Here is a 60948-nt window from a genome sequence, read left to right as displayed (position 1 = left end):
ATAATCTGAAGTAATTTCACTCCTATCACATAACCGAGGGAAGGACACAAATACACTGAGGGCCCAAGAGTCTTGTCTTGTTTCTTGGCGTGTTCTCACAGCATTCGATTTCTCCTTAAATGACTGGATTCCTGGACAGTGGTTTGACAAGGAGGAGCATGATCAGCTTAGGGAAGACCTACTGATGCCAAACTAACTTAATCTTCTTATTTTCTCTCTCTTGTTCTTTTTCTCTATGTCTCTGTCTCTGTCTCTCTCTTTTTGCGATAGGATTTCTCTGTATAGCCCTGGCTATCCTGTAATTCACTCTAGCGTCAACGTCACAGCAGTCCTTCTGCCTCTGCCTCATGAGTGCTGGGGTTAAAGGAGTGCACAATCACTAACTGGCAATGCCAGCTATTTTTCCATCATCTTTCCATCCCAGGTTGTCACCCTGGAACCTCTCGTTTGGGGACCTTAATTTTGGGCATTTCCAGTCTCAGATTAAGCTGGTTTAGTCTTTTTATTTTTAAATTTATTTTATTTTATTTTTTTTAACATTTATTATGTCTACATCATACAGCTTTCTGCCTACATGTATGCCTGCAGGCCAGAAAAGGGCACCAGATCTGATTATACATGGTTGTAAGCCACCATGTGGTTGCTGGGAATTGAACTCAGGACCTCTGGAAGAGCAGACAGTGCTCTTAACCACTGAGCCATCTCTCCAGCGGGGCCCCCCCCCCTTTAAAACTTATTTTATTTATATAAGTACACTGTAGCTGTTTTCAGACACACCAGAAGAGGGCATCAGATCACATTACAGATGGCTGTGAGTCACCATGTGGTTGCTGGGATTTGAACTCATGATCTCTGGAGGAGCACTCAGTGCTCTTAACCACTGAGCCATCTCTTTAGCCCTGGTTTAAACTTTTAATGCCCTCCCTCCACCTCCCAAAAGGTGGCATGAAAGGCCATTGCCACCACAGAAGGCTGGGAAAGTTAATATTTGGCCAACAGTGTATAGCTGAGAGAGAAGCGAGCAATCCTAAGTGTGCCTTATTGGAATTGCTGATGCCTGGTGAATATCAAGTTCGGTGGCTTAAATTTGACCTGAATGGGCTGGGTGTCGTTTCATTTGTGAGCAGGAGGATCACACAGTGCACAAAGTAACCATCTGTGTGTACTAGACACCCTATGCCTACCCGAATAAGTGCCTACTGTGTGCAGAAATAGTGCAGCGACGACTTTGCAGTGGGGGCGCAAGTTGTACAGTCAATCTCTGCAGGTCCGTGCCTGGTGGGGAGCCCAAGGCTGGGAATCACTGTGTTAAATCCCTGAGAGCCACTCTGTCTCTAAGGCAAATCTCCTGTCACTCAGGCGTCACTAGCCAATCAGGGCCTCGAGGCGGGCTTGCAATCAGAGTGGAGGCGGAAACTTCCGGTCCGCCATTGGCCCGTTTGACTGCGAGTCTGAGGAAGGCTCTAGTGTGTCCCGTGCGTTGCGCTGAGTCTGGCTGCTGGGAGCTGTGAGGAGAGCGGGCGAGCTGGGAATCCGCGCCATGGTGAGTGGGGCCGCCGTTCCCACACGGGGAGGATCCGCTGGAGCCCGTGTGAGATTGACCGGGGTGCGGGAACCGGCGGTGAGACGCAGCGCCCGGTGTGACTCCGTTTGTTCCCGGAGTCTCTGCCCCTCCTAGGCGGAAGCGGAACCTCTCAACGACTTAGTTCCCCTGACTGCGCCTGCGCGTAGCCTGGGAGGCGGGAATTGGTGCTTGGAAAGTGTTTACGTCACGTTCAGCGCTCACGCACGCGTTGCCTTCGTCATCAGGATAGGTGGATTGCTGACTGGCGGAGCTCTAGTTTCTCTGGTGTCTTCTAGAAGTTCTTCCCATGGCCCTTGACATTAAGGTGTAGGATCCGTCTGCAGTTAACTCTGCGCAGGTTTAAAGTCTGCCTTATTAACACAGTCGCATGTAGATGCCGCGGGAGTCCAGTCACGTGTGTCAGGAAGGCCAGCCTCACTGTTTCCTGGCTCAAGTTGGCGAAATTGACCCAATATTAATTATGATTTTGTTCTGAGTGCTCTCATGTCTGCTGATCTCTATTCTTTCTCAACAGCACAGTCTTATTGCAGGTGTAGGGGAGTTTTGAAGTCAGATGGTGCCACTGTGCTGTCTGTTCAGTCTTGTGTTGCTCATGTTTTCGTTCATGATTACCTTTTGTCATCGGTTTTCTGTTGTTCTTTGCAGAAATTGTTAGACTGTTTTTTGGATGTTTCTTAGCTCAGATGTGTACTGAAATAATACTGAGACTTCTTGTCTACAATCTTGCAGTTCCTCTCCTTTGATTGAGTTCCTTGCTTCTTTAAATTACAATGTTACAGATTTGGCTACAGGTATTTGTCCCATTTCTGTATATTTCTGGCTACTTTATCAATGGTGATGTATAAGAGATATGGAGGTCCATATTTTCAGTTTACCAACTTTATTTCCTATGCATGAGTGTTTTGCCTCCATGTATGTGTGTTCATCCGTTGAGTGTTTGGCACCCGTAGAAGACAGAAGAGGCCATTAGATGTCCTCTACCGGGATCTGGGGATAACTTTGTGCTACCATGCTAATGCTGGCAAACAAACCCAGGTCTTCTGCAAGAGCAGTATGTGGTCTTTACTGCTGAGCCATGTGTCCAGTCCTAATCTTGACAGACTTTCAAACTTTACCGAGTGTGTACACACATACACACAGTGAGATCTGAGTGTTCAGGTAACTGAGGTGTGCACAAAGGTCTGTCTTTTATTGATGGAGATGACTCGGAGGCATACTGGTTGGGTTTGGTTAGCCTGACACAGCAGAGCAGACTGGCCTGTGGATAAATGCATAGGGTATTTTCTTGACTAATGCTTGATGTAATAAATGCCCATCTCATGCTTATTGGTGCCACCCTGGGCAGGTGGTTTTGAGTTGTATCGGAAAACAATTTCAGCCATGAGATCAGTGCAACAGCTTAGTCAAAGTTCTGCTGCGAAGAGACACCATGAACATTGTAGTTGGTACCATTTGTAAATTGTCCTTGCCTGACCTCCCAAAAATAATGACTCAGACTTTATTATTCATGAGTAAATGATTAGGCCGTAAGATTTGTCTCATTCCTTGACTAGCTGGTAACTTAATTATCCTATTCATTTTATTCTACGAGTGCCACATGGCTTGTTACCTCTCTTCAATTTTCTGGGAGCATTTTTCTCATAGTTTGTGGTGAATCTCTTCCTCTGACTCTCCCAGAATCCTCCATGCCACTAGAACTCCAACCTCCCATTTCCTGCCTCAGCTAATAGTTGAATCAGTTTTTTATTGGCAGGTGATGCTTCTACAGTGCAAAGTGAGCCCCTTGCAGGCCATGGGAGCTCATGTAAAGGAACTATTGCTACCATCTCAGAGGATTAGTCCATTGCCTTCACTGTGGGGAGTATGGTGGCACACAGGCAGACACTCTGTGACTGGTCTCAGTCCACATCAGCAGGCAGCAAGAACAGAGACACTAGGCCTGGCTTGAGTCTAGTGTGAGTTGTGTAATTTTGATTTCTTTTCAAATATACAGAAAGGTGGGGATATGGGACTGCTTCACAGTAGGTGTCTAGGATTGCCTCATGGGCTAGCAGGGGTGTGGTCTTGGCAGCAGCAGACAGTTTCCGTCTGGAAAGACATAAATGCTAGGGCCTCCAGAGGTGCGTGGCTGCTTGATGCTTGGTTACAGTGTATCACAGTTGGCCAAGTAGTTGAGCACCAAGAGATGATTAGAAGAAAGTAGATATTCTGATTCTGAAGATCAAAGAACGTGCTCCAAAGAATCTGATGCCCCAGTCAGCAGAAAGTAGCCTATCGCTAATGACGCCCTTTCCCCTCTGTCCTTTCTCTCCTAAGGGAAATGACTCCCTTTCCCCTCTGTCCTTCTTTCTCTCCTAAGGGAAATGACTCCCTTTCTCCCGTCCTCCTTTCTCTCCTAACGGAAATAACTCCCTTTCCCCTCTGTTCTTCTTTCTCTCCTAATGGAAATGACTCCTTTTCACCTCTGTCCTTCTTTCTCTCTTAATGGAAATGACTCCCTTTCATCCTCTGTCCTTTCTCTCCCCTCTAATGTTCTGGGTTGAAAGGGAAGCAAAGAGGTGGAGAAGGGTGGAAGCCAGAAAAGAACCTACAAAGTAGCAAAGACTGGCTACACCCGAGCATCCCATCCCCCTGATATACTTCCTCCAACAAGGCCACACCTACTCCAGTAAGCTAAAGGTCCTAGTCGATGTATTCAACCCCCCCACAGGGAGTAAGTGGCATTTACTGGCTTGACAGCAAATATGAAATGCAGAAGCCTCTGGTTTATAGTAATTTAAGAGCAAAATCTGTTGGCCAGAGCTGGGAACTTGTTATTATAAAGACATTTTTCTTTACTAATCTGTAAGTGTGTGGTGTGTTTTCACATTGGGCAGGCACATTAATTTCAGAACAGCTTCACTTCTAGGCTTTCAGAAATATATCTTTACACTAAGGTCTCCCATGTTGACTCAGTTTTCCTTCATCCCACTGTGTGGCTACCCAGGCCTTACTGCCTTTCTGAGCCAATCTCCTCAATTTTTGGGTTAATGGTTTGTAGCACCACACAGTTCTAAAAAAATATCTATGTGACTCATGTAGTGAGCTGTCCCTATCAGTAACAGGAAAAGAGTTGTGTGTGGAGCATGGCTTCTCCCTTGAGACCAGAATAGAAGGAAAGAAAAGTTTACTGTGTGTACAGTGCAGGGGAAACAGTCTAGGCAAGAGCTGGGTTACAGTTGGGCTTGTGTAAGTCAGTGAGCTACAGGGGTCTGAAATGGCAGGTGAGTGGCTTTCTGCAAACTTTCCCAGCATGCATTTGTAGGGCTCTGGCGCCTGGCGCTCTACACAGCTATCTTTTGCCCGGCTAGGTGCTCAGGTTTGGGCGAGGGAAGAGAGAACTCGGGCAGGGAGGGGGAGCAGCTTTTGGTGCCCCCAGCTGCCAGGCCTGCTCCTTTGCAGTGCTGCTCACCATCTCAGTAGCTCAAGCTGGGCTGAACCAGCAGGAGGCTGACTAGCCGGCGAGGGGTGCAGAGGAGCTTCTGGCTGTGATTTTGGGGAGAGCAGATCTTTTCCCTAGGCGGCGGTGTTACAGCTCTTATGACAGAAGCTCTCGTATGATGGAATAATTCCAGCCACCTTTAATTCTGAACACAACAGTTAAATAGTTTTTTGGGTGGGTAAGACCTCATCTACATATCCGGGGGCATGGTCCTGTTTCTATGACTGCTCTGTCTTGAGCCTATATAACCTGTGGTCACATCCCCACCTGTGGAGGAGGGGCTTGGGTCATTGCTCTTCGTGACTGGTCTGTCTCAAACCTCTCTACAGAGGTTTGTGGGGACTGCGGTTAGTGAGGCACTGATCTGGGAGACTGGGAATACACCTGCCGTCCCTTTTAGGGTTCCCCGGGGATTAAACCTGTCTCGACCAGGAACCAGGGTACCTTTCACTGCCCGCTGCCCCACATGCATTAATTTATACTGTATGAATGAAGGCAAACCAAATTGGTGGGTGTACAATTTGGGGAGGTTCCCTTGGGCCAATGAAATTTCCAACTGGGCACCTCTCATTGGGTGAGTGCAAGCCCGGTTGGGTCTCTTTGGTGTGGTGAGAGACGCAGGGCATTTGGTTTTGGTTTGTGTGTCAGCTTCCAGCACTCAGCAGCTAACATTTTACACATGGCCGTTCATAGTCTCTAATTGATGGCATTCCCTCTACCAGGAGAGAACTGTTTTAAAGTCAGTATACCCGAGTGTTCTTTAGGCTTCTAACAATCGCTCTCAAAAGCCAAGTTTTGACATCTGGCTTAGTGTGGTGGTTTGAGTAGGCCTGGCTCCCATAGGTAATGTGTTTGAATGCTTGGCTCATAGGGAGAGGCACTTTAAGAGGGGTAGCCTCATTGGAAGAAGTGTGTCCCTGTGGTGGCAGGTTTTGAGGTCTTTTGTCTGTACAAGTCCGGCCAGTGTGACATAGTCCCCCTCTTCTTCTCACTGCAAATCAAGACCTAGAACAATCAGGTTCTTTTCCTGCACCACATCTGCCTGGATGCTGCCATCTCCTTGCCAAGATGATGATGGACTAAATTTCTGGAACTGTAAGCCATCCCCAATTAGACGTTTTGTTTCATAAGAGTTGCCATGATGTCGCTTCACAGCAATGGAAACGCTAACTAAGACACTTAGTGTTTTATTGCTATGAAGAGACAACACATGGGAACTCTTATAAAGGGATGCATTTAATTGAGGCTTGTTTATAGTCATAGAGGATGATTTCATTGTCAGCCTGGTGAGGAGCATGGCGGCATAGAGGCACTCAGTGTAGTTGGGGGTTCTACTTCTGGATCTACTGCAGATCTACTTCTGCAGGCATCAGGAGGAGAGAAAGCCACTGGGTCTGCCTTGGGTCCCTGAAACCTCAAAGTACACACACTTCCTTCTATAAGACCACACCTCTTTCTCCTTCTCAAGCATTGGCACTCCCTCATGACCAAGCATTCAGACATGATGGGAGTCTTTCTTATCCAATCCTCCACATTCCACTTCCTGGCTCCCTTAGGCTGGTGACCACATCAGAATGCAAAGTGGACTCAATATTGAGAGGACTGAATTAACCAGAGCCAGGCCGATTCCTTGACAGGCTGCAGACTGATAGTTCAGGAGAGTCGGCCTAAGTCGCCATTTCCTAGAAATGAAAATCTGGATCCAGGAACCTGTGGTCAGCCTTCCACAGCCACAGGCAGCCAATCCGAGGATGCCTCGTCCTCTGGCCTGCAGCGAGGATGAGTAAGCACCCCCTGGGAAGTCTCCAGAGCCTAACCGACTAATGGAACCAGTCAGACCCCGAGAATAGAGCTAACCAGTCAAGGTCCAAGGCACACTCCTCCCTGGATGCTCCCTGACTGACAGTAAAAGCTGGGCCTGAGAGTCCACCGGGGTCTTCATTCCTGAATGCAGAGACCCCTGCATGGAGGAAATTCTGCTGAGTAAACTGCTTTTGCAAACTACTGAAGTCTGGGGTATCATTCTCCTTTTTTTCTCTCACCTACCATGACATGTTTATTAGTGTGTGAACAATCCAAAATTACAATATTAATACAAGTTATGATTATATACTAATACAAAAAATAGATTATTGGTTTATTTGGTTAGACATATAGTTTTCTGGCCTAATGATAGCTTTCTAGAATCTACCAGCTTATACGGTTACAGTGGTTTCTTCGAATTCCTGCTCCTTCAGATGCCCATTGTTTGTCATTTTCAGTGTCCCCTCTTCCCTCATTTGGGATCAAACAAGAATGCTTGGTAATGCTGGGACTCTAAGTTTCACACCAAACAAAGCAAACACCACAGTCTGGGGTATCATTCTTTGCTGATTCTCTGACCCTTACAATATAACTTCAAAAATTCCAAAGTGTCTCCTGAGGTTCATGAAATCTCTCAATTGTAATCTTAGTAAATTCAAAATAAAAAAGCAGTCCCATATTTCCAACATGCGATGGCACAGGATATACATTACCATTCCAAAAGAGGAAAGGGAACACAGTGTGCGTTAGACCAAAGTAAGACCAAAACCAGCTGAGCAAACCCCACTGTCTGCTTGTCCATGTCTGATGTCAGAGCGCTCTTAAGATCACAAACTTCTTTCAGGCTTGTTTATTACAACATCTGTTTTATGCCGGTTTCATTCCCTGTTGTGGTCCTCAGGGCAATTGAGGTTTCATTTTTCCAGCTTCATGCAATGGCCTCTCTGAGCCTCCATGCAAAGATACCCTTGACATAGGTCTGTTCTCAGAGGCTTTTCTTAGTCATGGAGAGAAATCCCATAATCCCTTGTATCCTTGACTTGAAAATTAGAACCATGTGGCTGAAGCTGCCAGGTTCTGCTGCTTGCTGGTGACAGAACTTCTTCCTTTTCTTTAGTTCCTTTTGTATTAGCTTTCTCTTGTTAATGTTTTTTTTTTTTGGTTCTTTTTTTTCGGAGCTGGGGACCGAACCCAGGGCCTTGCGCTTCCTAGGTAAGCGCTCTACCACTGAGCTAAATCCCCAACCCCTTGTTAATGTTTTTTTTTTTCACTGCCTAAGCTTTTCTTTAATTCCTTTTTTGCAAATTAGGTGGGATCTTGACCTGAAGTAACCACTCCCTTTATTCCGTTTACCATCAGACTTTTCATTAAACTATTCATCTGATTGTGCCTTGACTTATGTCCATTGTACATCCTGTTGCTCCTTTTCTCCTCAAATTATACATTTTATTTCTTTCCTTGCTCCTTTTCATTATAAATCTGCATAAGAGTAACTGTCAGTAACCGCTAGTAACCGTATGAGAGAGAGCCAGTACTTGGCTGTATTGAAATCTCCTCTGCTAGTGCCTTTAATCCAAAGTCTTCACTTTAGCTTCATGTGGATTTTTTTGTTTGAACAAGGTTAGAAAGCAGCCACATTATTCACCAAAACATCGCAAGAATGGTCTTTAGGCCATCCTAATATATCGTGCTCAGCCCTACTGCCTTCCGTGACTCATGGCTCAGATTGGAAGTCCAGTCCTACCTCTTTCCTCTGCTGAGGAAAGGCTGTTCAACCTTTTATTAACCAATCAAAGATAATTAGGGAACATTCTTTAATGTTGATACAGGGATGGTCCAATTGTCATGACAAAGTGTCCAGATTGTAACCAGATCTTGGGGCAAAGAAATGAGCAGGTAAATACACAATGCACAAAGCCCTCCTCCAGCAAGCATACTCTGACCTTTCAGAGAAATGCCCTCCTTCCTGGTACCAGCGTCCATCTTTTTTTTTTTTTTTTTTTTAAAGATTTATTCATTTATTATATATAAGTACACTGTAGCTGTCTTCAGATACACCAGAAGAGGGCATCGGATCTCTTTACAGATGGTTGTGAGCCACCATGTGGTTGCTGGGAATTGAACTCATGACCTCTGGAAGAGCAGTCGGGTGCTCTTAACCGCTGAGCCATCTCTCCAGCCCCCCCCAGCTTCCATCTTAATCAGTATTTTATTGCTGTGAAGAGATACCGTGACCATAGCAAGTCTTACAGAGAAAAACAGTCGAGGCTTGCTGACCCTTTCAGAGATTCAATCTGTAAAGCTTAGAGTGAGTCTCAACTACCGGGAGACGCCCCCCCCCGTACCCCCAAGTGGACACAAGGACTGAGTTTGATGCAAATGCAAGAGGTTTATTTTTCCAGAGCATTGGGGTCAACCCTCAATCAGCCCCTCATGGCAAGTGACTAGAAGGCGACCCTGAATGGCTATAACAAGCCATTATACTTTTTAAGGGTACAGGTTGCATCAGCAAGGTTACAGTTTAAACTTACTGGCTAAGCATATTGACCTTTGGATCTATTGACTAGCAAGCATGTGACATGCGTTTGAACTCTATCTGGGACCAGAGGGTCAGGTGACTCTCAGTCAGTACATTCTGCGGTTTTTCAAGAATATCCCTGCTCTTCCGGAGAACTGTGGGTGGAGAATGGAACTTGGTCTAGCCTTGGCCCGAGGTAGGAAGCTGGTACTTGGCCTAATCTTGATCTGAGGTGGTGGGTGTAAGGCTGGTGAAAGGGTCCTTCATTCTCCCCTTCTCCCCTTTTCCTTGTACAAGCTCCAATCTTGGAGCTATGCTCAGGGTCTCTGGTGACTAATTCATCTTCTTTAGGTCCTATCCTCAGGGTCTCATATTGTTGGTGTAGGAACATCAGCTGTACAGCACCTGTTCTCTCTTTTATGGAGGCTATCAGCTTGTTCAATATGTAGGGTCCAAAGGTCAACAATAGCAGAACACTTAGGAGTCTTAGCAAGGTGGATGAGGGTGGTTAGCCAGGGGATGAGTTAAACCGAGCTTTGAACCAGCCCTGACTGTTCTCTCTCTCCCGTTTGGCTACCTCTTCTCTCACCTTGGCCATCATCCCACAGTTTGTACAACCTGAGTCCCCACGTTTTTCTCTTTAGCCATCTTGTTGCCTCTTTGCCTTTCTGAGTGAATCTGATTATAATTGGGCTATAGGTGGCGTTTGCGTGGACGGTATCCTAATGCTCTCGGTCTCCGATCTGAGCTCCCATTTTGGAGAGCAAATCTCTCCTGAGCAAGGACTAGGGCAGTCAGGGACACCATGAACTAGTGGGATACCTGGCCCACACCCAGGTCTACAATTCTTCGTGTAGTCCATGAATACTGTTTAGTCGCAGTGGCCTCTTGGACCCACAGGTTTTTTTGCTGGAGGCTGGCCCATCAGCTTGGAGGAGGACTGAGTGTTGGGCCCCGGTATTCACCAAGAATTGGGTGGATTTCCTTTCCACTTTCATGGTTACCCTGGGCTTGGGGAGGGGGTCGAACCCTCTCCCCCCTCGTCGCTGTCTTCCCCCAGGGCTAACACCTTCACCACTTGGGGGTGCTTTTCCCAAGGCCTGGGATTTCCTGCCCCCAGCTTCTGTTTGTTGGGAAACTCTCAGGCCCAGTGGCCCCTCTCCTTGTAATATGCACGCTGGTCCTTTCAAGGGGTTTTCTGTCCCTCTTTGGTTGGAGTCTCTCTTTTCTGCTTTTCCTAAGTACTGTAGTCAAGATTCTCTGTAAATTCTTTTCTGTCGATTTTCTTTTTTCATCTCCTTTTCATCTTCTTTTCTCTTTCTCTGCTCCTTCTCTGTCTCCTTGTTATAGTAGATTTTCTCAGGAACCTGCACTAAATCCCATAACGACTTATCCTGTGGTCCCTCTAACCTCTGAAGCTTTTTCCTGATTATTTCTTACAAGCCTGGTCTATGAAAGCCAAAGTCACAGAAACTTTGTGCTCCTCACTGCTGGGGTCATAGTGTGTATATCGGCAGAATGCTCCATGAGCCGCTCTAGAAAGGCTGAGGGCGACTCCTCTGGTCCTTGCTTAACTTCACGTACCTTGGTCAAATTTGTGGGTCATCCTGCAACCCCCTTGAGACCTGCCAATGGAGTCTGGTGATAGACCTTCAGGTGCTCCTTACCTCCTGCCATATTAAATCCCAGTCAGGTCTAGTCAGGGAAGATCCACTGTTGATGACCTCCTGGTCAATCGATGGTGCCCCCGTGTCTGAGGGGACATTCTCTCTGGCTTCCTGCATCATCCTCTCTCGCTCTCTGGTCATGAAGAGCACTCTCATGAGTGGTTGGATATCGTCCCAGGAGGGCTGAGGAGTTACTAAAATAGTCTGTGATTAATCAGCCCCTCGGGGTTACCTGAAAAGAGGGGTGGGTGTTGGCCTTCCAGTTGTACAAGTCGGCTGAAAAGAAAGGTCAACATTGCATGGCCTGATAGCAATCCTCATCTGTGGGCCTGTAGGCTGGGGGGGCGGGGAGGGCCACTGTTATATCAAGTGAAGTGGACCTTTTGTTCCAGGTCCCCATGGTCAGTCCCAGTTCTGAGCGTCCTTCCCCATGCTCCCTCCTTGCTGGGACCAGAGGAAGGGAGCCAGGTAACAGGATGTTGGATGAGGGCTCAAGGGAGATACTTGAGCGGGGCCGTGGGAACTGGGGCCATGGCAGTGGGTAAGGGGGTGGAGGATCCATCAGCAGCAGATCCACTGTGGAAGGGTCCTGGAGGATGTTGTTCTTTACAGACTCGTTGGTCTCAACAGGTTCTTCTCCTTTGTGGCCAGGACCTGCGAGATCTCGGAGACAAAAATACTTTTATCCATGTGTGAGTGTGTGTGCGTGTGTGCGTGTGTGTGTGTGTGTGTGTGTGTGTGTGTGTGTGTGTGTGTTCTCCAGCTTTTATCCAAGAGGGGGTGAGGGGTCCTCCACTAGATCCTTCCAGGTAACTATATAGGGTACTTGGTCTGGGTGCCCAAGGGATCCTGGTCTAAAGACTTTCCTTTACTGCTGTGATCACCTGCAAATCAAGGGTCCTTACAGGTGGCCACCCTACTCTGAAGGTGGGCCACTTGGAGGAGCAGAGAGTAACTAACCTGCTCTTCTTTACTACTACTGACAAGTTTTCTCCTTCCCCAACTTCCCTCCAGTGGTTAACTAGGATGTTTAATAGGGCAGATTCAGTCTGTCCCATGTCCAAAAATGGCGTCAGTGGAAGTCTTAACTCCAAGAACACAGAGAAAGACCATCAACACATAGACATCTCACCCCTGCCACAGGCACAGAAACCAGGTAATCAGGCGACTTGGCCAACATGCACTGGTATTGAGTCTTAATAGGTTCCGAAAGGAGCGGAATCCTCCCGACTCCCTCCATGCAGGTGGGCTTGAGTCCTCCAGACTCCTGGTGTCACGACCTTAAGGCACGTCTGCCAGCTGCAGTTTGACGGAACCAGACCAGAGGCCCTCTAAGACTTACAGATGCTCACAAGCAAAGCAAGACAGACAACAGATACAGACAGCGCGGATACAGACAGCCCTGGTACCTGACATCAAGCTGGAGCTGTTCCTCTAACCACCATTCCTCATGACCTCATAGGGGGTCTGGCTTCCCGACCCATGCACCAATGTAAGGCTCAAAGTGAGTCTTAACTACCGGGAGACACCCCCTCTCCCCCCCAAGTAAGACACGAGAACAGAGTTCAATGCAACCAAACGCAAGAGGTTTATCTCTCTGACCTTCAATCAGCCCCTCATGACAAGTAACTAGAAGGTGACCCTAAATGGCTATAACAAGCAGTTTTTATACTTTTTAGGGATACAGTTACATCAGCAAGGTTACAGTTCAAACTTATTGACTAAGCATATTGACCTTTGAATGTATTGGCTAGCAAGCATAGGACGTGCGTTTGAACTCTATCTGGGACTTTGCAGAGACTCAGGTGACGGTCAGTCAGTACATTCTGAGAACTGTGGGTAGGGAATGGAAACCAGGCCTAGCCTTGACCTGAGGTGGAAGGTGGAACTTGGTCTAGTCTTGACCAGAGGTGGTGGGTATAAGGCTGGTGAAAGCCCCTAGGGTCCTTTGTCACCATGGCATGCAGCATGATGGCAGACAGACATGGTGCTGGAAAGGAGCTGAGAGTTCTACATCCAGATCCACGGGCAGCAGTGAGAAAGCCAATGGGCCAGCTTGGGCCTTTGCAACCCAACTCATGTCCCCAGTCACATACTTCCTTTAAGACCACACTTCCTCCAAGAAGGCCACACCTCCTTATCCTTCTCAAGCAGTGTCACTGCCTGATGACCAAGCAGGCGAACACAGGGACCCGTGGGGTCATTCTCATTCAGACCACTGCAGGGTCACTTTTACAATTTCAGTTTTGAACATTGATCGGTGCCTAATCTCTATTTCCTTCTGTTCTCCAATGTTTCTCATTTTCTTTTTTCTTTTCTTTTGTTGGATATTTTCTTTTTTTTTTTTTTAAAGATTTATTTATTTATTATATATAAGTACACTGTAGCTGTCTTCAGATACACCAGAAGAGGGCATCAGATCTCTTAACAGATGGTTGTGAGCCACCATGTGGTTGCTGGGAATTGAACTCATGACCTCTGGAAGAGCGGTCGGGCGCTCTTAACCGCTGAGCCATCTCTCCAGCCCCCGATATTTTCTTTATTTAGATGTAACCCTTTCCTAGTTTCCACTCCAGACATCCCCCATCCCATCCCCCGGCCCCTTGCCTCCATGAGGATGCTCCCCCAACCTTCTCCCACCCATCCCCTCCCACCTCCCCACCCTGGCATTGAGCATTCACAGAACCAATAGCTTCTCTCATTGATGCCCGACAATGCCATCCTCTGCTACATATGGGACTGGAGCCATGGGTCTCTCCTTGTGTACTCTTTGGTTGGTGGTTCAGTTCCTTCTCGCTCTTTCTAGGGTGTAGTTTCCCTCCTCGTGCTGGGTTTTCCATCTGTTATCCTTTGTAGGGCTGGATTTTTGTGAAGATATTATATAAATTTGGTTTTGTCATGGAATATTTTGGTTTGTCCATCCATGTTAATTGAGAGTTTTGCTTGGTACAGTAGCCTGGGCTGGCATTTGTGTTCTCTTAGGGTCTGTATGACATTTGTCCAGGATCTTCTGGCTTTCATAGTCTCTGTTGAGAAGTCTGGTGTAATTCTTATAGGTCTGCCCTTATATGTCACTTGACCTTCTTCCCTTACTGCTTTTAATATTCTTTGTTTTGTGCATTTGGTGTTTTGACTATTATGTGATGGGAGGAGTTTCTTTTCTGGTCCAATCTATTTGGAGTTCTGTAGGCTTCTTGTATGCTTATGGGCATCTCTTTCCTTAGGTTAGGGAAGTTATTTTCCATAATTTTGTTGAAGATATTTACTGGCCCTTTAAGTTGGGAATCTTCATTCTCTTCTATACCTATTATCCTTAGGTTTAGTTTTCTCATTGTTTCCTGGATTTCCTGGATGTTTTGGGCCAGGAGATTTTTTGCCTCTTGTATTTTCTTTGACTGTTGTGTCGATGTTTTCTATGGTATCTTCTGCCCCTGAGATTTTCTCCTCTATCTCTTGTATTCTGTTGGTGATGCTTGCATCTATGATTCCTGATCACTTTCTTAGGTTTTCTATCTCCAGGATTGTCTCCTTTTGTGATTTCTTCATTGTTTCTATTTCCATTTTTAGATCCTGGATGGTTTTGTTCAATTTCTTCACCTGTTTGGTTGTGTTTTTCTGTAATTCTTTATGGATTTTTGCGTTTTCTCTTTAAGGGCTTCTACCTGTTTACCTGTGTTGTCCTGTATTTCTTTAAGGGAGTCATTTATGTCTTTCCTATATAGTCCTCTATCATCATCATGAGATGTGATTTTAAATCAGAATGTTGCTTTTCAGGTGTGATGGGGTATCCAGGACTTGCTGTAGTGAGAGAACTGGGCTCTGATGATACCAAGTAGTCTTGGTTTCTGTTGCTTAGGTTCTTATGATTGCCTCTCGTCGTCTGTTAATATCTACTGCTATCTTTCCTTGCTGTCTCTGACTGCAGCCTGTCCTTCCTGTGATCCTTGTTTTGTCAGAACTCCCCGGAGTTCACCTGTTTCCATGAGCCTATGATTCTGGGATTCTGGGATCCTGGGCGTTTCAGTGCGCCTCTGATCCCGGTTATGTTAGAGCACCTGGAATCAGGCTTCCTCTGGGTGTTGTGGGAGTGGGTGCAGAGCCAGCACCCAAGGTCTGCTCAGGGCACTGGTTCAGATTCTGATCCATGTTTCTCAGTTATTAAGACCTTCATTCAATTTTCCTCAAGTACTTATTCATTCATTTATTTTTTAAAGCAAGTTGTCACAGCAATGTTTTCTGTTGCTGGGCTGAAACACCATCACCAAGGGAGAAAAGAGTTTTATTTGTCTTATACTTACTTCCGCAGCACCGTTCATCATTAATAGAAGTCAGAACAGGAACTCAAAAAACATGGAGTCAGGAGCTGATGCAGAGGCCATGGAGGGTGCTGCTTTCTGGCTTGCTCCATAGGGTCTGGGTGGCTGGCCAGCCTGTCGTCTGTCTGTCTGTCCTTATTTTCTTTCTTTCTTCCTTTTTTCTTCCTTTCTTCCTTTCAAGATTTATTTATTTATTATATATGAGTACACTGTAGCTGTCTTCAGACACACCAGAAGAGGACATTGGATCCTATTATAGATGGTTGTGAACCACCATGTGGATCCTGGGACTTGAACTCAGGACCTCTGGAAGCGCTTAACTCTTTTTTTTTTTTTTCCGGAGCTGAGGACCGAACCCAGGGCCTTGTGCTTGCTAGGCAAGCACTCTCCAACCCTAGCGCTTAGCGCTTAACTCTTAATGGCTGAGCCATCTCTGCAGCTCTCAGCCTGCTTTCTTATAGAATCCAGGGAAGGCACCACTGACAATGGGCTGGTCCCTTCCCATTAATCACCATTTTAAAATGCCTTTCAGGCCTCCCTACAACCCAATCTTATAGAGGCATTTTCTGAGTTGAGGTTTTCTCTTCTCGGATCTCTTCAGCCAGTGTTTCTTTTTTTTTTTTTTTTTTTTTTTTTTTCCCGGAGCTGGGGACCGAACCCAGGGCCTTGCGCTTCCTAGGCAAGCGCTCTACCACTGAGCTAAATCCCCAACCCCGTTCAGCCAGTGTTTCATTGACACAAAACTATCCAGCATTGTATGCCAGGGTCGCCTTGCATGATGTCATTGAGAATCCCTTTGAACATCTAAAACTGCCTCTGCTCCTCAGTGCTGGGTATAAGCTATTTAGGTCAGTGAGAAGGAAAAAGAGACAAGGGAATGAGTGTCCTAATGGAGCCCAGGCCTTTCCTGGGGAGATTCAAATGCAGAGGGACCTGTGTAGGAATCAGAATCAATTGTCCGTGTGGTGATTTGAATATTCTTGGCCTAGAGGAAGTGGCAGTATTAGGAGGTGTGGCCTTGTTGGAGGAAGTGGGCTTTGAGACCTCCTCCTAGCTTCCTGAAAACCGTGCTCCTGGCTTCCTTTGGATGAGGTGTAGAACTCTCAGCTCCTCCAGCACCATGCCTGCCTGGACCCTCCATGATTCCTTCCTTGATGATAATAGACTGAAACAATAAACCTGTGCCCGGGCCTCCAGGGCAGTCAGTGGAGGTTGGGGACCACCTAGGAGAAAATTGGGGACAAGAGTCGCAAAGAAGGACACCTAGACAAGAGTCTGATCAAGGTGACTATTTTTTTCTCAAGGCTGAATTTATATCATAGCAGGGGTAACAGGGAGAGGGGGAAGTGGGAAGCATCTACACAAGCCAAGGACACAGTTCTCACGTGGTCAGCTGATGTCAACAGGATGTTGGTTTCTCAGAAAGGTCACAGGTTTGTCATATCACTGGGCATCCTGACCACCGGATTTGTATTAGTCTTCTGCAGCTGGCCGGGGATTTTCCATGAACCCAGTCATACTTAACTTTATAGTATTATTATAGTATTACTTAACTCTTATAATATTAACACCAATAATGGAGGTTTTTAAGGGCATCACTCCCAACAAATCTGTAAGCCAGCCCCAGTTAAATGTTGTTCCTTATACAAATTGCCATAGTCATAGAGCAGTAGAAACTCTAGCCAAGACAGTCCACTTGTAAGGTCTTGTAGTCAGTGCAGAGAAAGGGAGGTGGCAGAAATGAGGTTGAAAGTTTTCCAGTTTTGTCTGCAGTTGGGATTATCCTTGATTAGTCAGGTATCAGTTTGAGGTGATTGATAAACGTCTTGATAAACATTGTTTTTAGGGTCTTTAGACCAGGATAATAAATAATTTTCTTATAGAAATCACATTAGTATAGTTCCACTAGTTCACCCAGAACCGAAGACCTGAGCAAAGTGGTGTGGCCCTGCCTAACTGGCCTGTTGTTTTTCTGGCTGAACATGTATAGCCTGAGAGAAATGGTGTTAGTTTTTCTTGGTATGTTCTTTTTTTTTTTTTTTTTCTTTTTTTTTTTTTTCGGAGCTGGGGACCGAACCCAGGGCCTTGCGCTTGCTAGGCAAGCGCTCTACCACTGAGCTAAATCCCCAACCCCTTCTTGGTATGTTCTAATATAAATTGTTATTCTCTTGAATGGCTTTAATGGCTATTCCTATTTCAGGTTGACCTAAGGTTGGCTGTAGGACTTCTTAGGTCTGAGGTGAAGAGGTGGCTGTACTGTACACTGAGTGTGTAATGACTGTGTATACTAGAGACCCTACACCTAAAGGAAAAACACAAAGTGCTCTGGCAGGCTGGAAGAATTTCTACTTAAATGCAAGTTTGCAGTAGAGTGGCTCTGTATGCCTCTGGGGTGGGAGGCAGGGCTGGGAAGGCCTGTGAAGTGTGAGTCATTGCACCTGTGTGGCCCTTGCCACAGAAAGTCCCTGGGAAGGCCTTGTAGGGGAATACCAGTGGGCAGCAGCATGGTGGTTCTTTCCAGGGTTCTCCAGGGCCAATATGTTGGTCTGCTCTACTATGCCAGAGTGTTTGAGCTTTCCCAGGAGTACATGGGAAAAGAAGGGAAGGCCAAATGAAGTAATTATGGTCTCAAAGATATATTTTAAATACACTGAAATAGGCTTTTTTGGTGGCCCCATGTATTCAAAAGTGGATTAGGCAGATTGCCGCTCATGTACTGGTGTTAACTCATCCTTAATGTTGTTTTCTGTGTGGTCGTGTAGGAGTCAGTTCAGGATGGCCAAGAAAGAGACTGCCACTGTAATTGCAGTGTCTGGATAAAGAGAATTCTACTCTTGATCTAGTGCCTGTGCTCCTCACCTAGACAGAGGCTGCACTTGGACTTTATTCTAAGGAAAATAGCACTGTATCTTTTATCCTGGTTAGCTGGTGTCTAACTTCAATATTGTTTATTTGGGTATTCTGAAAAGAATCGCCACACAGGAAATGAAGGAGCAAGAGGAAGAGAGGTACTGCTCTAAGGAAAAATGAGTCTCTGCTCTAGGTTATTAAAGAAGTACAATTCCGCCTTTAGAGATGGCTTTGTCTAAGTCTGGCTGCCTGGGTTAGGAAAGGTACAGTAGAGACAACAACATTGTGGCCTGCACTTGTGTCTCACACTTGTGTCCCCACAGCTGGGGGGTACCGGAAAGAGCCTATACAGCACTGTGTCTGGGTGGGGCAGGATGTGAGTAAGTAGGTGGTGGTGATGGGAGAGGAGGAGTGAGGAAATAGGTGGTAGAGAAATGGACGATAAAGAGAAGCCGAGCTGTTGGTGAAGCAGAACTGAAGACATGAAGGTGGTTCCTGTTCTCTTTCCTTGGGAGATGGTGATTTACACTGTCCATCCGTAGAGCCAGTAATAATTGTAAAGTACGGGTGGGCCTATGCATTCTTCCTTTGACAAAACCTACCACTGTGTGACTCCCAGAGCTGCATCCTAGCCCAGGAAAAAGAACAGGACCTGCAGAGTGGAGAACACAGCTGTCCTCCTGTGTTCACTTCTCATCCTTGGCTTGTATGGTAGTCTCTCCAGGTGGTTGTGGTGGCTCATCTGTGCCAAGCTACAGTTACAGTTTCTCAGTAGGAACAGTCATTATGTTTTGAGGAATAAGGAGAAAGTTGGCCAGCTATCTGGAAGGTCCTCATCTCCCCTAGAGCCTGGGAACTTGAACTTGAAAGAATAAAAGAAAAAGCCCCTAAGGTTTTACAAAGCTATGGGAACTTTCTGAAACTTTCTAGGAAGAGGGCCATTGGCCAAGGACATCTGGTACTTGATAAACGATTCTTGGAAATTTAGAGATAGGGCCTGGAGCTGTCAGAGGGGCAGGGACCGTTCCCTGAACCCCGGCTGTGGTAAGCTGATATTTGCTTAAGTTTAAATGAGCCAACCAGGTGCATTCCCTTGCTCCCCTCCCCATCTGCAGTTTTTATGCTTAAAAAATGTGAGTGCAATGCAGATTGGGGCTCCTCTCCTCTGCTCCTGCGTGAGTTACAAGTTGAGCCTTGGCACGCTGAATAAAAGCAAAGCCTCTTGCTGATTGCATCAAGAATCGCCTCCAGCTGGTGATTGGGGGTCGCCAATATCCTGAGTGACTGAGTGAGTGTCTCTCCTCGGGGAGGTCTTTCAAACTGAATTTCACTTTATGATCAAAATGGATTCTCAAAACAAAATGGTAGTACTCAAGATAAGTCTCATTTGCTTGACCTCAGAATTCCTCTTTTGTCTTTGTATCTCACTCAAATCTTTGATGATCTGTTTCCGAATAGGGGGATTATATTGGGTCCTCAGGGTCACGAGCTTAACTGCTGTCCATATTCACCTTCCCCACACTTCTTTGTATATTTTTTGTTGGTTTAAACTGAGCAGCCTGCTTTCTTATGTAGCCATACCATTAATACCTTTATAGACACCATCACTAAAAAGACATAAGATAAATTAGAAGCAATTGCTTCTCCTCAATAAGCTGATTTTCTAGCCTTATGTTTTTATTTTATATTTTGGGTGATGGATTAGGTTTTGTACCTATTGAGCAGTTGCTCTTGTGCTGGGCTTGACTCACATAGTCACTTTGGAATCGTGGCAGAGGGTGTTGTTTGTCGCCAGGAAGGCGCGCATGCATGGCATTAATACGAAGGCTTCAGAATGGTCACATTGCAGTTCAACAGTCTTGCTACCTTTGTGTATATATATCTTTGGTCTTTAATAAATGTTCATGAGTCTTTTGCATATATATAAATATATGTATATAGATATTTATGGATGTGTAATGTTTATGCATCTGGTGTTTTCTGACATGAGAGGAGAGCATTGGATTCTCTTGATTTGGAGTTACTAATGGTTGAGAATTTCCAAATGAGTGTTAGGATTTGTTCTAGGTTCTCTGCAAAAGCAACATGTGCTCTTAACTGCTGACCTGTCTCTTTTCCCTATGCTTTTTGGTTTTGTTTTGGATAGACATTTATTTGCTAATATTTTTGAGAACTCTTTGAACTGTCAGTCAGTAACATTAAAATGGATTCCTTCGTTGGTAAACTGAGGCACTCCAGTTTTCTGATAAACTAGTATTGAAGTAGAGTGAATATTTAACTCCTTGGAGGAATTTCAAGCAAGCTCTTGAGCGCTTTCTGTCCTTTGTTTCTTTGAGACAGGGTCTCATTGTGTACCTCTGCCTGTCATGGAATCATGGCGTAGGCTAGCCTGTTCTAGAAATCAGAGATCCACAAGATCCACATGTCTCTGCTTCCTGAGGTCTGGGATGAAAGGTGTGCATCACTATGTTTATCTTGTCAATCCTCTTTTGAAGTTAGGCATTTTGATACAGCTTTGCTAATGTATACTCAATAGCTCTGATCTTCTTGAGTGTCTCTCTGTATTGTCTGTTAGTAGTCATTTCTCTTGCATGCCCCATGGAATTCAGTGGGCCCAGAAATGAGAGGGGTGATCCTCCTTTTCTGTTTCCTTCTAAAATGATTTGGAGACTGCATTTGAATGTCTGTGATATGGAATAAATGTGTGAAAGACCCAGAATTATGTAAATATTGTCTAGGGAAAATGTACATTTACAATACAGTCAGTCTCACCATTTTCATGATATATGTATGGGCTATTTTAGGATGCAGTGACCTATGAGGATGTGCATGTGAACTTCTCTCCAGAAGAGTGGGCTTTGTTGGATCCTTCCCAGAAGAGTCTCTACAAAGATGTGATGGTAGAAACATGCAGGAACCTCACTGCTATAGGTAAGAATGTGAGTTTTCCTTCACTTTTCAAATAAGGGGACAAGTGTTTCTTGGTTATTGGTCATTTCTGTGGTTTCTCTTTTCTTTTTTCTTTTTTTTTTTTTTTCCGGAGCTGGGGACCGAACCCAGGGCCTTGCGCTCGCTAGGCAAGCGCTCTACATTTCTGTGGTTTCTATTGTGACAGAGGAAGAATGTGGTGAAGGATCAGACATGGTTCTCAGGTTTACCAAAGATATGAACTTAAAATTTGCATACTATTCAATAATATAAATTTTCTGTTATTATATTCTAGGCTACAAATTGGAAGACAGCAACATTGAAGAACACTGTCAACGTTCTAGAGGACCCAGAAGGTAAATGTTATGTGTGAGTTGATACAAAAGTGTCCCTGAAGAAATTGTAATGTGCCCTGAAGTTGTAAAGAAAAGCAACAGTGGGAATAAGCACAGATTTAAGTATATTGGTTATTTTAAATTGTCATAAGACTATGTCCTTTATTTTCAGATAGCTGACCTGTGTTTCCAAGGTGTTACTCTAAGAAACAAGTCAAAAAAACCAATATCTTAACATACGACACCATTTTAGTCCTGACAGTCATGTTGTAGAACTGTCCATCCATTTAGTTTCATCCCATTCAAGTATCATAAAAAGCATTGATTAGGGGACCAGTGTATGTCTTTTATAAGCAAACAGTCCATAGGAAAGCTAGTGTCACTCTAGACTTACAGTGACTTTCCAAAGTTTAGTGAGAGGAACAGTTTAGGGGGAACAAGAAGGTTGATGTCCTGGAGAAGGCTTAACCCCTATAGCACATGTCTGTGGGGGGAGAAAAGGTTCACATATGTGAATGCAGAGTGAAACCTTTTTTTGTTATTTCTCTTTTAATAGGTATAACATTTGTCATTGTGGATATGAGCCTTGCGAGCACTGGGGACATGGCAAGAAGCAATGTACCTTTGCACATAAGAGTTTTCTTCAGACATATGAAAGAATCAATACGGAAGAGAAGCCCTATAAATGCAGTCAATGCAGTAAAGCCTTTGCAAACTTCCGTAGTCTTCAAAAACATGAAAAAAATCATACTAGAGAAAAGCCCTATGAATGTAGTCACTGTGGTAAAGCCTTCCCGAGTCGCAGTTCTCTTCAAATACATGAAAGAACTCACACGGGAGAGAAGCCTTTTGATTGCAGTGAATGTGGTAAAGCATTTGCACGTCACAGCAATCTTGATATACACAAAAGAACTCACACAGGAGAGAAACCCTATGACTGCAATGAATGTGGTAAAGCCTTTTCAACTCGCAGTCATCTTCAAATACATGAAATACTTCACACTGGAGAGAAACCCTATGTATGTAATCAGTGTGGTAAAGCCTTTGCATATCGCAGTAATCTTGAAGCACATGATAAAACACACACTGGAGAGAAGCCCTATGAGTGTAATCAGTGTGGCAATGCCTATGCAAGCCGTAGTAGTCTTCGAAATCATGAAAAACATCATACCGGAGAGAAGCTCTATGGATGTAATGAATGTGGTAGAGCCTTTGCACGGCGCAGCAGTCTTGAAATACATGAAAGAACTCACACTGGAGAGAAACCTTATGTATGTAATCAATGCGGTAAAGCTTTTGCACGTCGTAGCAGTCTTCAGATACATGAAAGAACTCACACTGGAGAGAAACCCTATGGATGTAATCAGTGTGGTAAAGCCTTTGCAAGTCGTACTAGTCTTCAAAATCATGAAAAACATCATACTGGAGAGAAACCGTATGGATGTAACCAATGTGGTAAAGCCTTTGAATTAAAGTGTGATCTTCAAATACATGAAAGAACTCATACTGGAGAGAAACCGTACAGATGTAATCAATGTGGTAAAGCCTTTGTAAGTCGTCGTTATCTTCGAAATCATGAAAAACACCATACTCTTGAGAAACTCTATGATTGTAGTCAATGTGGTAAATCCTTTGCAATTTTCAGGTATCTTCAAAAACACAAAAAAACTCACACTGGAGAGAAACCATATAAGTGCACTCATTGTGGTAAAGCCTTCGCCTATCGCAGTAATCTTTATAGACATGAAAGAAGTCATACTGGAGAGAAACTGTATGAATGTAATGAATGTGGTCAAGCCTTTGCGTATTACACTAGTCTTCATAATCACAGAAAGCGTCATATGGGAGAGAACCCCCACGAGTGTAACTGATGCAGTAAAGCTTTGTCACATCAGCGTAATCTTCAGTTCATCACAGAACTCACACTGGAGAGAAACCCTATGATGAAGTCAGTGCGATAATGCCTCTGCATCTTAGAGTCTTCTTCAAAGGCATGAAAGAATTCCTATGGAGAGCAACACCATGGATCTAATACATGCAGTAAGGGCTTGAACACCAAGCACTTTTCTTTTGGTCACTAAGCCATCTCACTGGTGCTCATGTATAATTAATAGAACCATTTCATCATTAAAATATTGTCTTGTTTTCAAGTTGCATACAACTTATCATCCAAGGATAGAGGAACATACAATAGTTGAATAATAAAACTTTTTGCAAATGAAAATGATATACTGCCATCTCTTTTCTTGGTTATGTCTATTCTGAGGAATAAATACTTCTCAACACTTTCTCAAAAACGAATGGTAGAGAATTTTCTCAGTGAGTAAAGGTGGTTACTGTTTAAGCCTGATGACCTGAGGTTATTCTCAGGTTACTCATGCAAGTTTTTCTCTGATTATTAAATACTTGGGCTGTGACATGTGCACACCCACACAACAGCCTGTACATAAATAGTTTTTAAACTTGAATACAGACCAGTGAGTTCACTCACTACTTGAAGGCACGTGCTATATAACTTGACCATCTGGGTTTGATCTCTCAAGCTCAGAGGAAAAAGGGAATAAGCACCTGTAAGTTGTATTCTGATTGGCACATGTACATCATAGCACAGATGTGTCTTACACAGGTAAAAATTATTAAAGATGAAATGATGAAAGAAAGAAAATAAGCAAAATATTGAGAACCTAAATGATTTACCACGCACAATTGATACATTGTATTCCAAGAGGTGTTCATCAAGAGAATGAGGGTTCCTGTTTAAATCTTACATTATTCTTTTATTCTTTCTTCACTGATAGGTCATTTAAGAAACAACTCAGCTGGGTGTTGAGTCGCAGGCCTTGGGAGACAGGCAGATGTATTTATGTATTTGAGGCCAACTTAGATCACGTAGTGAGTTCAAGATGCCATGCTATGTAGAGAGCTAAGTCTCATAAAATCCAAAACAAAAACATCAATAACATTCCCTCCACCCCCAAACAAAACATCCATGTCTCTCATGGGTCTTTTTCGAATATTATCTGGATGTAGTGAGAATATTGTAATATTGTTATCTTTTAAAAAACTGAATATTATAGGATTTTTTTTTTTTTTGGCTTAAACCCAGGTATGAGGACATGGGGATGATTCACAGCAGGTAACTATAATTTGCCTTGTGCTCTAGGAGAGGTGTTATTTTGTCAGAGGCAGATTCTTTGTGCAGTTGTGTGACATTTGTAATTCTGGGGACTTTTCAGAGGGCATATAAATGCTAATGCCCAGGGCTGGGGATTTAGCTCAGTGGTAGAGCGCTTACCTAGGAAGCGCAAGGCCCTGGGTTCGGTCCCCAGCTCCAAAAAAAAGAACCCCCCCCCAAAAAAAATAAATAAATAAATGCTAAGGCCCTGACAGGTGCTGTGGGTTACTGGGATGCTATTGGCCATGATTTGTTAAGTAGTCATGCACAAAGAAACAAGAAAGTAGATATCCTGATGATGAAAATCAAAGTTGCCCAAGAAACTCACTCTCCATCAGCAGGATGGTATTGATAACCTCACTCCCTTCTCCCTCTATACTTTTTCCTCTCCTATTTAGTATTAGAGGTTTGAAAGGGTGGGAGAGGGGCTGGGGATTTAGCTCAGTGGTAGAGCGGTTGCCTAGCATGCACAAGGCCCTGGGTTCGGTCCCCAGCTCCGAAAAAAAAGAACCAAAAAAAAAAAAAAAAAAAAAAAAGAAAGGGTGGAAGAGGAGGAGTGGGGAAGGGTGAAAGAAAGAAGAATCCTCAAAGTAACGAACAGCTACTACATCTAAACTCACCTCTAGTCAACTAAGTCTGTTGTCCTCTTATCAAAAGAACTGTGTTAAAAATAACAACGAGAAGCAATTTGTAAAGCCTATTCACAAAGACATAGATAATTCATTCAATTCTTCAATGACCATGTACCAGGGACTTTTCAGCACTGGAAAGAGATGAAAGGCAGAGGCCTAATGGGGCCTCTTCAATTTCAGCATTATAAAGGCATATTTAGGGTTAGAATGTTGTCTCAACAGTACTGATCCTGTTGGGTACCCAACTGTGTTTCCTAGCACCCACATCAGATGATTCAGAACTATCTGTAATTCCAGGTGCAGAAGGTCTGATGCATTCTTCTGGCTTCTTTGGGCACCATGTATACAAATGAAAGACACACCCACATCCACCCCCACACACATACATGGGACTATACATTGTAAAACATGCCTTCTTCACATGTATATGTTATTTTTTTTAATTTTTTTAAAACATTTATTTATTATATGTAAGTACACTGTAGCTGTCTTCAGACACACCAGAAGAGGGCATCGGATCTCTTTACAGATGGTTGCCAGCCACCATGTGGTTGCTGGGAATTGAACTCAGGACCTCTGGAAGAGCAGACAGTGCTCTTAACCACTGAGCCATCTCTCCAGCCCATGTTATTTTTTTAAATATGAGTAATTCAATTTACATGTATTGTGACAGCCTTGGAGTCAAGTTGTGTGAGAAGTCTTAGTGCTCATGAGAACACTCCTAAAAGAGACAAGTCTTTTGACCTTAATTTCTTCAAATCACAGATTGTTTTGGGACTTCTCTCAGGTGTAGCAGATAGTAGCAAGTGAGAATACTCATCATTGATTGCTGTTGTTCAATTCAAAGTTTAAACTATGCTTTGTATGCTAATGTTGGAAACCATGTGTGTGGCATCTGTGCTTGTTCTTGTCAGTGTACACAGCTTGAATTCATGAGAACTTTACTCAGGTAGCATTTCTTTTTTTTTTAAAATATTTTATTTATTTATTATATATTATGATTACACTGTCGCTATCTTCAGACACACCGGAAGAGGGCATCAGACTCATTTCAGATGGTTGTGAGCCACCATGTGGTTGCTGGGATTTGAACTCAGGACCTTGGGAAGAGCAGTCGGTGCTCTTAACCACTGAGCCATCTCTCCAGCCCTCAGGTAGCATTTCTTAACCCTCAGTATAAATTGACTCAGGCACTGAATAATGTTGGCTATTGCATGAGACATTGGTCCAGCACTTTGTTCTCTCAGGAATCCATACCTGTAGAACATTGACAGACGTTGAAAAGGGAGTGTAAATCAACCATGAGGTAAGAGAGTGGGAACCCTCACAGCATGTGTGTGAGAATGATGGAGCAGAAACCAGGAATGGCTTTGCCTTAGGTTGAACTTGTGTATTTTGAAAGAAAGTATCTATTAAGGTTCTTATAATTTATGATTATAATTCCTGTTTGCTATAAGGAGCTTAGATGAGGAATTATGGGACAGTTTGGAAGAATATTGGAAAGGAAGATGAGCGTCATGTGTAAGAGATAATAAGTTCCTGAATAAATCAAGACCAGATAGTCAAACTTCCAAACTGGTAAGAGAGGCAGATTTCCCTGTTTAAGCAAACACAACCTCAGCAGCTGAGAGCTCCAGAAGCTTCATTGCTTTAGTTTCTTTTAGATACGGATTTTCCAGTGCCTGAGAATCAGCCTGAAGCATGGGGTGAGGAACTTGGTTAACCTAAAATGCCTATCGTCTCCTGATGAGGATTTAGGAGAGCTTGTTTTACAACCTAGGGGATTTATCAGTTTCTTCCCTGCATCACAAACCACACAAGTAAATTTCAGTAAAATCAAAATAATCAACACCTAATTATACACCGGCCAGTCTATTTAGAACTCCAGAAGGACGGATGGCATTGAACGGTGCTCTTGAATTATTTCAAGAGGCAAGGGGAGAGTTACAGCTATGGAGTCAGGCTAAAAGGCATTTCACGTCATGTGGATCTAAATGGTCTTTAAATCTATTTTCCCCACTAAGTTATCTCCTACAGGTCTTACAATAGCAGACAGTAACCTTTGGAGCAGATTTCTTTTCAATGCAAGGGTCAGAATACGGGAGCTGCTCTCCTCAGTCTCCTTGCTGAATTATTAAATCATGGGATGTCCTGATGCCAACAATCACATGGGTGTGATAATTGCTGCAGTCTGGTACCTCTACCTAATGTGTTTTTAAGAGCGTTACACACTCTGTGGGTTTTCAAACTTCGTAGATTACCACAGAAGGGTAGGAGATCCTTATCCAGCTGGCAAGATGTGATAACTGAACTTGTTATCACAGAAGTTGTCCAATCTTCTGCCATTCCACACGCAGGGACTATATTTATTGGTGGCTACTCCAATGATGTAGGAGGAGGGATTCGTGTCCCAGATACTTTCTGTTCATCAACCTATTAATACTTCATTTTCCTCAACCCAACAATTGGACCTAGCTGATTTGATTTCTCTATTGTGGCTAATTAATAAACCCTTACATATCATTTCAGATTCTGCTCATGTAGGATTATTTGCGGCAGTAAAAATGGCTTTAACTTCATCTTTACTTCCTGTTACGCTCCCAGTACAATGGAACTATAACATCCGTTTAAAGCCTGCTTGCGTCCTTCGTTCATTACTCATCACTCTGTAGCCTCCCTGGTTTTACTGCAGAAGGGAGTAAACCAGCTGATGCATTAACCTGTCTTATCTTTGCTTCTCTCAAACAGGAGCACCAACACCTACCCACTGATGCTAATAGACTTCTTGTACCACTTCCCGCTTAACCAACCTTGACAATCGTCAGACTATCATAGAACATCAAAACAATTCATAAAAGTGAAAAGGAGAACACCAAGTGCTGGTTATATTTGATTTTTACTTTTCATAATTTTTTTTTTTCGGAGCTGGGGACCGAACCCAGGGCCTTGAGCTTGCTAGGCAAGCGCTCTACCATTGAGCTAAATCCCAACCTGATTTTTATTTTTTAATGTATTCATGTTACATCCTAATCACAACCCCCTTCTTCCAGTCTTCCCAGCCCTTCCCCTTTGAGGAAGGGGAGACTCCCCCTCCACTGGGTACCAACCCACCCTGGCATATCAAGTTACTGCAGAACTGGGCACATCCTTCCTCACTGAGGCCAGACAAGGCAATCCAGTTAAGGCAACAGGATCCATAGGCAGGCAGCAGAGGCAGAGGCAGCCCTCACTCCAGATGTTAGGGGATGTACATGTACATCCACATGCACATCTGCTACATGTGTGTGGTGGCCTAGTAGCCCATGAATGCTGTTTCGTTACTGGTTCAGTTTCTGGGAGCCCCCAAGGGTCTGGGTTAGTTGACTTCATCTTTCTGTGGAGTCTATCTCCTCTGGGTTTCCAAGGGGCACTCTTGCACTTTCTTCTTAACCTTTAAAAATTTGCCCACAGGTCATATATGTTCAAAATCTCACAAACATTTCTCTACAGAGCATTCTGAATGGCCTTTAGACAGGGCTGTGTAGTTTAGACTTGGAAGCCCCCTTGGCTTCAGAAAGGGGTATTCATCTGTCATTGCAGACAGATCTGTGAAATCTATTTCAATAAAGTAAAGCACTCCAATGAACCTGACTTTACTATTTTATCTCACCCAAATCCTTTGCTTATAAATGTCAAGATAAGGGGAAATTTAAGAGTCCATTTCTGTGCCAGGTAGGCTGCTTACTGGTGCTTGTATCCAAGCCTTGTGTCCTGAGTTGGAATCCATGGGGTAAAAGCAACAGGACTAATAGCCTGAGGGAGGACCACTTTTAGGTGTTATAATTATGTATTTCCAAAATATTTATGACCCCAAAATGTCAGTGACAAATTTGTTATGAACCCCTACTTGGCCAAGTGTGTTATAACAACATTGTGTGAGGAACAGAGAGAATGTGCAGAGAGCCATCAAGTCTAACATGAAAGAATTCAGGGGCTGTACTCTAAGCTCAGTTTGTAGCCTGCTTGCCTAGGATGCTGAGAACCCTGGTTTCCATTGTTAGCATAGCAAACGCTGGGTTTGCTGGTCTACTCCTGTCATCCAGCACTCAGGAGGCATGGGCCGGGGGTGGGGGTGGAGGTGGGGAGGCTCAGGAATTTGAGGTCATCCTTGACCTCATTGCTGAGTCTGAGGCCACCCTGGGTTATACCAGACTCTGTCTCAGAACAAAGTAAGAAGAAAATTCAGTTGGAAGAGAAAGACTGGTGTTGTTGTAAAAATATAATAATAAGATGGTAATGTTGGTCTTTTTTTTTTTTCTTTTTTTTTTCGGAGCTGGGGACCGAACCCAGGGCCTTGCGCTCGCTAGGCAAGTGCTCTACCGCTGAGCTAAATCCCCAACCCCTAACCCAGACAGCTTTAAGATCTAAGTATCATATTCCAGGACTGAAACACTGGTGGAACAAGTGGTCCGTAACTGTGTGCCCTGCCAGACGGTAAACGCCTGACCCTGGTAAAAGGTTCCGGGGAGACAGACCGGGCCTCTCCTGGGAAGTAGCCTTCACTGAAGTAAAACCAGGCAAGCATGGGTACAAATACCTTCTGGTTTTTATAGACATGTTTTCAGGATAGGTAGACACCTTCCCTACCAACCAGGAGACTGCTACAGAAGTAGTCAAGAAAATACTGGAAGAAATCTTTCCCCGGTTCAGAGCGCCCATGGTAATCAGATCTGATAATGGCCCTGCCTTCGTTGCCAAGGTTAAAAGGTCTACAGGTGGTAATGAAGTGTGTTCACAGTTGGCAGCTGCCTACCAGCCAGGGACCCCTGAGACATCTCATCAGTTCCAGATTGGAGACTCAGTCTATGTGTGGCGATACTGAGCCTAGACTCTTGAGCCCTGCTGGAAAAGACCCTACCTGGTGCTACTGACTACACCAATGACTGTTAAGGTGGATGGGACAGTTGCCTGGATCCATGTCTCACATGTGAAAGCAGCCCCCCTGATGGAGGAAAAGGAAAAGGATCACTCTAGCTGGAAAGTCCAGGCTACTGAGAACCCCTTGAAACTAAAAATCACCAGGAAGTTCAAAGATGTGGTTTCTCCCCTTGGCACTGGCACTGTGCCTTAGCTCCCTCCCCTTGTGTCCTGCCGGCTCCAGCCCCCAACAACCATGCAACCAAACCTGACTGGGGCGGGTGATGTGGTGTAGAGTTTATCCAAGGTCACTACGCTAAACTCATGGTGGCTGGATCTGTTCCCTGATATCTGTACCCTGGCTGTTGGGGCCACAAACTGGGATCTGGAAGGACATACTGGCCTTTAGACAGCTCCCACAACCTGTGCTTCAGATGAATGGACACACTGGATGCCCCCATGGGGAGGCTGCTATAATGGCCACTGGAGAAGCATGCTCCGAATCCAGGTGTTCTATGTCCACCCTGGGTATCACCAGAGCAGGTCTCTCAACCCCAAATGTGGGGGTAGGACTGACTTCTTTTGCAAAAATTGGGGATGCGAGTCGTCAGGGGAAGCATACTGGAAGCCTGGGACTATATTAAGGTAGTAGCCAACTACACCTTGGAACCCTAAGTTCCTGGTCAGGTATCCATGCTGGGATGTGCCTGTAACTGGTGCCACCCACTCTGTGTCACTTTTACTGAGCCTGAAAAGAGGGCCAAAAGAGGGTAAAAGGATATACTTGGGGCCTTAGTTTCTATAAAGATGATTATGATGCAGGATTACTGCTTACTGTTAAGTTAAAAATAGAAGCTCCTGGGCTGGAGAGATGGCTCAGCGGTTAAGAGCACCCGACTGCTCTTCCAGAGGTCCTGAGTTCAATCCCAGCAACCACATGGTGGCTCACAACCATCTGTAAGGAGACCCGATGCCCTCTTCTGGTGTGTCTGAAGACAGCTACAGTGTACTTATATATAATAAATGAATAAATAAATCTTTAAAAAAAAATAGAAGCTCCTTATACCTCCCTAGGGCCTAACATGGTCTTGAGCCTCACTAGATCTCAATCAAAGCCTCGGAGACCCCCTGCCCTTCCCAGTACCCCAAGGACTGCCGCCTCCTCCACAGGTGTGACTGCTGACACCCCTACCACCTCTCCTGGGCCCCCAGAAAACTTCCATTTAACTGACCTAGTCAGGGAAGCCCTCAAGGTCACCAATGCTATTAATCCAGAGGCCACCAGGTCATGTTGGCTTTGTTATGATGTGGCTCCCCCCTATTACGAGGGCATAGCGTTTGAAGGGGCAGTGAGCCAGACAGAGGATATTAACCTATGTAGGTGGCAGAATGTCAGGTTCACTCTGCAGTTACTGGGCAAGGGCTGTGCATGGGAAGGGTCCCTCCCTCGAGATAGCTGCTCTGTAACCTACCTTTGACTAGCATCTCTACTTCAGGCTACCTCTTCCCCCACTGGATGGATGGTGGGCTTGCTCTTCTGGAGTCACAACTTATGTTAGTGTGTAGGTCTTAAATGACACCCAGGACTCTTGTGTCCTAGTACAGTTGGTACCCAGACTCATGTACCACCCCTACGAGGAGCTATTGTCTCATTGGGATGAAGGACTGTCGCAAGCCAAGAGGGAACTTATAGGCATCACACTCTCCATTCTGCTGGGGCGAGGGCTAGGGGCATCAGGGGCAGTCACAGGAATATCTGCCCTGACCAAACAACATCAGAATTACTAGAGCTTGCAGGCTGCCATAGACACAGCTATAAGGGAAATGGAGAGTTCCATTCAAAGTTCCTGTTTCTCCAGCAAGGAGGCCTGTGTGAGGCCCTCAAAGAAGAGTGTTGCTTCTATATAGACTATTTAGGAGTGGTAAAAGATTCCATGGTAAAAGTTAGAGAGGGACTAGCAAGGAGAAAAAGAGAAAGAGAGCAGAGCCAGGGATGGTTTGAATCATGGCTTAATTCCTCACCACCTTGATTTCTACCCTCGCAGGACCATTGATAATTCTGATGTTACTTTTAACCTTGGGGCCTTGCATTTTGAATTCCTTCCTAGCTTTTATTAGAGAACAAATCAGAACAGTGCAAATAATGATGTTGAGACAGCAATATCAAGAATTAAATCAGGATGAGACTCAATAATATCAGGGATAATTTTAGGATTGAAATATCCACAAGAAAAAGGGGGGAATGTAAGATTCAAACATAATGCCTGCCAACTATGGCTGCCTTAAGGAAAATACTAGGTGGCTGGGACTTTCCATTATCAGAACCAGAGAGTTTCCAAAGAATTTAGAATAACACCCTGTCCCAGGAAATGAGCTCACCTTGAAGATGGCAAGGGCCCTTAGTAGTCCCCCATCCTCCATTGATGAATGTAGGGGTCAATGTGTGTCATCAAGGACCAACTCATGCTGTTGCCAAAGGCTGTCCCCCACAAGTGTATAAAAGGTGTGTGCTTTTTGCTACTCAAGTTTGCCTCTTTCCCGATTACAGGGCAACCCTAGCATGATGGATCAATAAACCTCTTGCTTGGTTGCATCACTCTCCATCTCCATGTTTTTGTGAGTGGGATCTCCCAGACGTAGGGCTCATCAGGTCCTACAGACTGTGCCAGGAAACTTGGTAAGAATGAGTAGGCTCGGAGACCCCAGATCCCATCTGAGGACCATAAGCATCTCTTTGTTCCCTATCAGATTCTTGGCCCTGAACATGTAACCACACTCCCCGTATAGTCATGTGACCAATGGTCATGTAGCCCAAAACCCAGTTCTCCATGCTAATGAGGTATCTAGCTAGATGGGCCCTGCAAGTTTAGCCAATGAGCTTCCCTTCCTGGGCATTCCTTCCTGCAAAAGGTATTTACTCTCTGGCCCAGCCGGAAGAGGTGGTATGTATGCACTTTCCATGGTGGACAATCAATCAATAAACACTTTGAAACCAAGCACTGTCTCTCATTAAGAACTACTGTGAGGAGCATAGGGAAAGACTTTGTCTACAAAGCTGCACCATCTAAATCTTGCAGAAGATCCCCCTGCGTTCCTAGACTTACCTGCCGTGTAGCTCAGTAGGAATTCCCCTTTCCCTGGCCACCCAAACATCTAGGAGTTTGGGAACCCCGGGCCCCAGGCTCCTCCTAGCAGGGACTAGCAGGCTCCTCCTCCTGACTCTACAGGGTTTCCAGCAGGGACTGGATGCCCTGGAATCCTGGAACCCCAGTTTCAGCCTTAGCCTCTTTCGATTCTCACTCAGGCTGAGGCCCCCACCTAAGGCTGCATTCTCCCACCCGCTGAGCAGTGCATTCCCTCAAGCCAAGCACCCGTTGGTGGAGTAGGGTGAACGCAGTCTAACACCTCCCATCTGATCTCCCGGTGGAGTTCCTACATACTAGCAGCGAGGTGGAACGCAGGGCCACATCATCTCAGGATCAGGATTGATTCTTGCCATTATGTCCTTCCTGTCATTATTAAATTAATATGATTGTTAGAATAGGTGGCGCAGTCTGGGACAAATCATACCTCCCATGCGGGAGGCTTTATTGGCAGAGGTGGCCTCTGGGATGGGGTGAGAGTGAATGAAGAGAAAGGGGCTCAGGCTGGGGTTGGGGGGTCCTTTATCCGGGCCATGACACATGTGATGCATGCACAGAGGGATGTGCAGCAGGTGCTATGGCAGGGGTGGTGCCGTCACCTAGAGATGACATGTCTTGTTGCTGGGTCAGGGAGCTGGCTGTAAGGATGCTTCTAGCTGTCCACGGATGTACCTGATGCTAACATTCTTCTCTTTTTTTTATTAAAAAGAGAGGTGAAAAGAAGGTGGTGGTGGTGGTGGTGGTGGTGAGGTGGGAATAGAAGTGTCAGATCTCTTAAACTGCTTCCTGCTGTCTAAAGGTGTTGTCAATTTGGGGGCATAACTGACACTCGCTGTCAGGGCTCATTCAATAGTCATTTGCATCATGTTTCTTTGTGGACTGTAGGTGGTAATCTTGTTAAAGGAACTTATTGTTTAGTTAGAAAGTCTTTGAATTTGTCATTGGGGGAATGTGGAGATGAGGTTAACGAGGCAGGGACCAAATAGTAAAGACAAAAGAATGAGAAGGGGCATTAGGAACAGTGATATCCACTTCCATTTAGGGTTTTTGAAAATCCAGGAATTAGAGGCATCATGCTGTTCCCTGGGTTTTTGGATGTCTGATTATAGCTGCTGAATTTTGTTTCTCACTATTCTGGACTGGTTGATGTAGAAGCAGCATTCATTCTTCTTCTAGAAACAGGCAAAGACCTCTCGCTGTCAGGACATCTAGTCCTTGTCATTTCTGAAGCACACTGCTGCCAGGGAATTGATCTGTCTTTGGAGGGTGAGCATAGTTTGGGTCACCTCTTGAAGACTGTTGTTAAGCTGGGAAAAGAACTGGTATTCCATGGGTTTTGAATATAGAAGAAGAGGAGTTTGCATTGTTGATACAAGACATGATTGTCCTGTGGCACTAACGTGTGTATCTGGCAAGACAAATACAGGCAGCCCCCATGTTCGTCTGGCCATTTTTTTTAAAAGATTTATTCATTTATTATATATGAGTACACTGTAGCTGTCTTCAGACACACCAGAAGAGGGCATCGGATCTCTTTACAGATGGTTGTGAGCCACCATGTGGTTGCTGGGAATTAAACTCAGGACCTCTGGAAGAGCAGTCGGGTGCTCTTAAACGCTGAGCCATCTCTCCAGCCCGTCTGGCCGTTTTTTTTTTTTTTTTTACAGTCATTTTTTCATCTGGTCAAAGATGAAGCACACAAAGAGCTCATAATATCTAGATGTAATGGTGGTTACAGGGCTGGCAGCAATTTGGATTGGCTCCTGGCTCCTGACTTTATTTGGAAAGACTGCTGTCAGTAGGGGTTTCTTGAACTCAAATCTCCAGATGTAAGGGCTACCCTGGATGGAAAGGAACAGAGCGGGAAGATGAAAGGCCTTATCTAATCCAGTGGGGTCAAGCACAGCTGTTGGAGTGGAGTCTCAGTTTTCTGGGATTGGGGACAAGATGGGTGGTCTCAAGTCTTCAGAGCTTAAGAGAGCAGGGACTTGTTGGGATAGATGTGTAGGAAGAAGAGTCATTTTTGAGGTGGAGGGGTGAAAAGTTTAAGGTGAGACATGTGGACCCAATGAGAGAGTCCTTTGAGTTTAGCAGCTGTGGGAGTCATGAGAATTAACTTGAAGGGCCCCTGGCATTAGGGGGAGAGAGATGAGGGCCAATGATCTGGAGGGGAGAGAAGAACCTGGTTTCCCATGTTTGACAGGCAATGGACTGGGAACAGCATGTGGCCTTGGTAGATGGCGGTCATCAAAGTTTCATAGGAGAGAGCAGAGGTGGCAAAGTAATGTGGTAAGTAGGTGACCAGGGAGGGGAGAACATTTAGGTGAAAGACGGACGTCCATATATGAATTCAAAAGGTAAGATGAAAAGAAGTCACTTGCGGGGAGCTCGTAGCCTAAAAGGAGCCAGAGGTAGGAATTTTATCTAATCAATGTGAAGTTCCTTCACAGTTTGATGGAGTGATTTTTAGGGAGTGGTTGGCTTTTTCTACCTTTTCTGAAGACTGGGAGTGGTGGGAAATATGAAAATGCCAGGGGATGTCTAGGGCTTTAGAGTTTGGGAACTTGAGAGGTGAATTCGTGACCACTGTCTGACTGGAGGGAGGCTGGAACAGCAAATTGGGGAATAGTATCTTGAAGGAGGAGATCAGAGACCGTCTGAGCTCTTCTGTTGTTGTTGGGGAACGCTTCCACCCACCCTGAGAAGGTGTCCACCACGACAAGGAGGTATTTGGTATGTTTGACAGTGGGTATGTGGGTAAAGTCAAGTTGCCAGTCGGTTCCAGAAAGAGAACCTGTAGCCTGGTGGGTAGGAAAACGGGTACTACGATACTGGAGTTGGAGTCTGACATCTGACAGATTTTTTACAAGAGGCCGTGATAGGTTTTAAGTCCTCAGGAGTAGGCTGCAGGTGGTCTTAACAAACTAGGACAATGCTTGGCTGTTAGGATGAAAGCGTTGGTGAAGTAGGACAGAGTCTGACGAGTGTCAGGGAGTGAAGGTGGGGATGTGGATTGTAGTGTAAGAATGTCCTGGGGAGGGTGAGACAAGTCTAAGCCCCTAAAGGCAGCTCTAGCTGCCTTGTTTCCCTTGGAGACAATGGAGTCATCCATTTGGTGGGATCTGCAGTGGACAATCCCAATAGCTGTAGGGAGCTGGGAGACCTTTAACATGACCATAATTTGGTTTGCATTAGGTACTGATCCTCCTTTAGTTATAAGTAATCTACATTCCTTCCAGATAGCAGTGTGGAACCCCCTCTCCCATCCTGCCTCCCCCTGCTTCTATGAGGGTGCTCCCCCACTGACCCACCCACTTCCTCCCATCTCCCTGCCCTGGCATTCCCTTACACTGGGGGATCTATCCTTCACAGGACCAAGGGCTTCTCCTCCCATTTATGCCTTACAAGACCTCTGCTACATATGCGGCTTGAGCCATGGTTCACTTCATTTGTACTCTTTGGTTGGTGGTTTATTCCCTGGGAGCACTGAGGGAGGGGGGTCTTTTGGTTGACATTTTTGTTCTTCCTATGGGTTTGCAAACTCCCTCAACTACTTCAGTCTTTTCTCTAACTCCTCCATTGTGGACCCGTTCTCAGTCCAATGGTTGACTTCCAGCATCTGCCTCTGTATTTGTCAGGCTCTGACAGAACCTCTTAGGTGACAGCTATATCAGGCTCCTGTCAGCAAGCAATTCTTGGCATCCACAATAGTGTCTGGGTTTGGTGACTGTATATGGGATGGATCCCCAGGTGGGGCAGTCTCTGGATGGCCTTTCCCTCAGTCTCTGCACCACACTTTGTATTTCCTCCTGTGAGTATTTTGTTCCCCCTTTTAAGAAGGACTGAAGCATCCACACTTTGGTCTTCCTTCTTCTTGAGTTTCATGTGGTCTGTGAATTGTATCTTGGGTATTCCAAGCTTTTGGGCTAATACACACTTATCAGTGACTGCATACCATACATGTTCTTTTGTGACTGGGTTATCTCACTCAGGATAATATTTTTTAGTTCCACCCATTTGCCTAAGAATTTCATGAACTCATTGTTTTTAATAGCTCAGTAGCACTCCATTGTGCAAATGTACCATATTTTCTGTATCCATTCCTCTATTGAAGGACATCTGGGTTCTTTCCAGCTTCTGGCTATTCTAAATAAGGCTGCCATGAACATAGTAGAGCATGTGTCCTTGTCATATGTTGGGGCATCTTTTGGGTATATGCCCAGTGGTGTTATAGCTGGGTCCTCAGGTAGTACAATGTCCAATTTTCTGAGGAACCACCAGACTGATTTTCAGAGTGCTTGTACTAGTCCACCAACAATGGAGGAGTGTTCCTCTTTCTCCACATCCTCACCACCATCTGCTGTCACCTGAGTTTTTGATCTTAGCCATTCTGACTGGTGTGAGGTGGAATCTCAGGGTCGCTTTGATTTGTGATTCTCTGATGACTAAGGATGTTGAACATTTCTTTAGGTACTTTTCAGCCATTTGATATTTATCTGTTGAGAATTCTTTGTTTAGCTCCATGTACCATTTTTAATAGGGTTATTTTATTTTCTGGAGTCTAACTTCTAGAGTTCTTTGAATATATTGGGTATTATCACTCTATGGAATGTAGGATTGGTAGAGATATTTTCCCTCTCTTTTGGTTGATGTTTTGTCCTATTGACAAGTGTCCTATGCCTTATAGAAAATTTGCAACTTTATAAGGTCATCCATTAGGTTTCTTTACTGCTAGTATAGCAGTGTTTAAGGGGGAAGAGGTAGGATAGAGGAGCTTTTTTCTTAGGAGGTCAGAGATAATAGGCTTAAGACTCTTGAGGCTGAGAGCTGAGGGCCTAACGTCAGAGCTGTGGGACCAGAGTCTGAGGGAGGACGGTTTACCAGCATCATAGTTCACAAAAGCAACTGAGAGGGAAAAAAAACCTACTCCCAGACAGTGATAGGAAGAGGATTCACCCAAGGATAGAAGTTTTAAAATGAGGAGTCAGCTAGAAAGCTGGTCATAAAGACCGTGGCTAAATCTATCCCTTAGACCTGTAGAGGGTAGCCAGTCCTCTCCTGGGACCAGGGTCACTTTATGCCAACTGGAACAGGCAGTTTACCAATCTTCCGGTGTTTGGATGGAGTTGAATAGTCCGGTGGCCAGAAAGTGAGCCTGTGTAGCAGTAGGGTTGAGGTTCATGTCCGTGGGGCTTAACCCATGTGGCAGTAGCCACTCCACAAAGTTGTGGGCTCTGTGCCATTTGCAGCAGAGGAACTGCGAATCCACCTGGGTTTGGGCACCAATGTTAGAATAGGCGACACAGACCCGGACAAATCATCCCATGGGACAAATCTCACGTGGGAGGTTTTATTGGCAGAGGCAATTCCCAGAGGCCCACCTCTGGGAGACGGTGGGCAGGAAGAAGAAGGGGCTGCAGTCCAGCGGAAGGGGAAGAGTCTTTAACCGGGTGTGACGCACGTGACGCATGTGCAAAGGGACCTGCGGTGGGTGTCATGGCGACAGACGCAAGAGCTGCGCTGTCCAAAAATGGACATGATGCTAAGAATGATCCTGGGGCATTTGCACACCCTACTGGGCAGGTTTTCTACAGATTAATGAAGATCTCCTCTCTTGTAATAATGCTATGTGGACAATTGGTGATTTCATAATTCATAATAATTCTATGGAGTTCTAATATCTAAACCAATAATAATTTTGAGCCCTGTATAGTATGAAAGCTGCCATTATAGTTCTGTAAACCTTCACATGTCACAGGCTAATAGCCCTAGGCTAGAAAGCAGGTTTGGATCACATTTATGATCAGGGAAAACATTCCTTCTAGGATGGCTGTGAAACCATTATCAGATAACTGAAGGTCATAAACTAGGATTGGACAATTTATTAGGTGCAAGGACAAAAGATAAAATATCGACAAGTTTATTATACAAACCTTCAATAGTAATGAGACACAAGGTAGGTGATTGGCTCTTGAAAAAACCAAACTATCTTATAACCTAGGAATTATTGTTTTAGACTCTTAATGAACCTGTGGAACTGGTTGCAGATGATGAACATTTAATTAGATAACTAGTCTTAAATGGAGCACATGTAAACCTTTTTTATAACTTCTTACTCAATTTATGGTTTGAATTTATGTTATGAACTATCGAACTTTTTAAAAAAGAGATGCTGGAATGTGATTTGACCATATCCTGAAAAGATATGAGTTAAGCATGACAGTGTAAAGTAGTTTCCCCTGTTTCTTTCTCTTAGAAATAGAGATTTGAGTCTATTTTTAAAGTGAGTCCTCTCTGGGAGAGTAATTTACTCTAGATGACAAGGAGTAAATAAACTCCCAACCTTGGGCCCCAGGGCTGCTTCAATAGACTGCAGAAAAAGAAAGAGCTTCTCCATTAATCCCCCACTGTTTAACAACTGGGTATTAGTCATCTTAGGCCTGTGGTTTCTGGCCTCAGAATAACAGAGTCAAGAAAGGTAAACGTTATTAATATTAACCAACTTTTAGTTTCGCAAACCAACTTTTTTTTTTTTTTTATAAAGGACAACATTTAATAGGGACTGGCTTACAGGTTCAGAGGTTCAGTCCATTATCATCAAGCGGGAGCACGGCAGCATTACAGCATCCAGGCAGGCATGGTGCAGGAGGAGCTGAGTTCTACATCTTCACCAGAAGGAAGCCAGGAACAGACTGCACATCCTCAGGCAGCTAAGAGAAGGGTCTCCAAGCCCACCCCACAGTGACACACTTCCTCTAACAAGGCCAGATCTTCTAATAGTGCCACTTCCTGGGCCAAACATATGCAAACCATCACATTCCACTCCCTGGCCTCCATAAGCTTGTTCAAACACATGAGCCTATGGAGGCCATACCTAAACATAGTATAATAAAAAAGTACATTTAGTCCAACTTCCAAAGTCCCCATAGTCTATAGCGGTATCAACAATGTTAAAAGTTTAAAGATCAAAGTCTCTTCTGAGATCCATCCAATCACTTAACTGTAATCTCCGAATTAAGACAAGCAACCCGCTGGGCAAACTTCACACTCTGTCATCTCCATGTCTGAGGTGAAAGTGGTCTTCAGATCTTCAACTCCTTTTCATCTTTGTTGGCTGCAACAAACTTCTTTCTCCTGAGCTGGTCCCACTCCCTTTTCGCAGCTTTCCTCAGCAGATAGCCCGTGGCTCTGGCATCTTTAACATCTTTAGGTCTCCAAGGCAGCTTGTTTTAATGACTTGGATCCACACAGGATCCTCCAAAGGGCTGGCTTCACTTCTCCAGCTCTGCCCTCTGTGACACTCAGGTTGATCCACTTCACTGCCTCAACTGTTCTTGGTGATCAACCCATGGTACTGGCCTCTCCAATACACTGGGGTCCTCCGTTGCAACCAATAGCCTTTCATAGGCTCTCTTCATGGTGCCAAGCCTCACTCCTTTGCATGACCCCTTCAATCCTGGGCCATCAATTGCAACTGAGGCTGCACCTTCACCAATGGCCTTCCATGGCCTCTCACAGTGCCCAGCCTCAGCTGCTCTTCATGACCCCTTCATGCCTTCACAACCAGTACCACCTGGTGACTCTTACACACGACCAAGTCCAGCCACAGCATGAGGTACAACCTTGGCATCTCTGGAACACAGCTCTCAAAAAACACTCCTCAGAAGATTTCACCTCAGTGATGCTGAACTCTTCCTTAGCTCCAGCTGACCAACATCAATTGTCTCAGTGTTCTCCTTCTCCTCTTGAATATGAAGCCAGAGCCACATGGCTGAAGCTGCTGAGTTCTGCTGCATGCAAGAGTTGGAACATGGCCCCCTCGTTCTATTATATTTCTAACTCCTTCACTGCCAAGCTTGGCTGTGCTGCATCTTGCTCCGTAGACTGACCTTGAATTTAGAGGTCTGTGTGCCTGTCTCCTGGGATTGAAGGTCGCAAACCAACTTTTACCACCTGAAAATTGCTGAAACTTACCCAGTCACTGCCTTCCAGAGAGAACTGGGGGTTGGGCAGGCTCCCAGCAGGTGCTGAGTTGAACCATAACCCCATGGGTCCATAGACTCTCATCCTCTGATTCCCATCGCTCCCCATCTGATATGTGGTGACTCCTGATATGCTGCCTACGCAACTCAGAGTGTGTGTGTGTGTGTATGTGTGTGTGTGTGTGTGTGTGTGACAAAGAGAGGAGGGGGGCGGGGGAGGGAGGGAGGAGAGGCATAACCAGTGTGGGACACTAGTTGAGGGCAGGGATGGGGTTGGGGACTCAGAAGAGTTTAATCTTCTGGATCCATAACACAATTATGGTAATAAATATGACTGCAGTGCAAGAAACCAGGGGATAGAGTTGTAAATCAGGGGTGGAGACCTACTTAGAATCTCCAGGGGGCAGGTGTGGGTTGATCAGTGGAGGAACCCTGTGACCACTCTAGAGGAGGTGGGGTCTGGGACAATGGAGGTGATAATCGAGGCAGACTAACATCTCATGCCATAGCCATCTTTATTCAAAGCCCCAGACTGTATATATTTTGAGGTTTAAGAAAGGCTGCATGAGGGTTGGGATTTAGCTCAGTGGTAGAGCGCTTGCCTAGCAAGCACAAGGCCCTGGGTTTGGTCCCCAGCTCCGGAAAAAAAAAAAAGAAAAGAAAAAAGAAAAAGAAAGGCTGCATGAGGACAGCCAGGGCTACACAAGGGACCCCCACCCCCAACACAAAACCAAGCCAAACCACTTCCCTCAAAAAACAAAGAATAAGAATAAGAATAGTAAGAACAATATGAGGAATATGAAGGAGAAAAGGAAGAACATGTTTTCCTTAGAGCTATAAACATTTCTTTAAATAACAGCGTCAAGCAATATTGAGTAATTTCAAGTAATTTCACTTCTATCGAATAACGCTGGGAGGGACACGAATACACTGAGGGCCCAAGAGTCTTGTCTTGTTTCTTGGCGTGTTCTCACAGCATTCGATTTCTCCTTTAATGACTGGATTCCTGGATAGTGGTTTGACAAGGAGGAGCATGATCACCTTAGGGAAGACCTACTGATACCAGTCTTTCTTCCTTCCTCCCCCCACCACTTGTTTTTTGTTGTTGTTGTTGTTGTTGTTTTTGTTTTTAAAACAGTTTTCTCTGTGTAGCCCTGATTGTCCTAGAACTCTCTCTGTAGATCAGGCTGACCTTGAACTCATGGAGATCCGCCACCTCCGCCTCTTGAGAGCTGAGATTAAAGGTGTGGGCAACCTCCAACTGGCAATGCCAACCTTTTCGAGTCATTTTCCCATCCCAGGACATTACCACAGAACTGACCTTAATTTTGGATGTTTTTAGTCTCAGACCAAGCTGGTTTAAACTTTGATGCCCTCCCTTCACCTCCCAAAAGGTGGCATGAAAGGCCACTGCCACCACAGAAGGCTGGGAGTTAATATTTGGTCAGCAGTGTACAGCTGAGAGAGAAGCGAGCAATCCTAAGTGTGCCTTATTGAAATTGCTGATGCCTGGTGAATATCAGTTCGGTGGCTTAAATTTGACCTTAATGGGCTGGGCGTCGTTTCATTTGTGAGCAGGAGGATCACACAGTGCACAAAGTAACCATCTGTGTGTACTAGACACCCTATGCCTACCCGAAGAAGTGCCTACTGTGTGCAGAAAATAGTGCGGCAACGACTTTGCAGTGGGGGCGCAAGTTCTACTGCAGGTCCGTGCCTGATGGGGAGCCCAGGGCTGGGAACCACTGTTAAGTCCCAGCAAGCCACTGTCTCTAAGGCAAATCTCCTGTCACTCAGGCGTCACTAGCCAATCAGGGCCTCGAGACGGGCTTGCAATCAGAGTGGAGGCGGAAACTTCCGGTCCGCCATTGGCCGGTTTAACTGCGAGTCTGAGGAAGGCTCTAGTGTGTTCCGTGTGGGGGTTGGGGATTTAGCTCAGTGGTAGAGCGCTTGCCTAGGAAGCGCAAGGCCCAGGGTTCGGTCCCCAGCTCCGAAAAAAAGAACCAAAAAAAAAAAAAAGAAAGAAAGTATAGTGTGTGTTCCGTGTGTTGCGCTGAGTCTGGCTGCTGGTAGCTGTGAGGAGAGCGTGCGAGCTGGGAATCCGCGCCATGGTGAGTGGGGCCGCCGTTCCCACGCGGGGAGGATCCGCTGGAGCCCGTGTGAGGTTGACCGGGGGTGCGGAAACCGGCGGTGAGACACAGCGCCCGGTGTTACTCCGTTTGTTCCCGGAGTCTCTGCGCCTCCCAGCTGGAAGTGGAACCTCTCAACGACTTAGTTCCCCTGACTGCGCCTGCGCATAGCCTGGAAGGCGGGAATTGGTGCTTGGAAAGTGTTTACGTCACGTTCAGCGCTCACGCACGCGTTGCTTTCGTCATCAGGATAGGTGGATTGCTGACTGGCAGAGCTCTAGTTTCTCTGGTGTCTTCTAGAAGTTCTTCCCATGGCCCTTGACATTGAGGTGTAGGATCCGTCTGCAGTTAACTCTGCGCAGGTGTAAAGTCTGCCTTATTAACACAGTCGCATGTAGATGCCGCGGGGGTCCAGTCCCTTGTGTCAGGAAGGCCAGCCTCACTTTTTCCTGGCTTAAGTTGGCGAAATTGACCCCAATATTAATTATGATTTTGTTCTGAGTGCTCTCATGTTCTGCTGATCTCTATTCTTTCTCAACAGCACAGTCTTATTGCAGGTGTAGGAGAGTTTTGAAGTCAGATGGTGTCACTGTGCTGTCTGTTCAGTCTTGTGTTGTTCATGTTGCCATTCATGATGACCTTTTGTCATCGGTTTTCTGTTGTTCTTTGCAGAAATCGTTAGACTGTTTTTTGGACGTTTGTTGAATCTATAGCTCAGATTGTGTCCTGAAATAATATTGAGACTTCTTGTCTACAATCTTGGAATTCCTCTCCTTTGATTGAGTTCCTTTCTTCTTTAAATTACAATGTTACAGATTTGGCTACAGGTATTTGTCCCATTTCTGTGTTTTTCTGGCCACTTTATCCATGGTGACGTATAAGAGATATGGAGGTCCGTATTTTCAGTTTACCAACTTTATTTCCTATGCATGAGTGTTTTGCCTCCATGTATGTGTGTTCATCCATTGAGTATTTGGCACCCATAGAAGACAGAAGAGGCCATTAAATGTCCTCTACCGAGATCTGGGGATATTTTGCTGCCATGCTAATGCTGGCAAACAAACTCAGGTCTTTTGTAAGAGCAGTAAGTAGTCTTAATGACTGAGCCATCTCTCCAGTCTTTTTTTTTTTTTTTTCCTCTCTTTTTTTCTTTTTTCTTTTTTTCGGAGCTGGGGACCGAACCCAGGACCTTGTGCTTGCTAGGCAAGCACTCTACCACTGAGCTAAATCCCCAACCCCTCTCCAGTCTTAAACGTGACAGATTTTCAAAATTTTACATGTGAGTGTACCCATTCTCAGGCTAAAATCTGAGTCTAAAGAGAATTAAGGCTGATTATGTGGTTGGATACTGGGAGATGTCTCAGAGCAGACTGGCCTCTGGCCCAATGTATTGGGCTAATGATTGATTTAATGTTTGATGTAATAGTGCCCTTCTCATGTTGTGTCGTGCCACCCTGGCCCTGGATGCAGCTCTGGGAGTCACAGTAACTCACATGTTGGTGGGTTTTATCAAAGGAAAACAACTTCGTGAAATTTCCGGGAAATTTTATAATTCTCCTTACACTTAAGCGGTAGGTCTCTGAAAGGTTTAAGAGTCAGTATCTACGGAGCTTATTAAATACTTTTTCCATCTTTGAAGTTAGGCATTTTGATACAATTTTAATAGCTCTGATATGTTTGAGTGTCTCTCTGTGTTGTCTGTCAGTAGTCCCTACTTTGGCAATGCCATATGGAATTCAGTGGTCCCAGAAATGAGAGGTGTGATCCTCCTTTTCTGTTTCCTTCTTAAAACACTTGGAGACTAATGTCTGTGTTTGAATATCTGTGATATGGAACAAATAGAATTATCTTCTCTCTTCTTTAGTATAAAATGAATTTTATTTGGAGCATGGGAAGTGGGGCGAGACAAGAGTAGAGGCAGAGAAAGAAAGGGGATAGAGAAGGATGGAGAGAGGAGATAGTGCAGAGAGAATGGCTGGGAACACATGGGGTCAGGGAGAGGGAGTGAAAGGGAAGGAGGCAGGGAAGGAGGGAGAGAGAGCACAGAGAGAACACAGAGAGAGGACACAGAAAGAGAAAGACCAGAGAGCGTAAATATTGTCTCAGTGAAATGTACATTTACAATACAGTCATTCTCACCATTTTCATGATGTATGTGTGGGCATTTTAGGCTGCAGTGACCTATGAGGATGTGCATGTGAACTTCACCCATGAAGAGTGGGCTTTGCTGGATCCTTCTCAGAAGAGTCTCTACAAAGATGTGATGCTGGAAACGTGCAGGAACCTCACTGCTATAGGTAAGAATGTGAGTTTCCCTTTACTTTCTAAATAAGGGGACTAGTGTTTCTTGGTTATTGGTCATTTCTGTGATTTCTATTGAGACAGAGGAAAGATGTGGTAAAGGATCAGACATGGTTCTCAGGTTTACCAAAGATACAAACTTAAAATTTGCATACTATCCAATAATATATCATAAAATTTCTGTTATTATATTCTAGGCTACAAATTGGAAGACAGCAAGATTGAAGAACACTGTCAACGTTCTAGAGGACCTGGAAGGTAAATGTCATGTGCGAGCTGATACAAAAGTGTCCCTGAAGAAATTGTAATGTGCCCTGAAGTTGTAAAGAAAAGCAACGGTGGGAATAAGCACAGATTTATGTATATTGATGAGGATTAAATTGTTGCAGGGCTGTGTACTTCAGTTTCAGGTAGCCAACCTGTATTTGCAAGCCAAATTTCTAACAAACATAGAAACCATACCTTAGTACATGATAATATTTTAGTCATAGCCCCATGAGAGCCATGATGTAGAACTGTCAATCCATTTAGTTTCATCCTATTCAAGTATAATAAAAAGCATTGAATAGGGGACCAGTGTATGTCTTTTTATATGCAAACAGTCCTTAGGAAAGCTAGTGTCACTCTATACTTACAGTGACTTTCCAAAGTTTACTGAGAGGAACAGTTTAGTGGAAACAAAAAGGTTGATGTCATGGAGAAACTTTAATCCCTATAGCTCAAGTCTATGGGGAGCAAGAACTTAACCTGTGTGAATACAGTTTGAAAACCTTTTGTTTGTTATTTCTCCTTTAATTGGTATAACATCTGTAATTGCAGATACAAGCCTTGTGAGCATTGGGGACATGGCAGGGAGCAATGTACCTTTGCACATAAGAGTTTTCTTCAGACATATGAAAGAATCCATATTGAAGAGAAGCCCTATGAATGCAGTCAATGCAGTAAAGCCTTTGCAAACTTCCGTAGTCTTCAAAAACATGAAAAAAACCATACTAGAGTGAAACTCTATGAATGTAATCACTGTGGTAAAGCCTTTCCAAGTCCCAGTTCTCTTCAAATACATGAAAGAATTCATACAGGAGAGAAACCCTATGACTGTAATGAATGTGGTAAAGCATTTACAAGTCGAAGTAATCTTCAGGTACACAAAAGAACTCACACAGGAGAGAAACCCTATAATTGTAATGAATGTGGTAAAGCATTTGCATCTCTCAGTTATCTTCAAATACATGAAAAAATTCACACTGGAAGTAAACCTTATGGATGTGACCTCTGTGGTAGAGCCTTTACCCGGCGCAGTAGTCTTCAAATGCATGAAAGAAGTCACACTGGAGAGAAACCTTATGAATGTAATCATTGTGGTAAAGCCTTTGTTTGTAACAGTGATCTTCACAGGCATGAAATACTTCATACTGGAGAGAAACCCTACACATGTAATCAGTGTGGTAAAGCCTTTACACGTTGTAGAGGTCTTCGAAATCATGAAGAATATCATATTCTTGAGAAACCACATAAATGTACTCTATGTGGCAAAGCCTTTGCATATCACAGTAATCTTTATAGACATGAAAGATATCATACTGGAGAGAAATTGTACCAATGTACTCAATGTGGTAAAGTCTTTACATGGCGCAGTAGTCTTCAAGTTCATGAAAGAAGTCACAGTGGAGAGAAACCTTATGGGTGTAATCAATGTGGAAAAGCATTTCTTCTTCGCAGTAGTCTTCAAATACACAAAAGAACTCACACTGGAGAGAAACCTTATGAATGTAATCAGTGTGGTAAAGCTTTTGCACGTCGCTATTCTCTTCAAATACACAAAAGAAGTCATACTGGAGAGAAACCCTATGAGTGTAATCAATGTGGAAAAGCTTATGCAAGTGGTAGTAGTCTTCGAAATCATGAAAAACGTCATACTGTTAAGAAACCTTATGAATGTAATCAGTGTGCTAAAGCCTTTTCATGTCACAGTCGTCTTCAAATACATGAAAGAAATCATACTGGAAAGAAACTTTATGAGTGTGGTCAATGTGGAAAACCCTTTAAAAGTCAAAATAGTCTTCAAATACACAGGAGAACTCATACTGGAGAGAAACCATATAAATGTACTCAATGTGGTAAAAACTTTCCAAGTAGCAGTAATCTGTATAGACATGAAAGAAATCATACTAGAGAGAAACTGTATGAATAATTACTTTGGTAAAGCATTTCCAAATTGGAGTAGTCTTCATAGTCATAAATCTCATTCTGAAGAGAACCCCTATTTGAATATAATTGATTCAGTAAAAGCTTTGGCACATTAGTGTAAACTTCAGATACATTAAAGATCTTATACTGGAGAGAAACCTGATGAATATAATCCGTGATATTGCTTCTATATGTTTTCTTTAAGGTTATGAAAGAATTCCTACTGGAAAGAAACACCCTGAATCTAATAAGTGCAGTAAAGCCTTACACATCAAGCACATTTTCCCACTGAACCATCTCATTGTTGTTTATGTAAGATTAGTGGAACCATTTCATCTTTTTTTTTTTTTTTTTCTTTTCTTTTTTTCAGAGCTGGGGACCGAACCCAGGGCCTTTCGCTTGCGAGGCAAGCGCTCTACCACTGAGCTAAATCCCCAACCCCTCCATTTCATCTTTAAAATAGTGTCTTGTTTTCAAAATGTCCGCAAATTGTCATCCAAGGATAGAGGATCACAGAATAATTCGAATAAAAGAGTAAAGAGGTATTAGACACCTGTGAATTGTTGTCTGACTGGAACATGCACACCAGAGCACAGTTTTATACACGCAAGTAAAATTTATTAAAGATGAAATTAAAGCAAAGAAATAACCAAAATATTCAGAACATGGGCTGGGGAAATGGCTCAGTGGTTAAGAGCACTGACTGCTCTTCCAGAGGTCCTGAGTTCAAATCCCAGCAAACACATGGTGGCTCACAACCATCTGTAATTAGATCTGATGCCCTCTTAAGGTGTGTCTGAAGACAGCTACAGTGTACTTACATATAATAAATAAATCTTTAAAAAAATATTCAGAACATAAATTATTTACCATTCATAATTAATACATTGTAATATTTCAAGAAATGTATGTGTTCATCAAAAGAATGATGGTTCCTGTTTAGACCCTACATTTTCCTTTCACTCTCTTATTATAAGATAGGTCATTTTACAAACATCTCAGCTAGATGTAGAGGTGGACATCTGGAATCCTGCACTTCAAGACACAGGTAGATTTCTGAATTTGAGGCTAGCTTGGACCACATTGTGAGGTCCAGGATGGCATAGCTATGTAGAGAGATCCTATGTCATAAAATCAAACTCTCAAAACAACAACAACAACCAAACCCCAACCAAGCAGCCACCTCTCCCTTTATAGATTCCTTTCCTAAAATAATCTGGATGTGGTGAGAAGTTTGTAATTTTGGCTTCTTTAAAAAAACAGAAATGTTTAGTGAATGTGTTTTTGTTTTAAAATCAGATGTGGGAAATATGGGGCTGCTTAAGATTGTTCATAGAAGCTGTGTGTGATTTGCCTCATGCTTTAGCAGAGGTCTGATTTTTGCCAGCAGCAGATAATTTCTGGAATTGTGTGATGTTTGGACTTTTGGGGACTTTTCAGAGTGTATATAAATGCTAGGGCTCTGAGAGGCAATGTGGGTGGCTGCTTGGTGTTTGGTTGGTATGGTGCAGTTTGTCAGTTAAGTAGCCCTTCACAAAGAAAAGGGAAGTAGAAATTATATATCCTGATGCAATGATCAGTCTTGCCCTAAGGAACTTGACTCTCCTAATCAGCAGGAAGTAGTCTAATGATAACATTACTTCCTTTTCTCTTTATCCTTTTTTCCCCCTCTTCTGTTTAGTGTTAGGGGGTTGTAAGGGAAGAAAAATGGGGTGAAGTGCATAAGAAATAAGAATCCCCAAAGTAGCAAACACCAGCTATCATTGGTGTCCATAAGTGGGGCTAGGTAGAATGGGAAATTTGACTTCAAATGCTGTAGAGGAAACAGTAGGGGATGAAGGAATGGATCTTTTGTTTCAAGATAGCAGCAAAATATTTCAGCTGCTGTCACTGGGAAACTCCTTCCAGTGGTCTGCTCCCAGTGGAAATTTTCTGTTTCTTTTTCTTTTTTCTTTTTCCTACCTTTATTCTGTCTCAGTGGCTGAACAGTTGGAAGAATTGTGGGTAGACACGAGGGACTTGAGTAACAAAAAATGGCAGAAATGAGAAAACAAAAGGGTTTTCTCTGCTCTTTTCTGAAAGTGCTTCAGAGTTGGCAGGGTTGCTGTAACATTGTGGATGGGAGTTGAAGCATTTGAGACGCACAGGAAGAGGGAAAACAACTAAAAGCTCAGTCTGGATGACTGTGCAACAAGGCAGGAGTTTCTCACAGGAGGTAAGAGGGTGAGAAACTGCCAGAGGGGGGTCAGGTCAGAGAAAAGCGGAAAAGGCAGAACAGTCTAATGAAATAGCCCATTTTGAGAGAAAGGGTTCATCTTGACTCAACTGTGCCACCAGAGTGGGAGTAGGGCTGGTGGTGGGTTACCTAATCACCATTTTCTTTCCCAGTATGCCTGCCAGTGTATGCCTGCCAATGGGTGGAACAAGGTTATGACGAGATAGGATGGTGACCTCTAGAAATGATAGCTCTAGGGTGTTTTAGAGAGGCTGTGATTTCATATGGGGTGTCTGCCGCAGACCACCCAGGGGAGTGTGTCAGCAGAGGGACCAAGGCTTGGATTTCAGGTAGAGAACAGATTCGGCATGACAGACAGACACAAACTCGAGGTGTGTGCTGCTGCATAGATTTAAGCAGTTAGAACAGGTACACCATAATTGGCAATCATCCAGCTCTTATTCATCACCCCACCAAATGTCCCATGCAAGGAGGGAAACAGAACGTACAGTCTAGGAAACAATCCTCAGCTGCAGACAATAGTTTAGAAAACTGCAGTTATACTGCCAGACTTGTGGGCACCAGGTATGCATTCATCATTTATCTTTGTTTTAATAAAGTTTAAACTCTATATTTATGGCCCCTCAGAATAGTAAGGAAACTTTTGTAACCATAGATAACTCTTTGGTTCTTTTTTTTTTTTTTCGGAGCTGGGGACCGAACCCAGGGCCTTGCGCTTCCTAGGCAAGCGCTCTACCACTGAGCTAAATCCCCAACCCCCATAGATAACTCTTGATAAGTTTGTTCAACTTATTGGAACTTGTCTATGATCTTTCTAAAAGAATCATTACTGTTTTGAATCATGCGAAACAAAACTTTTTCAAAAGGCTAATCTGGAACAGTCATGTTGTTAGTAACTGCAGTTAATTTCTCTCCTATTTGCTGGGAGCTAATGGCTGCAGCAGTTGAATTCATCGCAGCCGTTGAGTTCATCAGGATCATGGTGGTGTGAGACGTTTCCGTCTCTGAACTTTCAGTTCCTGAGACATCTACAGGTCCATGACCATCTTCCCACACTGCTATATTCTTAAAATCAGATATTGTTGACAGGCTTAAAGTTGCTAAGATCACCAAGGCTAGAACACAGAAGGCACCTCCACCGCAAGCATAGACCCTGGTCATCATCTTTTTGTAGGGAGACACCAGGGACCTCCAGGAGGCCAAGCCATTCCAGGCACAGGCCTCTGTTCTGGATGGAAATGAAGCACAAGAGCTTCATGTCGCACAGACTCTACTGGAGTGGGGGTGGCAGATGTCCTTACCTTAGGTAAAATCAATTGTCAAAACCTGGCCTACTCAAAAAGAATTATTCCCCAAGACTAGAAGGGTTTGGTGACAGTTGTACCAGAGGCCAACAATTGCAGTGGTTAATGTGGAGGGAAGAAGCTGTAAATCCTGACCAGTGAAATAGGGAGAGTAGAATGAGGATAGTCAGACCAGTTGCTGGCTGAAGGGCGGGTACTCTGATTTACAGGAACAGATTCAATTTGATGTTGATTAGTAATGCTAAGAGCTTGGGACAAATTTGAGGACCCTGGGAAAAGGCTCACCTTGTTTACAAAGACTAAGCTCTGTTGAAGCCTTCACTCATCCTTCCTTCCTTTCCTTCCTTCCTTCCTTCCTTCCTTCCTTTCTATATATATATATATATATATATATATATATATATATTTTTTTTTTTTTACAGAGAATGACAGCTGTGAACAAAGCCGTATCAGACCCTGAAGTAAGACAAGTGTTTATAGAAACCTTGGCATATGGAAATGCAAATACTGAATATTAAAAAAAAACATTTTAGACCATCAAAGGCAGGGACAGCACCCATGTACAAGTGGATAATGATACAATTGGTAGTGTTCCAAGGTGTATCAGGCTAATATCATTAGGGCAAGGAATAGCTAGAGGTCTCCAATATCAAAAGGCCTGGTGACTGAATTGTGAGAAACATTGTCATTTGCAAAGAAAGTGTAACCAAGGTACTAAGGATCTCAGATCTCAAGATGTCTGATGCATTAATTGCAAGAAATAAGGTATTCGTGCAGGAAAAGTGAATGAGGCATCTCTCAAGGCTTCTGGGTCTGTGCAGGCGATGTGGCAAAGGTGGCCCTTAGACCACTGAAGTGTTGGTCCAGCAGATATCCAAGGCAGTTTTTTACAGTCAGGAGAAGGCTTTGGGGACTTGACTCGAGGCCCCACAACAAAAAAATGTGAGACATTTGACTCTTGTCAGCCAAGAAATAACAAGCAGGCAGAAAAATCTTAACTGAGTACTACAAATGTAATGTATACTCCTGCAGGCAGTGCTAGACCTGTCCATAGATGAACACCGTACTCTACTTCTCCAACCTCAGTGATGTAAGCGATCTACGGGAGTTTGTGCCCCTTTGCCTGCCTTGATAGTAGGGATGGTTTTGGAAAGGAGTGCATTGACTTTCCAAAGACTCAAATTATGGTCTGTGTGCAAGAAAGATGTAGTTTAATGCAGGTGATAGGATTGCTCAGCTGCTACTGTTTTCCTACATCAAAGGCAAAGCCACTTCCACAGACAGAAGAGTTTGGAAGGAAAATGTGTGTTCTGGCAAGCAGTTGTTAATGATCAGAGGCAAGAATGAAAATAGCAGTGAATGCTATTGGAGTAGAAGGTTTGGTGGGTAGAGGAGCTGAAGTATCTGTCATTTCAGAAAAATCTTGGGATTCGGAATGTCCGTTTCTGAATTTATACACAATTTCTAGGAATTGGAAAGTTATCTCAGATAAAACTGTGTGCCATGGGTAAAATGTGTGTGGCTGGAAAATCACATAGGGAAGTTAAGGCCTTATGTGGCTGACTAGTCATAAATTTATGGGGGACAAGATTTACTATAACAGTGGTGAAAGCAGATTAATATTCCCTCAATACCAGAGACCACCCATGATGAAATTAGAGATGAACTGGCAGATGCCCCCGGGAAGCTATTGATATATGTTTTGAAAACGAACTCCAGGCTGTGCCAGTTGTCTGAACACAGGACATCACAGTGGTTGAGTTTCCAGTTTCCTAAGGGAGGGTCACTGTTGTGGTACCAGCAGCCCTACCCTTAAAATGGCTGATGAATGGCCATTCTGCATCTGTTGTTCTGCTTAAGTTGTAGGATTCTTTCCAGAAATAGAAATTGATTTCATTTCATCTTCACCTTCTGTTATGCTCCCATTACAAACGGAACTACAAACTCTGGTTAAGGCCTGCCCGAAGACTTTGTTTATTACCCATTCTCCGACACAGTCTGAACTCCTTGGTTTTACTGCAGAAGGGAATAAGTGAGCTGATGTGTTAATCTACCCTATCATTACTTCTCCAGGACAGGAACATCAACATCTCTCCACTAATGCTCATAGACTTCATGTGTCACATCCCACTTGGACAAATGTGCAGGAACATCCTATTTGTGTTCCCTACTACCACAGTCAGATAGCAGTAGTTAACCCGAGAGGTAAGAATACTAAAGAGTTATGGCGGCAGAATGTCATTCACTTGGTCTTGTGCTACAGATGTCATCCTTGTACATATTTTTTTTAAAGATTTATTTTATGTGAGTCGCTGTCTCAGACACCAGAAGAGGGCATCAAATCTCATCACAGATGGTTGTGAGCCACCATGTGGTTGCTGGGAATTGAACTTAGGACTTCTGGAAGAGCAGTCAGTGCTCTTAGCCACTGAGCCATCTCTCCAGCCCATCCTTGTACATTTTCATTAATAAATTTCCATATTCCTCTCAGTGGTTTCTCAGTCCTTAGAGTGTCTATGCTGTGTGTTCTCTTATACAAACTTTGGCTGTTGTGGGCTGTCTACTTCTATCAAACAGATGATGAACCAGCCTAGAGTAGTAAAAAGTTGAAGGAGCTCTTTGAGGAGTGGAATATTGATCCTATCACAGACATTCCTATCTTCATAGCCAGAGTTTACACTTTCTACTTTATTTATTTTTACACAGGATATTACACTGTAGACTAAACTGGCCTGAATTCACAGTATACCTCTGACTGTGCTGGAACTCATGGAATCCTCCTGCCTCAGCATTCCAAGTGTGGAGATTTCGTGAGTGAGCCATTTCCTTAAAAGCCACAGGACCAATAGCCTGAGGGAGGACCACTTTTAGGTGTTATAATTTATGTATTTCCCCAAATGTCAGTGGCAAATTTGTTATGAACCCCTACTTGGCCGAGTGTGGTACAATAACATTGTGTGAAGAATTGTCAAAGTCCTTCCTATTTATACCCTCCCAACATCATGTGTTCTCCATGGGTCTAGCCTCAACATGTGTCTTGCTTTAACACTTGCGTGTCTGTCTCAGTTGACATCACTCTGCCAATTAGCCCAAGTCTCATTGTTGTGGACGAGGCAAGAAATTGAGGCATGCCACCAAAAGTGTTTTGGTGCGTTTCTCTCTATGGAGTCCTGACGAATGCAGCTCAACTCTGCAGTGTAGGCCAGACCAATACATAGATGTTAACGAAGACTCCTTCATCACACATTCTTTCACATGGTTGGTTTAAGAGCATCCTGTCACCTGTGTCTGCTTCAGTGAACGTTCCTTCCCCTGTTTGTCCCAGCAGAACACCATCCAGTACAAGTGACTTTCCAAAGAACCCTTAAATTTCCACTTCAAATAAGCTTGTACCTCTTATCCCTTGTGTCCGTGTGGTGCTGTGGTAACTTAATATCGCACCCTTCTCCTGTATGCCAGTCAGGTGAGTTCCCTGCCTCCTGACTTCATTTCTGGGTGCCCACCTGGCTTTATCATTTCTCTGCACCATGTGGGCCTCAGTTTCTCCTTCTGTTCAGAGGCAGCCTCATGGCTTCTGGAGACATCATTGTGCACTGACCTACCTCATGAGACATTGACACCCTTGGGTGTGAATAGAGAGATTTGCAAGGGACTGGGTAGCACCCAGCAGGAGCACCAGGGTGTGACTCTGCCTCTGTTGTCTCTCACCTCCCCAGGGACAGATGGACGAGGATGTACAGTGCATTCTCAGCCAGATCCTGCAGATGCAGCGGCTTCAGGCTCAGGGTCGCTGAGGACACAGCTCAGCCGTTCAGTCTCTACCCTTCACCTCGGCAAGCTGAAGCCACAGACACCACCTTCCCCAGCAACCAGGGGATCAACATGACTTAACACTCAGTGGGAGACCAGGTTGGGGCATTAGTGATGGTGACCAGCTGACCCATCACTGTGGTGTAGTGGACTGTACCACTATACAGAAAACCTGATAAGGTCGAGTAGATTTAGGAACCCCAGCAATTCTCATATTTGAGAATGGTAGGTATTTAAATCTATTCCCGATCCTGGAACATGTGACTGTGATAATCTGGGCGACACCTGATGCCCTTCTCCATGCAGATGAGGCATCCCCGACTTCTCAGACCAAGCCAATACAAAGGATCTGCCTTTAGACCCCAACCCACCCCAAAATGTTTCTAAGATCCTATCCCCGAGGAATAATGTGCACGAGTTCTTTCACCGAAGACCCTCTGAGATTGCCTGTCTCATCGAGCTGGAACACCCAGGGAAGAGTAGTTTCTCCAGAAGCTTCTGTCACTGGAAGTTGCTCTAGAGCCTATCACAGCCACTTCCTGCTTGATGGCTGGGACTTTGGCTTCTCTCTCCCAGCTGCGTCCTGCCACCAACTCCCAGGCAGCAACCTTGGCTCCTAGTCCCCTGCCATTGACTCAGGGGCAGCGGCAGCCACAGGAGAAGCTCGGTAGCCTGCTTTGCTCTGGCTCCTCCTTGGAGAGCTGCAACACTTTGGCCACTCTGGCTAGGTGAGGGCCCCAAAGATCCTCGAGGGTAGTGCCGGGTTCGTAGACAGGCACATCGCCCCAGAGCTCCCTATACTCTGGCCCTCTAGTTCCCATCTGGGCTAGTTTGAATATGGTTTACCCATGGGCAATGGCACTATCAGGAGGTGTGTCTTTATAGGAGGAGGCATAGCCTTGTTAGAGGAAGTTTGTCAGTGTGGAGGCAGGGCTTTGAGTATATGGATATATGCTTAGATCTAGCCAGTGTGACCCAGACTCTTCTCCTGGCTGCCTCTGGATCAAGATGTAGAATCTTAGACCCTTCTAGAGCACCATATCTGCCTGGACCTGGATAATGCTGTGCTTCCTGCAATGAAGAGAGTGGACTGAACCTCTGATACTGTAATCCAGCACTGATTATTTTTTTTAAGATTTATTTATTTTATTTATATGAGTACACTGTAGTTGTTTTCAGACACACCAGAAGAGGGCATCGGATCGCATTACAGATGGTTGTGAGGCACCATGTGGTTGCTGGGAATTGAACTCAGGACCTCTGAAAGAGCAGTCAGTGCTGTTAACCGCTGAGCCATCTCTCCAGCTCGATCCAACACTGATCAAAGTTGTTTTGGCCACAGTGTCTCTTCACAACAATGGAACCCCTCACTAAGGCAGTCGTTGGTACTAGGGCCTGGGATATTGCTGTGACGTGCCTGGATATTCTTTTGTTTGGAGGAATGTGGATTTGGGGAATTATTAAAGCAGTGCAATGATTATGTGAGGCTTAATGGGCTGAACTAACAGAAGCACAGAACACAGTGTTCTGGAGGGCATTTTTTTTTTTTTTTTGTTCTTTTTTTCGGAGCTGGGGACCGAACCCAGGGCCTTGCGCTTCCTAGGTAAGTGCTCTACCACTGAGCTAAATCCCCAGCCCCCTGGAGGGCATTTTTAACTGCAGGGCACTAGCTCAAGTGGTTTCAGAGGAGGAGAATTTTATTATGTGGCCCAGAGACTTCTTGTTATATTTTGTTGAATAATGTGGCTGATTTTTGCCCTTGTCTGAAAAGTTTACCTGAGGCTAAGGTAAAGAGATTTTGGTTAATTGCATCGACAATGGAAATCTCAAAAAAAGTCCAGCAGAGACAGTCTCCTGGTGTTCTCTCCTGAGGTGTTTTTTGGTCAAGTGTAGCAAGCTTAGAAAAGAAAATAAAAAATGTAGGTCCAAGTACTAAAGGGTCACCAGGAAGTACAATGCTGCTAAATCCCGTGTGCCAGGAGATAAACAGATTAAGGGAGTAGTGATTTGGGGGCAAGATAACCGCATTGTTTATGCATTTGTCATTTAACAAGGGATAGTTATGCACTAATAATGTTAGGCACTATTATTACTTGGTTGTTGTTTCATTTGGACTTTCAATCTGTCATGAACTACAATCCAGAAATGGAAGACACAGGCTTTTGGTTTGGATCTTGAGGAACAGTGTCCATGAAAAGCTTAGGTCTAGGCATGGTAGTACACTCCTTCCATCCTAGGAGACAGAGGCAAGCAGATCTCTGAGTTCAAGGCCAGCCTGGGACAGAGCATGTTCCAAGTAGAGAAAAGCTTAGGTCCAGGCATGGTGGTATATGCCTTTAATCCCAGAACTCAAGAAACAGAGACATGCAGAGATCTCTGTGTTCAAGGTCAGTCCACAGAGCAGGCAGTGAAGGAGTTGGAAAACAGAAAGCTGGTGATAATGTAGTCGAACAAGGGAGCCAGGTTCCAGCCCCAGCAATCAGCAGAACGGACAGCTTTGGCCACATGGCTCTAGCTTTACAGTCAAGGATGGAAGGAGTTACTGGGACATTTGATGTTGGCTAGGTGGAGCTAAGAAATTACTGGTGATTTAGAAACGACCAGCATCACTGAGGTGAAATCTTCTGGGAAGTGTTTTCTGAGAGCACAAAGCTGTGTTCCAGAGACCGCCAAGGTTGTACCTCATGCTGCAGCTGGACTTGGTAATGTGTAAGGGCCACCAGGTGGTGCTGATCACATGAAATCCTATTGAAAGTGTAAAGGGATTAGGGAGAGCAGATGAGTCTTGATACTGCGAAGAGAGCCTGTGAGAGGCTCTTGGTGAAGTGGAAGACCCCAGCAAGTTGGAGTTTCCAGTACCATGGGATGACCACCAAGAACAGTAGCAGCAGTGGAGTGGATCAACCTGAGCTTAGAGTGCTACAGAGAGCAGGGCTGGAGAAGTGAGCCAAGCCCTATGGAGGAGCCCAGAAGATCATGTGTGGATCCCAGGCATTGAAACAAGAAGATATAACATTGAGGTTGCCTTGGAGGTCCCAAGATGTTTGAGATGCCAGAGCCATGGTATACTGTTGTGGTTGCCCTGAAGTTATTTGTATTTTGATGCTAATTCCACTGCCCCAAGGACAGCTGCCTAGTCACGTACTCAGGAATCAGGTGACTTCACCAGAACCTTTTCCCCATTGAATTTGTAAAGTACAGGTGAGGGGCAGGTACAGGATAGAAGGAGGCCTGTCATTGGAGGAGAAGGAAGGATGGGTGGGAGAGAAGTTTGAAGGTAGAGGAGGAGATGAGAAGAGACAGGAGGAGAGAGGAGAGAAGCCGTGGCAGGTGATGTTAAGATTCTGCTCTGTGTATTTACAGGTTGTTATCATGTTCGTAAGGGATGGATGGTACCAGGCTTTGTATGTTTAAGTGGGCAATTATACCTTATCAATTGGGTCTAAGATTATTGTGTTGTTCTTTTATGTGAGGGTTTGAGTGTAGGAAAGTGTGTGGCTGGGATGTGTTTCCGCCAAGATATCTAGCAGATATCTTGGGGCACCGAAGTGTGGACCTAGCGAGGTAAAAGACAACCCATACCTTTTTTATTTTTATATTTTTACAACAACAGTATACCTGTTGAGGAAATCTGCTAACAGGGAGTGGAAACAGCACAAGAGAAAGAATTGTCGCAGGCAGCAATGATGAAAGGGAGCTGGAGATATGAGGAGTGCTTTTACGTTAAAGAGGGAGATGGAGAGTTAAGAATTTGCTCAGGTGGGTTTTGGTCTTGCTTTGGCCCAGTATTTCCTCTCTATGACCTTTTGGAATGATAATCTCGTGATGTGGAATGATAATCTTGGACGTATGTGATCTGCCTTTTGATTTTGATTTGACAGGGGATTACAGTTATGTGATTGGATGAATTACAGAAGAGACTTCGAGCTTTTACCACATTTGAGACTTAGACTCTGGGACTTTCAAAGTTGGACTAAATGTAATTTGCTTTATGCTATATCTACTTATGGCTGCCGTAGAGTCAAGTGTTTGAACAAGCCTATGGGGGTCAGGAAGTGGAATGTGGTAGTTTGAATATGCTTGACCCATGGGAAGTGGCACTGTTAGGCCTTGTTGGAGGCATAGCCTTGTTGAAGAAGTGTGTCACTGTGAAGGCAGGGCTCTGAGATATCAAACACATGCTTAAGTTTGGCCAGTGTGACCCAGATCCTTCTGACTGCCCTCAGATCAAGATGTCTGCCTGGACGCTGCCATGAAGAGAATGGATTGAACCTCTGAAACTGCAAGCCAGCACTAACCAAATGGGGTTCCTTATAAAATTTCCTTTGGTCATGGTGTTTCTTCACAGCAACGGAAACCCTAACTAAGACACCATTACTCTCCATCTGGTATTTTATGACTTTGGATAAACCACCTACATCACAACTTCTACCCACCCAAGAATACAAGCTCACTGAGTTGGGAGGGGGCATGACCAGTGTGGGACACTTGGTGAGGGCAGGAATGGGGCAGGGGGTGACATTTGTTTGTGTGCTTATGCTCCAAAAGGAGCCCTTCCAAGGTCGTCATCGTCTGCTCTTGAGCCTGACCTTAATAGTCTAGAAACATCTTCTGGTGGTGAACAAAGTTGCTTTTGGTTTATTTCTGACTTCAGTAGCCCTTTCCTTATTATTTGCCCACCTTGTGACCACAACACTTTTCTTTTTTCTTTCTTCCTTTTTCTTTTTTGTTCGAGACAGGGTTTCTCTGTGTAACTCTGGCTGTCCTGGAACTGGTACTGTAGACCAGTCTGGCCTCAGATTCACAGAGATCCACCTGCCTTGGCCTCCGGAGTGCTGGGATTAAAAGTGTGCACCAGCAAGCTGGGGGATGACAAACTCTTCATTTTTTCATCCTAGGTCATCACCCTGGAACCTTCCCTTTGGAGACCATAATTGTGTTTCTGGTTTCAGACCAGAAACTTTTGATGCTCTGCCTCCACCTCCCAAAAGGGGCATGAAAGGCCACTGCCACCACAGAAGGCTGGAAAAGTTAGTATTTGGCCAACAGTGTACAGCTGAGAGAGATGCGAGCAATCCTAAGTGTGCCTTATTGAAATTTCTGATGCCTAGTGAATATCAGTTCGGTGGCTTAAATTTGACCTGAATGGGCTGGGCGTCGTTTCATTTGTCAGCAGGAGGATCACACAGTGCACAGAGTAACCATCTGTGTGTACTAGACACCCTATGCCTACCCGAAGAAGTGCCTACTGTGTGCAGAAATAGTGCAGCCACGACTTTGCAGTGCGGGCGCGAGTTCTACAGTTAATCTCTGCCGGTCGTGCTAGGAGGACAGTTGGGCTGTGAACCACAAAGCTGTGTAGCTCTGCTCCTGTCACTCAGGTCTCACTAGCCACTCAGGGCTTGGAGACGGATGCCAGTTAGAATGGGGGCGGATACTTCCGGTCCACCATGCTGCACGCTCCGCTGTGTTTCTGAGAGAAGCTTTGGTGGTTCCGGGTTCCGTGGTGAGTCCGGCTGCTAGGAGCTGTGAGGAGAGCAGGGCGAGCTGGGGATCCGCGCTATGGTGAGTGGGGCCGTCGTTCCCACGCGGGGAGGATCCGCGGGAGCCCGTGTGGGGTTGACCCGGGGTGCGGGAACCGGCGGTGAGATGCGGCGCCCGGTGTGACTC

General features: G+C 44.6%; 3 protein-coding genes across 7 annotated transcripts in view; all 3 read left to right on the top strand.

Annotated features, from left to right (window-relative positions):
- The first annotated feature begins 1429 nt into the window (after positions 1 to 1429).
- On the top strand, positions 1430 to 23707 carry Znf57l (zinc finger protein 57 like). 5 transcript variants are annotated; one of them, XM_087555201.1, is made up of 5 exons: positions 1430 to 1543; positions 20561 to 20674; positions 21025 to 21159; positions 21444 to 21504; positions 22040 to 23707. In XM_087555201.1, the coding sequence occupies exons 3-5, from the start codon at positions 21118 to 21120 to the stop codon at positions 22954 to 22956; spliced, it is 1020 nt and encodes a 339-aa protein (XP_087411327.1). In that variant the 5' UTR covers positions 1430 to 1543; positions 20561 to 20674; positions 21025 to 21117; the 3' UTR covers positions 22957 to 23707. The 5 variants fall into 5 exon arrangements, with proteins under 5 accessions (XP_087411327.1, XP_087411326.1, NP_001132959.1 ...); XM_087555200.1 differs by lacking the exon at positions 20561 to 20674; NM_001139487.1 differs by lacking the exon at positions 20561 to 20674 and having other exon boundaries at positions 1436 to 1543; positions 21025 to 21151.
- A 19480-nt stretch (positions 23708 to 43187) lies between these two features.
- Positions 43188 to 48714, top strand: LOC130046242 (uncharacterized). The gene is given in 4 exon segments (NM_001421404.1): positions 43188 to 43422; positions 45611 to 45737; positions 45939 to 45999; positions 46561 to 48714. Coding segments are annotated over 4 exon segments (1563 nt in total). The 5' UTR covers positions 43188 to 43419; the 3' UTR covers positions 47933 to 48714.
- A 12051-nt stretch (positions 48715 to 60765) lies between these two features.
- Positions 60766 to 60948, top strand: part of Zfp433l (zinc finger protein 433 like) — a 14505-nt gene continuing 14322 nt past the window's right edge. Inside the window, exon 1 of the mRNA XM_087559590.1 lies at positions 60766 to 60843. Coding sequence (XP_087415716.1) covers positions 60841 to 60843 — 3 coding nt within the window. The 5' untranslated portion in view covers positions 60766 to 60840. The remainder of the gene's footprint in view (positions 60844 to 60948) is intronic.

Source organism: Rattus norvegicus, chromosome 7, assembly GCF_021556685.1.
Source record: "Rattus norvegicus strain SHRSP/BbbUtx chromosome 7, alternate assembly SHRSP_T2T, whole genome shotgun sequence".
Taxonomy (NCBI): Eukaryota; Metazoa; Chordata; class Mammalia; order Rodentia; family Muridae; genus Rattus; species Rattus norvegicus.
The sequence above is the reverse complement of the archived record's forward strand: the minus strand, read 5'-3'. Positions and strand labels throughout refer to the sequence as shown.

What these genes read in the sequence shown, in the direction of transcription:
- Znf57l (NM_001139487.1), top strand. An exon ending in CAGGAACCTCACTGCTATAG is followed by an intron (nt 21,152 to 21,443) that starts GTAAGAATGTGA and finishes ATTATATTCTAG; the next exon opens with GCTACAAATTGGAAGACAGC. An exon ending in CGTTCTAGAGGACCCAGAAG is followed by an intron (nt 21,505 to 22,039) that starts GTAAATGTTATG and finishes CTCTTTTAATAG; the next exon opens with GTATAACATTTGTCATTGTG.